Source organism: Apium graveolens, chromosome 6, assembly GCF_009905375.1.
Source record: "Apium graveolens cultivar Ventura chromosome 6, ASM990537v1, whole genome shotgun sequence".
Classification (NCBI taxonomy): Eukaryota; Viridiplantae; Streptophyta; class Magnoliopsida; order Apiales; family Apiaceae; genus Apium; species Apium graveolens.
The window spans coordinates 55,374,787-55,446,875 of NC_133652.1; the positions used below are offsets into that span (position 1 = coordinate 55,374,787).

Consider the following 72,089-nt stretch of genomic DNA (forward strand, 5'->3'; position numbering starts at 1 on the left):
TCTCTAGAACTGGATGCTCCCCCATGATTCATGCTGTCTTCGGTTTCATTTTCTGATGCTCCCCCTGAAACTATGCTCTCTGAGTTGGATCCTTCAGTATTTAGATTTTCAGCACTGTCAGTACTTGGCTTATCAGAACTTGACGAATCAGAATTTGAAAAGCCAGATGTATGTTCTGATGCTTCTTGAGATGTGATAATATCTTGAGTATGCTCCCCCTGCATTGGTGCATCTTCCTTTGACGTAGTCACCACAGTTTCAATAACATCAGAGTTTAATCCATCAGAATTTACAGTATCAGGAGTTAGACTGTCAGGACTTGAGGTATCAGAATATGAATCTTCATTTTCAAATCTCAGCTTATCATGATCAATGCAATCTTCAAGTCCAGTGATCTTCTTGTCATCAAAAGAGACATTGATAGATTCCATGACCACTTTTGTTCTCAAATTATAGACTCTGAAGGCTTTTGTAGAAAGTGGATATCCTACAAAGATTCCCTCATCAGCTTTTAGATCAAACTTGGATAGCTGTTCAGGATGAGTCTTGAGAACAAAACACTTACATCCAAATACATGAAAGTATTTGAGATTTGGCTTTTTGTTCTTCACCATCTCATATGGTGTTTTTCCATGCTTGTTAATGAGTGTTGCATTTTGAGTAAAACAAGCAGTCTGCACAGCTTCAGCCCAGAAATAGGTTGGAAGCTTTGCTTCTTCAAGCATTGTTCGTGCAGCTTCAATTAGAGTTCTATTCTTCCTTTCAACAACTCCATTTTGCTGTGGAGTTCCAGGAGCAGAAAATTCCTGCTTTATTCCATGATTTTTGCAGAACTCTTCCATTATCAAATTCTTGAATTCAGTGCCATTATCACTCCTCAAAATTTTCACAGAATCTTTGATCAATTTATCCAGATGTTTGACATGATCAATCAGGATAGATGCAGTTTCACTTTTTGTGTGCAAGAAATACACCCATGTGTATCTGGTGAACTCATCTATTATGACCAACGCATATTTCTTCTTTGCAATAGACATGACATTCACTGGACCAAATAGATCAACATGAAGTAGATAATAAGGCTCAAGAATTGATGATTCAGTCTTGCTCTTGAACGAAGATTTTCTTTGTTTAGCCTTCTGACATGAGTCACAAAGACCATCAGGAACAAACACTGATTTTGGCAGTCCTCTCACAAGATCTTTCTTGATCAGTTCATTTATCTTGTTGAAGTTTAAATGAGAGAGTTTCTTGTGCCAATTCCAGCTTTCTTCAGTTGAGGCTCCACTCACTAAACAGATTGCAGAACCATCAGAACTTGTTGAAAGCTTAGCTTCATAAATGTTACCACGCCTGAATCCCTTCAGAACAATTTTTCCTTTAGATTTACTAACTATTTCACAATGTTCTGCAAAGAAATCAACATGATAACCTCTGTCACAGATTTGACTTATACTCAGTAAGTTGTGTTTAAGTCCTGAGACCAGAGCTACATCTTTAATAATGACATTCCCAAGATTGATATTGCCATATCCCAAAGTTTTTCCAATGTTGCCATCTCCATAAGAAACACTTGGGCCAGCTTTCTCCACAAAGTCTGATAGCAGGGCCTTATTTCCAGTCATATGTCCTGAACATCCACTGTCCAGAACTAAAATATTTTTCCTGTTGCCCTACAATCAAAAAGACCACTAATTATTAGTTTTAAGGACCCAGACTTGCTTGGATCCTTTGGCCTTTTTAGGTTTGTTAACATTTGCAGCGGATTTAACATCAGATTTTATGTTAACAGTTTTCTTATCAGAACTTATACTAGAAGGAACAACAGAAACTTTCTTTAAAGAAGGTTTTATTTGATAATAATCATAGTACAAACTATGATATTCCTTACAAGTATAAATGGAATGCCATAAACTACCACAATGAAAACAAGGATTTTGTGGTTTGTATCTAACAGACTGACTCTTAACTCCTGACTTTGTAGATAAGGAGTTAATATTCTTATTCTTCCTGCAAAAAGAAGCCAGATGGTTAGAACTTCCACAGTTATGACATGCTTTCCTAGGAGCATCAGGAACAGATTTATAGTTATTGCTTTTATTCACACCTTCCTTTCCATTCCTGTTTTTCCTAGGTGATTTTACCTTGTTTGCATTCTTAACATCTTTCAGCTTATGCTTAAGCTGCTTCTTTGTCATTAAGCCTATGTTAACTTCAGCTGTCTTTTCGTGTTTTAGTTTGTCAGAAGCTAATTCCTTTTTAACTTCTGATTTCTCATTTTCGGATTTTTCAGTTACAAACTTAACAGGTTTTAACTTCGGCTTTTGCTTATCAACAGGCTTAATTTCTACAGTTCCTTTTTTATTTTCTCCATAGCCTAAGCCCTCTTTCCAGTTTCCACTGCTTAGCAAATTTTGAGTTGTTTTGCCAGAGTTAGTCCAAGTTCTGATAATCTCTCTCTCCTTTTCTAACTCAGTTTTTAGAGATTCATTCATTTTTAGCACTTCATCCCTAACATAAAAAGCATCATCTCTATCCTGCTGAGTTTGATGAAACATGACTAACTCTTTTTCTAAGAAATCATTTATTTTCCTAAAAGCAAGATTTTCAGAAGTTAATCTTTCACATGTTAAAGTTTGATCTCTATAACTAACAAACATGGTTTTAAGATATCTTCTCAACTCATTAATATCATCAGTATGAAAAGCATAAGTAGTCTGAGGTACCTTTGTTTCAGCAGCTTCAGAACTGCTCTCAGAACTTGATTTATCAGCATTTGCCATCAATGCATAGTTCTCCTCACTTTCAGAGTCTGAGGTGTCTGTCCAGCTTTTCTACTTTGTGACAAGAGCTTTGCCTTTGTCATTCTTGGTCTTCTTGCAATCAGGAGATATGTGGCCTTTCTCACCACAATTATAACATTTAACATTAGCGTAATCTCCTCTGTCAGACTTTCCTCCTCTTCCTTCAGATCTTCTGAAATTCTTCTTATCAGAACTTATGCCTTTCCTGGAAAACTTCTTTCCCTTCCTGAACTTCCTGTATGCAATCTTTGTGATTCCTTTCACCATAAGAGCACACAGCTTCATCATCTCCTCATCAGCATCAGTTTCAGGCAAGCTTTCAGAATCTGAGTCATCATCACTCTCAGAACTTGATGACTCAGTATCAGATTTTATGATAAGAGCTTTACCCTTATCTTTCTTTGAGGAAGGTGGTTTGGGGGATTCCTCTTCAACCTTGAGAGCAACTGTCCTTGACTTTCCTCCTTTCCTCTTGCTTCTTTGTTCCATCTCAAGTTCATGAGTCTTGAGCATTCCATAGATTTCATCAAGAGTTGTTTCATCAAGATTGTAGTTGTCTCTTATTGTTGTTGCCTTCAAATCCCAACATTCAGGAAGAGCTAACAGGAATTTGAGGTTTGTATCTTCAAGATCATACTCCTTATTTACTAATGACAAGTCATTCAAGAGTTTGACAAATCTATCATATACATCAGTCAATGACTCATTAGTCCTAGAGTCAAAGTGTTCATACTCTTGAGTGAGTATTGTCTTCCTGTTCTTCTTAACTGTTTCAGTTCCTTGACACCTTGTCTCCAGTGCATCCCATATCTCCTTAGCAGTCTTGCAGTTGATTACCCTGTTTGACATTACATTATCAATGGCACTATGCAATAAGTGACGTACCTTGGCATCCTTAGCAATAGATGCTATATCTTCAGCAGTGTAATCATTCTTTTCCTTTGGTACGGTCATTGCTGCTTCACCTGCAACTACAACAGCGAGCTTGGTAGGTTTGTGAGGCCCTTCCTTGATTCTATCAAGGTATTCTGGATCTGTTGCTTCCAGAAACATGGTCATCCTTACCTTCCATATGGGATATTCAGATGGTCTCAATATGGGAACTCTGATAGTCTCATATCGACTCTGAGTTGATGTCTTTGATGATTCCTCAGTTTTGGTAGGCTTAGTTGGAGTTTCTGTGTCAGACATGATTGTGTTTGGATCTTTAATTGTATGTGTGTTAACAGATTGCTCTGATACCACTTGTTAGGTCACACTTTCACTGTAGAGGGGGTGAATACAGTGTTTATTACAATCAAATCAAACTTCAAGAACTTATGTAACAGAAAACAAACTTTATTTAAACAATAAACTCTGTTACAATCTGGAACTGTTATCTCTCAGTGATGAACAAAATATCACGAGAGCTGCTAGGGTTATAATAAATAATATTCTCGATAATGATAACACTTATAGTGTAAACCCTATGTCTGTGTTTATATACTACACAGTTACAAGATAATCGCTAATTGATATGGAATATAATTCTGCTTCCTAAAATATATCAATCAGATATCTTCTATTCCAAGTATTCCATTCTTCACGGAATTCCTTCTTCATGCATATCTCTTCTTATGTTTATCTTGATCTTCTTAACTTTAATCAGCTACTGTCCTTATCTGATCGTCCTTCAGCACTTAAGTTTTGATATCTATCTCCTGATAACATAAGTACTGATATCCCTTAAGTTCTGACTTCCAGTATAAGTACTGATCAGTTAAGTACTGATTTGTTCTGTTCAAATAAGATCTGAAATCTAAACATAAAACATATTAGCCATGACATTATCAAATATATCTAACATTACATTCAACCCCCCTTCTGTAAATCTCATTGTTAGTTCATTAGGAATAACAGGCTTAGGTGTCTCATACACAGTGTCCAAAGGTTTCTTCAAATATAATTTTGGATAATTTACCCTTGGTTTCAGAATTATTTCAGCCTTTGGAGATTTGATGCAGGATGATTGTCCCCTTTCCAGATAGTCCATGCTCATCTCATTCACAGAAATTTTCTTGACTTGAGAGTGATGGATTGCTGACTTTGCTGGCTCCTTGACTAGTCCAAACTTCTTTTGTATATCCTCATCAATCTTCTCCTAGTTGATTGGCTTCAACTGCTTCATTTCAGCTGCTCTAATGTTGGCTGCTGCTTCATTTATCATATCTATATTATTTGTAACTGGTGGCTTTGAGATAGTAATTGAAGGCACAATTACTTTAATAATTTAAATTTGAAGCTTCTCCCCCTTACTTGGTCCTTTCTCCCCCTTTTTGTTATCATCAAGTTGAGTAGAGGAGGGGGTTTGAGCAGCCACCAGTTTTTGAAGTAAATCTGTTTGTTGGGCTTGATGAAGATGAATGGCTATTAAAGATGCCTCCATGGCTGACATTCTTGTATCCAAGGTATCTATCTTGGTTGCAAGATCAGAATTTTTCCTTAATTGCCTCTTGATGTCAAGCATTGTAGCTTCTGGAAGCTTAGAATCCATCTTATCTGAAATGGACTTCTTCATTTCCTCAATATCACCCTTGATGATGTTTACATCCCTAGCATGTTGGAAGCCTTGAATTTGTTGAAGTTGCAGAGAGGCTAGATGTGCCTGAAGGAGCTTCTTGATGCTGGCATTTGAAGTGGTTTAAAGAGCAGTATTTGTCTGATTGATTAGTTGGATCAGGGTTGTCTTGAAATAGTGCTCATCACAGTGCTTTGAAAATGCCCATGATGGCATATCTGATCTTGAACTGGAACCTACTTCTCCCCCTATGTCCATTGCTTCATCTTCACTATCCCCACTTTTATCACCAAAGAAATCAGCTGAGCCACCAGTCTCATAATCCACATCACCAGCTTTAGAGGGCAAAGCTGTGATAGCATCCTAAGCTCTTGTCATAGACTGTGTGGTATGCACCAGATTGAGCATCCTTTTTGCATTGTCATTGCCCTGTTCATCTAGAAGTTGATAAGCTGGAACAGGGTGAGTAAATACCTCAGCATCAAGGGAGGTGGAATCTATAACAGCTTTAGGTTGCTGAGATAGTCCCTCCCTGTCAGCATCCTGGACATTCATTAACTCACTAGCAATGACATCCATCCTTATAGCTCCAGTACCTGCATTTCTCTCGTTTTCTCTCTTTTGTTGCATCAGGGTCTCACCCTTGCTCCCCACCCTCACACCCTCACCTTCACCTTCTAAGATGGGACTCCTCTCACTTTCTTTTGCCAATCCTGAAGAAATGGATTGCATAATTTCACTCATTTCCTCTCCTTTTTTCTGGGAGCAACCCAGACTCTCACTTAAAACACTCTTCTCTCTCAATCCTAATAGTGATTGTACAACCACTAATTCTTCTGCACTTGAAATAAATGAAGTTTGAAGCTGTGCAGAGATACTCGACGGATGAGTAATATCCATCGGGTGAGTGGTTTTGCTATCTGACGGATAACTGTTGTTAAGCTTATCCGTCGGGATACAATCACTACTCGACAGATGAGCAATATCCATCGAGAGAGTAGAAATGAATGAACTAGGAATGGAAACTATTGTGGACTTTGTGCTGATTGAAGATATTTTGGGCACAGATGATTCAACAGTTCCTGAAAGAATGGGCAAGTGAGCCAACAAATCATCTAAAAGATGATGCTCACTTGCACTAGATTTTGGCTTCCCCAACATGTAATAACCCCAATTTTTGGAATTTTTGAAACACGGATGAATAGTAACTTTTGCTAATGATGCTGATTAAGGAAAATTATCAGACCAAGCTATATAGGAGTACTGTTATGGAAATTCTAAGATCGTATTAGTATTCCATAAAGTAAATAAGTGTATGTAAAATCGTCAGAATCAAAATTCGAACACTTTGATTTTTCCCAAAAATCCACCAGATACCGAAAGAATTGAGTATAAGGTAACATGATTAAAAGGATTTAAATTCAAGGATTATAAGAGGGGATTATAAAAGGAATATAAAATATTGAGAAAGGGTAGGGGAACCCAAATAATAAGATCCCGGATATGATCCCTCGAACGATAAACGCGAACAAAAGTTAAGCGAACCGTATAACAGATCAGCGATCATTAGTCAAGTAATTAGGAGTTAATCAAAGGGGTTAGTGGATGATGATGTCATCACACCAACAAGAGGAAGACAAGTGTGACAAGATGACATAAGTAGATGACATAAGCATGACCAAATGGGAAGGGTTGGTTGGTTGATTGTGAGCCACATAATTTTTACCATGGTAAAAGGTTAATTAACAAGCAAAAAGGAAGCAACCAAGCAAACCCATTCATTTCTCCCCCCCCCCATCTCCTTGCTCATGGTTTTTTGAAGAAAAACAAGAAGAAAAATTTCCAAACCCAAGCTCCACTCAATCATAATTCAAGAGGTTTGTTTCCTTGGATTCTATATTTCATAACTAAGAAGAGCAAGTAGTTTGAGTGCTTGAATCCAAGGTTTGCTAGCTCAAATAAATCATTTTAGTTTAGGGTGAATAGTAACTTTCAAGAACAAATTTTTGATTCTTGATTTTATTTGTAAGGTCAAGGTAGATTAAGCATAGATTAAGGCTTCCATGGGCATTCCAAGGATCTTTCATGGATTAAAAGCTTCAAGGAAGGTATAAAACTTCAAACCCTAGTTTTACTTTGAATATTTAGGAGTGGTTTTGATTAATATAGTTCATGAGAAGCATGATGCTTGTGTGTTTAAAGTTTGGTTGGGTTTGTAGTGATTGGATTTTAATTGAGGTGTTGATGATTGTTAATGGAGGAGTAGTAGTTTAAATGTTTAAGCATGAATTGAACCTTGTTTGATTTAGTAGTTTGGTTGAATTTGAAGATAGTATGATATTGGATTAAATTGAGATTATTGGGCTTATTATGACTGAAATCATTAGCATTGATGTGTATCTTGAGTTGTTGTTGATTGGTAGTTGGATTGACATGATTTGGAATGGTAAAATTTGGGAAATCGCGTAAACATAGCCGTCGTAATGCCCGATTTACCTTAGACTGTTTTGTTCTTAACTTCAGGACCCGTGAAATCACTGTTAGATTCTGACCATTGCCATGTTTACATAGTTCATGCTACAAGCTTCGTTTTGATGTGTGGTTCGCTTGAATCCGATGTACGGTTTAGGAGAAGCGACTGTTTTAAGTAACGGCCTTTCGCGAACGAACCATTACCCCTTGCCTTACTTTGAAACCTTGGTTAATGCCCTTAAATGACTAATTGGAGTATGAAACAATTATGTAAAGTGGATTAGGCAGTTGGTAGAGTACTCGCGAAAGAATCACCTTCAAATTCTTAATGGTTAATTTATTAAAAATGGTGGAGCCGAGGGTACTCGAATGACTTATGTGATTCGTTAAGCGTAGAAGTGACCATAAGCGTATTTTAGGGTTCAATTGGTTAAAGTCTAGTTTCTTAAGCGACCGGGGTTTAATTCTGACTTATGTTGTTGTTCATAGGTTATCGGACCCACTTTAAGCTTAAGTCTATCCGGGAACACTCAGGCAAGTTTTCTACCCGTTATACTATTGTTGTGATGTATATATGTATATGCATTATCTTGTGATAAGTGCATGAATGTTATTAGCAAATCTTGCGATATATTGGAGCATGCTGATAAGGTATATATGCATGTCTGTTTCGTAATCTTGATATCTAATTGTTGATTCAATTGCTTATAAGTTGCATAATACCTATGCTAGAGATAAGCAGTAGTTGCGTATACCCTTAGTATAGGGGACCCAAAGGTGAACATTTTATAAACCGGGAGACGATGTTCCCGAGTATATTATATATATATATATTTATATTTATATATATATAAATAGTTTTCAAAACTATTAATTGAATAAGCTTTATTCGATAACTTTATTTTATTTAATGAATATTATTTTGAATATTCATTCGAGGACTTAAGACTCCGTTTATTTTATTTAATGAATATTATTTTGAATATTCATTTGAGGACTTATGACTCCACTTATTTATTAAATAATATTCCTTATTTTATTAAAGAATAATATTTCGATAATCAAACTTATTTTCGATTATTCAAATAAAGATCGTACTTTCGTATAAGTATATTTTTGATTATTTATTATTCATTTCAAGTATGAGTTTTAAAACTTCTACTTCGATTATTTTTGTAAGAATTATCCTTATGGGGATATTATTTAAATAATAATATTCAGATATTTCTAATATATCGGGACTGATTTATTTCATTAAATCAGCATTACTCCAAACATTCTTAAAAATGTTTTCGAGTCTTCAAAATGATTTTTAAAAGTTAGAGCGGATCCCAAAACTCGTTTTCAAATTTAAGATCTTCATTTTTGAAGGGGACTTGAATACTCGCTCAAAAATCTAAGGGATCCGGCTCTATGGTGTATTTTATATTCGCAACGAGGTTGCTGTTTTGATAAATGAATTGATTACTTACCCAACGTTCGGGAAGTAAGTCCATCTATTTGAGTCGGCATAAGCAACATGGGCTCAGTGGGCGTCCATGAAAGTGTAAGTGGCTCAGTGGGAGTCCATCAATGCGTAAGTGGCTGAGTGGCAGTCCAGCATAGGTCCTAATGCGGCCAGGGTGATGACCAGTGGGGAATTCGTCCATCTACTATTAGAAAATGTTACTTATTGGTATCTTTGCCTGATCAGCAAGATATCAGGTTTATGCCAAGGTTTTCTCCTTTCCAAATTCATTAGATATTGCAACTCTGTTTATAATTTTCATAACAGAGGTTTTCAAGGAGTGTATGAAATGTATATATATATAGGTGTATATATATATCGGGACTTAATGAAGTATCTCGTAACTTAATTATTTATAAAGATATTCAAAAATTGAATCTATCCAAGTCTTTTCTTGTAGTCTCATCTATGTGATGAACTTTTGAAACTGATTATACCTTGAACGGTGGTAGTTCAAGTAGTATTCGGAAAAGATATAAGTATATTAGAGTATCTTGTAACTTCATCTTTTCAACTTATATATGGTTAATGATTATCTTATGCATGACCAAGATTTTCAGAAAAACGTTGAGACAAGGTTAGATATATGAGATCACCTTACAACGATATTTTTATACAGTTATAAACTGGAACTCTGTGTTTATTATGCATGGAAGAGGACTTCCAAGATTTTGAAAAGTATATGTACATATATACTGAATATTTTGCGACTTGGTCGCGTTAAGAGATCAAACTTGGTTCATTTCTTCTTGACCAAGACTTTTATGAGTATTATGAGAATGCTCATATATTGTAAATTATTATACATATTATTTTGGTGGGCTTGTTGCTCACCCTTACTTTCTTCTTTCATCACACAACAACAGATAGACAAGATGAACATGATCAAGCTCCCAATTCGTGAGCGGTTAAGAAACGTTCCGCAGTTTCCTGTAGGCATTGATGTCGTTGTAGCTGAGGTAGGAACTACCAATAGGCTAGGATTTCAACTTTTGATGTGCCAGACTTATGTACATTTATGAATTTTAATAATGGCAAAGAATATGTAAATTTATTCAGAAACCCTTTGAGGTGTAATGGCTTATAATTATGGAATAAAATGACTTGTGTTATTTTTGGATATTCATCTCTGAGACTATAACTTGTGGTGTGTGTATATTGTGGGGTCACGGTACACAGTAGTTGGTTGATTATTAAGATTAAGTATTATTAAGGGAAATGGAACTCGTGACAATCCGGATCCCCGACCCCGGATTTGGGGGTGTTACACAACAAAGTTAAAGAAGGGGAATCAGGAATTGATGTGTTTATCATATCCACATCCAGTGAGTTTGTGGGTGAGTTTGGTATTTGAGGTGCTTCTATTACTAGAGATTTTGGCTGTGACTCCACATTTATTAGAGTCACATCAAGCTGAATTTATGAAGGTGCAGTGACTGCGTCTTTAGCACCAGTTTGCACAGTATGTGTACCCTGTGCATCCCCAAGGGTTTTAGATTTCTTCTTTCTGGCATAAGTTTGGGGTGAGCTTGTATCCCTAACCCTCTTGGCCTGTGCTCTTGGTTGAGAGATATGTTCAATAACTACATCATTTTGGGAGGATGCAGCTAGAAATGAGCTTTTATCATTTTTAAGCACTGCAGTTTGTTGGAAAACTGCAGTGTGGCTAGACTGGGAACCACTCAACTTTCCATCCTTATCCTTAGGGTTTCTTTTATGTTCACCCCTTCCCTCACCTGTCTTACCCACCTGCACACTCCCCTCTTTGGTTTTGGTGGAATTTGCAACTGGCATCTTTTGAGAGATACCAGAGGGGGCTTTCTTTGATTTGGATTTTGAAATATTTACAGGTTTGGTAGCTTGGGTAGGAAACTGTTGGGTCATTGACACAGTTGCCATAGCCATACTAGAACTCAAAGAAATTAGTGAGGTTGGAATAATGGTAGGAATAGATGAACTTACCTCACTTACCTGAGGTGCTACCATTACAGGGAAATAGAACAGTAGCACCTCCTTGTGATGATTGGCCCTGTTCAAATCTGCAATGAGCCTTCTCTCTTGAACCCAACAATCTAATTTGTTGTTAGGGTTCTCAAGCACAAAACCCTCAGAGAGATGGTTAGCTAACATCATAAAGAATCTAACATAATACACATTCTTACCTCTCTTATTTAACTCTCCTAGTTTAAAACCTAACTCAAACAACACGAGGTCACTGAAATTATAGAATCTATCCGTAACTAGCATATAGAGCATGTTAAGCATGGAGATATTGACTGAATCAAAATTACTGACTTTTCCCGAAAAGACCTTTGTCACTACATCACACATAAAACTCTATTCTTTCCTAAGGCCCGGTCTCCTAATGTCACTTAACTTAGAGGTAGAAAGAGCATAGTTCATGGAATTAAGCATATTGATTATATCAGTGTCAGTGTGTGGTGAGGTCACAGTGTTATCAGGAATCTTGAAACATATTTTTATAACATCACTATTGTTACAGAATTCTTTACCTTTAATGGTGAGTGTGATTGTCTTATCTGTTGAGTTGTATGTAGTAGTGGTCCACATCTCTTCAATAACTTCACAAAAGATTGTGGGTGATTCCAGCATGGCATAGCTAAGCTTGTAATTTTTCACAAAGTCCATCATCTTGTGATAGTCACCAGATTGCTGAATACCCTTGTTTACTAATACAGTGAAATTGTTCTTCTCATAAATGAACCCAGTTTGAGACATTATCTTGACAACGGGTGCCATTGTTAGAGAATAAGAGCTTGAAGAGAAAGAGTAAGTGCTTTGAAAGAGAAAGAAATTTGAGCAGTTGATTTGAGAATGATAAAAGAAAAGCAATTGAAATGAAATAAGCTTTTATACTATCCAAAAAAAATAACTGCTAAAAATAATAAAGTAAAATAAAGTAACCAATAAAAATTGCCTAAAATAGCCGTTTAAAAATAAACTATAAAAATTCCACCCATTATCCGTCGTGTTATGCTTACAAACTGTAAGTATACTCGATGGATAATGTTCAGGGAATTAACGGCTGAGATTAAGACAATTCGACGGATGAGGATAGACTGTTATCCGTCGAGTCATAAAATATTCCAGAAAAATAATTGATTTTTATTAGCAAATAGTATACCGACGGATGATCAAACTCGATGGATAAGGATCATCCGTCGAGATGTAAATTTTGACTTAGCCAAAATTTCATCCAATACTGAAAAATCAATTAAATTTCTGGCTTCATATCAACTTGCAAATTATCTCATATAGATTTAAGAATAATTAAGCATACTAACTCACTTACCAACCTTGAAAAGGTGGATTCATCCAGTGGCTTGGTAAAGATATCTGCAAGCTGCTTCTCACTTGGAACAAAATATAGTTCCACAGTACCATTCATTACATGTTCTCTTATGAAGTGGTACTTGATATCTATATGCTTTGTCCTTGAGTGTTGTACTGGATTTTCAGTGATGGCAATTGCACTTGTGTTATCACAGAAAATAGGAATCCTCTCAACTTGCAAACCATAGTCTAGCAATTAATTTTTCATCCATAAAATCTGTGCAAAGCAACTACCTACAACAATATATTCAGCTTCAGCCGTAGAAGTAGAAACTGAATTTTGCTTTTTACTGAACCAGGACACAAGCTTGTTTCCTAGAAATTGACAAGTTCTTGTTGTACTTTTTCTATCAATTCTACAACCTACATAATCTGCATCTGAATAACCAGTTAGATCAAAACCAGAATCTCTAGGGTACCAAATGCCAAGTTTTGGTATTCCCTTGAGATATCTGAAAATTCTCTTAATAGCTATTAAGTGAGATTCTCTAGGATCAGCCTGAAATCTAACACATAAACATGTAGCAAACATTATATCTGGCCTACTAGCTGTTAAGTACAGAAGTGAGCCAACCATGCCCCTATAACTTGAAATATCCACAGACTTTTCAGTAGTGTTTAATTCAAGCTTAGTTGCAGTAGCCATGGGAGTTTTTTCAGATGTGCAATCCATTAGATCAAACTTCTTTAAAAGATCAAAAATATATTTAGTTTGACTAATGAATATTCCATCACTAACTTGCTTAACTTGCAAACCAAGAAAGTAAGTTAGTTCTCCCATCATACTCATTTTATACTTACTTTGCATCAATTTGGCAAACTTTTTGCAAAGTTTCTCATCTGTAGAGTCAAAGATAATATCATCTACATACATTTGAACAAGTATACTAGAGCCATTAATATTTCTAAAGAATAAAGTTTTATCTACAGTACCTCTTGTGAAATGATTTTCCAAAAGGAACTTTGATAGAGTGTCATACCAGGATCTAGGTGATTGCTTCAATCCATAAAGTGCTTTCAAAAGATAATAAACATGTTCTGGAAAATGTGGATCTTCAAAACCAGGAGATTGACTGACATAGACTTCCTCCTCCAAATCTCCATTCAGAAAGGCACTTTTGACATCCATTTGATAGACCTTGAAATTGGCATGGGCTGCATAGGCTAAGAAGATTTTGATGGCTTCAATTCTTGCAACAAGAGCAAATGTTTCATCAAAATCTATTCCTTCTTGTTGACAATAGCCCTTAGCAACCAATCTAGCTTTGTTCCTGACTATTATGCCATTTTTATCCATCTTGTTTCTGAATACCCATTTGGTGTCTATTGAATTCTTTCCTTTAGGCTTGGGTACCAGCTTCCATACATTATTCCTTTCAAATTGGTTTAGCTCCTCCTTCATAGCTAAAATCCAATCAGGATCCAACAAAGCTTCTTCTACCTTCTTTGGTTCTTCCTTGGAAAGAAAGCTGCTGTATAGACATTCTTCTTGAGTTGCTCTCCTGGTTCGAACTCTATAAAAAAACATCACCAATTATGAGTTCAAAGGGGTGATCTTTTGTCTAGTTTCTTTGTTGAGGTAGATTAGCTCTAGATGAAGAGGCCTCATTATTGTCTTCATGTGTGATTGAGTTTTGATTGTTAGAAATTCCCCCTGAGTTTGTGGATCTTTGATTTGAGAAAGGGGAACTTTCTATAGGTGATCTATCCTGACTTCCTGCTCCTTTTGATAACCGACGGATGGTGAATTTTGAGTACCGACGGATGAAGCTGGTTGTCTCCCGACGGATAATGCAGATTGCCTCCCGACGGATGAAGCATTATGTAACTCGACAGATGTTGAGTTTTGTGCTTCATTGGTAGTAGAGTTTTCTGCATTATCCTTAGATACTGTTTCTTGATCACTTTCATCATCATTGTCATCACTAACCATCTCCACATTATCGAATTTGAGGCTCTCATGGTAATCTCCATCTTGAAGTCCTTCAATCTTTGTATCATCAAACACAACATGTATTGATTCCACAACAATGTTGGTTCTTAGATTGTAGACTCTGTATGCTTTACCAACAGTATATCCAACAAAAATTCATTCATCTGCTTTAGCATCAAACTTCCCATTTTGATCAGTTTGATTTCTTAGAATATAGCATTTACAGCCAAAGACATGAAGAAAATTTAGAGTTGGCTTCTTGTTCTTGAACAATTGATAGGGAGTCATGCATCTTGCTTGATTAACCAGGGAAATATTCTGAGTGTAGCATGCATTATTTACAGCTTCAGCCCAGAAATATGTTGGCAGTTTAGATTCTTCAAGCATTGTCCTTGTAGCTTCAATAAGTGATATGTTCTTCCTTTCCACTACTCCATTCTGTTGTGGAGTTCTTGCTACTGAAAACTCATGCAGAATCCCATTTTCCTCACAGAATTCTTGAACTCAGTTCCATTGTCACTCCTGATTCTTCTAACCTTGAAATCAGGATGATTATTGACTTGCCTTATGTGATTGATGATGATTTCACTAGCCTCATCTTTAGACTTTAGGAAATATGTCCAAAAGAACTTTGAGAAATCGTCTACAATTACTAGGCAAAATCTTTTCCTTGAGATGGACAACACATTGACTGGTCCAAACAAATCCATGTGTAGCAGTTACAAAGGTTCTTCAATTGTTGAATCAAGTTTCTTCCTGAATGATGCTTTAATCTGCTTCCCTTTTTGACAGGCATCACACAGTCCATCCTTAGAAAACTCCACTAGAGGAATGCCTCTAACCAGTTCTTTCTTTACTAGCTCATTCATGGTGTCGAAGTTTAAATAGGATAGCTTCTTGTGCCATAGCCAACTATCATCCTGACTTGCTTTACTGAGAAGACAAGTAACAGATTCTGCTTTATATGAGTTGAAATTAGCTAGGTACACATTTCCTTTTCTCACACCAGTGAGAACCACTTTGTTGCTTCTTTTGTTAGTCACAACACAGGCTTCTGAGTTGAAGGTTACTGAGTTGCCTTTATCACAAAGCTGGCTGATACTCAACAAGTTGTGTTTGAGACCATCCACTAAGGCAACTTCCTCAATGATGACATTGTCCTTTGAAATCAAGCCATATCCCACAGTATAACCATTGTTGTCATCTCCAAAAGTAATACTTGGGTCAGCTCTCTCCTTGAACTCTGTGAGCAGGGTAGAATCACCAGTCATGTGTCTTGAACAACCACTATCCAAGTACCAAAGATTCTTTCTGTTTTCCTGCACACATCAAAATTAAATCAAGTTGATTTTGGTACCCAAGTTTCCTTGGGTCCTGCCTTGTTAGCTTTCTTTTTCTGTTTCTTAGGCTTATATCTCATTTGACTTGGGGATATCAGATTTATCCTTGGTCATTTGAGTTGGGCCTTTGAAACCATTCATTGCAACAGAATTATCATGCATATTATAATCAACAGGGAATGGCATGCTATTAGTGAACATGTTATTCCAGTAAGGCATGTTAAATGACATTTGTGGCATACTAAACGCAGCATAATAAAGATCAGGTGCAAATGGCATATTAGCAAACTGTGCATTCAAATTCTGTGTAGACATAGCATTCATAGGCATGGGAGACATGACATTCATGTTAGGAAAGTGAGGTGGCACAGACATGGAAGTAGGCATGGCAGATTTGCAATTAACAGACAAATGATTTACACTACCACACTTGACACAGATTTTTCTAGGAGCATATTTATCAGGTGTGTAGTTATTATGTTTGTTAATCCCTACTTTACCATTTCTATTATTTTTCTTTTTAACCTCTGTTTTCACCTCAATCTTTTCAAGTCTGTCACTTAACTGTTTGGCAGTCATGTGACCAACATTAGCATTTTTCCCTTTCTTAACTTGACTCGATTCTCCTGAAATAAAGTTCTTGGAAACAGATCCATACTTTTCATTCAGCTTAACAAGTTTGGCTTTACTGATAGGCTTATTTACAGCCGACGGATGAGGATTTTCATCAGTCGACGGATAACCCTTTTTGTTATCCGACGGATGATCCTCATCATCCGTCGAGTCTACATCTGTTAGCACTCCATCCACCAAATTTGGTTCTAGTTTCTCCTTGTTCTATTTCCAGGCTACATCACGGAAAGACTCGATTCCTTGAACTTTGGTAATTTGAGCATGGACATCTCTAGATGTTTTCCATGCCTTAATCACCTCCTGTTCACGCTCGAGCCACTTCTTCAAAATTTCTTCTTTCTTTAAGGACTCAGTTAATTCCTCCTTGACAATCTTACACTCAATTCTTAATTTTTCAAAATCAATGAACTGAGACTCTAGCACATTATTTCTCTCACTTAAAAATAAATTGTTTTCTTTGATTTTAGCATTTTCTTTAGTAAGAGACTTAAGTGTAACACGCAAATGATATAACTCTGTAGACATGTCATTTATGGCATCATTACACTCAGCTTTAGATAAATGTGCAAGGTTTGTAGTAATTACCTGATTACTTGAAGAACTTATTTCTGTTTCATCAGACTTGGCCATTAGGGCTAGATTGACATAGCTGACATCTTCATCTTCATCCAGACCATCTGCTGCCCAGTCATTTTCTTGTGTAATGAAAGCCCTTTCCTTTTGTTTGAGCAGCTCAAAGTATTTTTTCTTATAATCCACAGGCTCAAACTTTTTCTTATTCTTACTGGAATCTGACTTCCTACACTCACTGGCAAAGTGCCCTGCCAAGCCACATTTGAAACATTTGAATTTTGATTTATCCACCATGTTTCTATTTGGCTTGGCTGCTCCAAAGTTCTTTTTGAACTTGAGCTTGGAAAATCTTCTGTAAAGAAATGCTAAATGTTCATCAATGTCTTCCATGTCATCTTGGCTCAAAGAATCTTCATTTTCTACTGCAAGCCCCTTGCCCTTGTTTTCACAAACCCTTGAAGTTGACTCAAAAGCTTCCATCTTCATCTCCTTCTCTTTCTCTAACTCAGCAACTAGTGCAATGGACCCTCCTTTCTTCTTTCCTCTCTTCATCCTCTCATCTTCCTCTATTTCAAGCTCATAAGTTTTCAGGATGCCATACAGTCTCTCCAAAGTAAACTCCTTATAATCTTGAGAGTTTCTTAATGAGACTGTCATTGGTTTCCATTCCTTTGGAAGAGATCTAAGGAATTTCAGATTGGAGTCTTTTATCTGATAGACCCTTCCATGCAACTTTAGAGCATTTAGCAGTTTTTAAAACCTACTAAAAATGTCAGTGAGAGACTCACTTTCTTCATTATGAAAATGCTCATATTGCTGAATCAGTAGCTGCATCTTATTTTCTCTAACTTGCTCAGTGCCATCACAGATGATCTGTATAGTATCCCAAACATCCTTGGAAATTTTGCAGTTGATAATATTATCAAACATATCACCATCAACTCCATTAAACAGGATATTCATGGCCTTTTTATCCTTTCTGACTTGTTCAATATCAGGATCAGACCATTCATGCCTTGGCTTGGGGACAGATGGCTCATTTCCAGTTGCAGCTCTCATTGGAACATGAGGGCCTCTTTCTATGCAGTCCACATAGGCCTCATCTTGAGAAAGCAAATGAAGATGCATCTTTACCTTCCAATGATGGTAATTATATTTATCCAGAAAAGGAATCTTGACTCCAATATCTTTCTTGTTCATCCTGCTGTATTGTTTTGATCTTTAAACTCTTTGTTCTTCAAGAGCTTGCTCTGATACCAATTGTTAGTCCCTTAACAATGTAACAAGAATTACAGAAGGGGGGTTGAATGGAATTCTTGAAACTTTTTCTTGAATAAAAATGTTCTAACTCAAATATATATATAAGTGTGAATTGATTAGCAGAATGCAGAATAGTTACTTGAAATGAATCAAAACACAAGTAATTAAAAACAAGAGTCTTTAAAAACTTTCTGGTGGATTTGAATGATTCCACCAGAGATATATAATATATATCGAGAGAACTCTGTATGCAAAAAGCTCACAGCTGCTTACAAAATGATAACAACTTAGAATGAGAGAAATGCTAAGAATACAACTTATAAATGTTTCTCTCTTTCTAACTGAGTTTCTTAGTTACTATTCTATTGCTGCTTCTTGGTTTATATATCACCAAGATTATAAAGTAATAAGACAGGATAATAAAACAAAAACTATCAAGTCTCATACAATGCTACTTCATTACTCTATTCCAGCATTTTTGAATATCTTCATAATAGGATGGAAATGGCAATGCTTGTTTGTTCTCAAAAACCCAGTTGAATAGGCTACCACATTCCATTTGCATACACTCGACGCATGTGACTGTGTTGTCACTGTCAACAGATATTTGAATTCTTTATCCGTCGGGTTTATGATCATCCGTCGAGTTATTGATCATCCGTCGGGTTGTTGATCATCCATCGAATTCATTGTTGTTTATCCGTCGGGTAGCAACCAGGCACTTGACTCAATTTCATTTATGCAGAATTACAAGAATCATCTATGTACAATTAATCAACCTATTCTGCATATCTAGTTAAAGTCAACATGACTTAAGTACTACTACAGATTCTAAACAATGTGTATGCAGAAATGTGCTACAGACTTATTGTTACATAAGCTACTCACTCGATGGATAATAAGTCATCATCCATCGGGACTAAAATGAGTTATCCGTCGGGACTATAATCCTTATCCGTCGAGTGCTGCATTTTCACTAAGTAAAATCTACCAAGGTATTTTGTTCATGAAATCATCAAGTACACAACATATGCACAACAGTTTATGCAAACACGTTCTCGCACTCGCAAGAGGACTCTAGATACGGCTGAGGAGACAGACTCAGTTCTTGATATTCCGGAAAAGATAGATTTTGAAGATTCGGATAAAGAGAGTGAAAAGAAAGAACCGGTAATCATGGGTGATCATATAGTTCCAGCAGATCCAGCTCTTATGGACTTTTCTCGGCCTAAAATTGATGACATTCAGTCAAGCATCATTCATCCGACTATTCAGGCTAATACTTTTGAAATCAAGCCAGGCACTATTCAGATGGTGCAGAATTCTGTTTCTTTCGGAGGTGCTGCGACTTCTTTCGGAGGTGCTGCGACTGAAGATCCCAACATGCATATCAGGAATTTTGTCGAGATCTGCAGTACTTTCAAATATAATGGTGTTACTGATGAGGCTATTAAGCTGAGACTTTTCCCATTCTTTCTAAGGGAAAAGCTAAGGACTGGTTATATTCTTTACCAGCTGGGTCCATCACTACTTGGGAAGATCTTGCGCAAAAATTTCCGGTGAAGTTTTATCCAATGGCCAAAACTGCAGCTATGAGGAGTGCTCTTACTCAGTTTGCGCAGCAACCAACAGAATCTATGTGTGAAGCTTAGGAGCGCTATAAGGAGATGTTGAGAAAGTGTCCACATCATGGTATGCCTGACCAGATGGTGATCACTGGGTTCTACAATGGTTTGGGGGCCCAATCTCGGCCCATGCTCGATGCAGCAGCTGGAGGCGCCTTGTGGGCCAAAAGCTATATTGAGGCCTATAATCTTATTGAAACTATGGCTGCAAACAAGCATCAAAACCGAACTCAAAGGATGATGCCTGGGAATGTAGCATGCATTCTGGAAGTTGATGCAGCTACAGCTATTGCAACGCAGCTCCAAGCGCTGTCTATAAAGGTCGATTCTTTAGCCAACTATGGAGTCAATCAGATAGATATGGTCTGTGAGCTTTGTGCAGGTTCTCATACTACAGATCAGTGTTCTCTTATTAATAAATCTGTTCAGTATGTGAAAAATTATCAGTGACCACAGCAGCCTGTGCCAGCTACTTATCATCCTAATAACAGAAATCATCCCAATTTTAGCTGGAGCAATAATCAGAATGCTGTTCAGCAACCATATCAGCAAGCTGTAAGTAAGTAGTTTAATCCACCTGGATTCCAGCAACCTCAGCAATATGCTCAAAGGCAATCATATCCTCAACAAGGAGGTGCTGTTCCACCTTCTAGTGCTGATTTTGAGGAGCTAAAGATGTTGTGCAAAAGTCAGGCTGATCCTATCAAGACCTTGGAGAATCAAATCGGTCAAATAGCCAATGTCGTTCTCAATCGTCAACTTGGCACACTTCCCAGCGATACTGAAGTGCCAGACAGGAAGGAAGCTAAAGAGCAAGTCAAAGCTATTACCTTAAGGTCTGGAAAAGTTGCTGAAGCTGAAAAAATAAAAGATGGAGAAGCTGAAGTTAAAGATGGAGAAGAGAAACAAAGGGAGAAAGAGGCGGAATAAAGGAAGACTATTGTTGAACACACTCTGCCTTAGGATAATACATAGGAGAAACAACTTTATCCTCCACCACCTTTTCCTAAGCGATTACAAAAACAAAAGCTGGATAAGCATTTGGTAAGTTTCTAGAGGTGTTCAAGAAACTTCACATCAACATACCTTTTGCTGAGGCTCTGGAGCAAATGCCTAGTTATGCTAAATTCATTAAAGGTATTCTTTCAAGGAAGGTGAAACTGGATGATCTTGATACCGTTGCTCTAACGAAAGAGAGCAATGCGGTGCTGCAACAAAAATTACCTCCAAAACTTAAAGATCCAGGTAGCTTCACCATTCCTTGCACCATTGGCAAGTTGTCATTCGACAAGTGCCTTTGCGATTTGGGAGCAAGCATCAATCTGATATCGTTGTCTATCTTCAAAAAGCTGAATTTGCCTGATTCAAAGTCCACCTATATATCTCTACAATTGGCTGATCGTTCTATTACATACCCACGAGGCATCGTGGATGACGTGTTAGTAAAGGTGGATAAGCTCATTTTTCCTGCAGACTTTGTCATTCTGGATTTCGAGGAAGATAAGAAGATTCCCATAATCTTGGGAAGACCTTTCTTGGCTACATGCCGTACCTTGATAGATGTGCAAAATGGTGAACTTACTATGCGGGTGCAAGACCAGGATGTAACATTCAATGTATTTAATGCGATGAAATTCCCTATAGAAAATGAGGAGTGCTTCAATGTGGATTTGATGGATTCTGCACTAACTTCAGAACTTGAGCATGTGCTAAGGTCTGATGCCTTAGAAAAAGCCTTATTAGGGGAATTTGACAGTGAAGATGAGGAAGGCAATGAGCAACTACAATATCTAAATGCTTCTTCTTGGAAGTGAAAGCTAGACATGCCATTTGAATCTCTTGGTAATACTGATCTCAAGAATGCTGAGGGAAAGCTCAAACAATCTATTGAGGAAGCGCCTACTTTGGAGCTTAAACCATTGCCTGAACACTTGAGATATGCTTTTTTAGGTGATGCATCTACTTTGCCTGTTATTATTGCATATGACCTTTCAGGTAGTGAGGAGGACAAGCTCTTGAGGATCTTGAGAGAATTCAAATCGGCCATCGGATGGACTATAGCAGATATAAAAGGGATCAGCCCTTCGTATTGCATGCATAAAATTCTGCTAGAGGAAGGTAGCAAGCCGACTGTTGAGCAACATCGAAGACTTGATCCTATCATGAAAGAAGTGGTGAAGAAATAAATTCTAAAGTGGCTGGATGCAGGAATCATATATCCTATTTCTGACAGTTCTTGGGTGAGCCCCGTGCAATGTGTACCTAAGAAATGAGGTATTACTGTGGTAGCAAATGAGAAGAACGAGCCCATCCCCACTCGAACAGTCACAAGACGGAGGGTATGCATGGACTACAGAAAGTTGAACAAAGCCACGAGGAAGGATCACTTCCCTCTTCCATTTATTGATCAGATGCTTGACAAGTTGGCTGGTCATGAGTATTATTGTCTTCTGGATGGCTATTCGGGTTACAATCAGATTTGCATTGCACCAGAAGATCAAGAAAAGACTACTTTCACTTGTCCATTTGGCATGTTTGCTTTTCGCAGAGTTTTTTTAGGCTTATGTGGTGCACCTGCCACTTTTAAGAGATGCATGATGGCAATATTCTCTGATATGATTTGGAATAATGTCGAAGTGTCCATGGACGACTTCTCCGTTTTTGGACATTCATTTGATGAATGTTTGAATAATCTTCGTTCAGTGCTTAAAAGGTGTGTGTAAACTAATTTGGTGCTCAATTGGGAAAAATGTCACTTCATGGTGCAACAAGGCATTATTCTTGGGCACAAAGTCTCCAGCAAGGCCCTTGAGGTGGATAAAGCCAAGGTGGGGGTCATTGAAAATCTTCCGCCACCTATTTCTTTGAAAGGAATCCGTAGTTTTCTTGGTCATGCGGGTTTTTATCGGCGTTTCATCAAGGACTTCTCTAAGATATCTAAGCCGTTGTGCAACTTGCTCGAGAAAGATGTGCCTTTCAAATTTGATGATGAATTATTGGCAGCATTCGAGACTCTCAAGAAGAGTTTAATAACTGCACCAGTTATTACGGCACCTGATTGGACAGAACTTTTGAGATAATGTGTGATGCAAGTGATTATGCGGTGGGCGCAGTTCTTGGGCAGCGCAAGAAAAATCTATTTCATGTGGTCTACTATGCTAGTAAGACGCTTAATGGAGCTCAGATGAACTACACCACTACTGAGAAGGAGCTCTTGGCTATAGTTTTTGGTTTTGAAAAATTTCAATCTTATCTACTTGGGACAAAGGTGACAGTATTCACTGATCACGCTACCATTCGCTATCTGGTCTCAAAGAAGGATTCGAAGCCTAGACTTATTCGTTGGGTGCTCTTGCTATAGGAATTTGAGCTAGAGATCAAGGATCGAAAAGGTACTAAAAATCAAGTAGCTGACCATCTCTCTAGATTGGAGAATCCCGATTCTACTTCACATGATAAGACATTGATCAACGAATCTTTTCCGGATGAGCAGTTGTTCGCAGTTCAGGAGGAAGAGCCATGGTTCGCAGACATTGTGAACTATCTTGTCAGCAATATAATGCCTCCTAATATGAATGCAGCTCAAAAGAAGATGTTTCTATATGGGGTGAAGTGGTACATGTGGGATGAACCATATTTGTTTAGACAAGGAGCTGACCAGATCATCAGGAGATGTATCCCATTCTATGAGACGGAGGGGATATTATGAGACTGTCATTCCACAGTTTATGGTGGACATTATGGTGGTGAAAAGACAACAGCTCGTATTCTTCAAGCAAGTTTTTTTGGCCTACGTTGTTTAAGGATGCACATCAGTTCGTTTTAAGGTGTGATCGTTGTCAAAGAGTTGGGAATCTTACTAGAAAGGATGAGATGCCTTTAAATGTGATGCTTGAAGTTGAGGTCTTCGATGTTTGGGGAATCGATTTCATGGAACCATTTATCTCATCCAGCAATAATCAGTACATCTTGATGGCAGTCGATTATGTCTCGAAATGGGTAGAAGTCAAGGCTCTACCGACAAATGATGCAAAGGTAGTGTTGAGTTTTCTTCATAAGCAGATATTCACAAGGTTTGGAATGCCACGAGTTATCATAAGTGATGAGGGGTCGCATTTCTGCAATCGTAAGTTTACTTCTATGATGCAACGCTATAATATGAATCATCATATTACTACTGCCTATCATCCGCAAACTAATGGTCAAGCTGAAGTGTCTAATAGAGAGATCAAGCGCATTCTAGAGAAAGTTGTTTGTCCTTCAAGGAAAGATTGGTCTTTGAAGCTCGATGAAGCTGTTTGGGCTTATAAAACAGCATACAAAACTCCACTTGGGATGTCCCCGTTCCAACTTGTCTATGGTAAGGGATGTCATTTACCTGCGGAGCTTGAGCATAAGGCTTATTGGGCACTTAAGAAGTTAAACCTTGATCTAGATGCAGCTGGGAAGAAGCGAATGCTTCGGTTAAATGAACTTGATGAATTTCGACTGCAAGCGTACGGAAACAACAAAATGTACAAGGAAAAAGTGAAAAGGTGGCACGAAAGGAAGTTATCTCCTAAGTTATTTGTGCTGGGGCAACAAGTTCTTTTATTCAACTCTCGTCTCCGACTTTTTCCTGGAAAGTTATTATCAAGGTGGTCTGGACCATTTATCGTCAAAATTGTGTTTTCACACGGAGCGGTGGAAATTTTTGAGAACGATCCGGGCCAAGCATTCAAGGTTAATGGTCAGAGATTGAAGCACTATTATGGGGACACGACAAACTGGGAAGTGAAATTAGTGCCGTTTCATTATTAACTTGATCGCACTACTCTACGTCAAGCTAATGACGTAAAAGAAGCGCTTCTTGGGAGGCAACCCAAGATTTGAGACTATAGGAACCTTTAGAAGTTAGTACTCTATCCAAAAACCCAAAAAAATCAGAAAAGAAAAAGGCAGAAATTTTTTTTCCAGGAACCTACCGGGCGCCCGCCTGCTAGTTCCAGGCGGCCGCTTGGGAACTGAGGTGCCCGCCTGCTGTTCCAGGAGACCGCCTAGAGCCCGACTGTTTGAAAAAAATAATTCAGCCTTATAAAAAAACACAAAATAAAACACAAAAATAATTCCACAACCATAACCCCATTAACCCACGAATTTTCTCCTACAAACAAGCCACAAACCCCACTCCTACTCAATTTCTAAACCTAAATCCTACCCTATATATACACACAACCTCTCCATATACACTCCCATATACTTTCAACTTACAAACTCTCTCCTACACACAAAACACAACTCTCAAACACTTATTCTCAGTTTTAATGGCCCCAAAGAGATCTCGAACTGTTGATAGCAGCAACACCATTCCTACTGCTGATTCTTCGAGGGGTACTGCTGTGAGGCCCCGATTGGTGGATAGGGCTGCTGAGGAGGAGTATGCTAGACTTATGACTAAGCCGATTTTGAAGGAGAGGGAATTTTTGCCATCGGGGAGGGATGTTGAGTTATTGCCGATGATTGCAGAGAAAGGGTGGATTACTTTTTGTGAGTCTCCTGAGGCGGTCAAGATGAGTGTGGTTCGCCGTGTTATTGGGCAGCGACAAAGGAAGCCCGAGGCGATTCGCCGTGTTATTGGGCAGCGACAAAGGAAGCCCCATGAGGAGAATTGGAATGAGAAGACCCCCGAGAATTTTGACTCGGATTTGATTATTGCTACTCTCTGTCAGCCGGGCACGGTGTGGAAGTTTAAGACGGGATCTAATGAGTATCGTTCTTTTCCGGCTGTTGCGATGAACAGGTATGCCCGTGCATGGAATGCCTTCATTTGTGCTAATATTTTTCCTTCTTCACATGCACATGAGGTTACAGTTGAGAGAGCCAGGTTGTTGTGGGGAATTCTGAATGGGGAGTATTATGTGGACCTTGGTGAGTTCATCTACCAAGGGATTTTAAAGTTTTTGAGGGGCAGGACGCATAACAACATCCCTTATGCCTCTGTTGTCACGAAGCTGTGCAAGGCAGTTGGAGTCCACTGGCCTTCTTATGAGCAGCTACAGATGCCTACCGCTCCTATTGATTCATCGACGCTGAATGCAATGCAGGAGTGGACGGGTGGAGAGCCCGAGGAGCATGATTTGGGATATCGTCATCCAGGAGGACGTCCAGCAGCTAGTGCTACGATGGCTAGGCCCAGTTAGGCTCATGGCGAGGCAGGTTCTTTTAGAGCCCATGGAGGTGATGGTTCAGGGATGGTTGATGCCCAGTACAGGAGGCTATCCAGGAGGATGGATGCGATGTACGAGTCGCAGAGTAGGTTTGCTCAGGAGCTCACCCTAGCACTTGGGACTGCTTTTAGAGGCCTTGGAGCTGACATCCAGTGGCCCATTTTTGGTGAGGACTCTGCTTATCCGCCTCCTGACACTCCACCCTCTGAGGATGATGAAGATGATTTCTCTGAGTAGGTATACCTTGTGTTCCTTTCTATTACCTTCACCGGGGACAGTGAAGATTTTAAGTTTGGGGGTGGTAGTTAAGGAACATATTTGTAATGTGTCATGTAGTTGCATATTCATGATAGTTTAGTTCATATAGTTGCATATTTTTGCCATATAGTTTTTTATTATTTTATAGCTTTATTTATCATGTCATTTAGCTCATGCATATATCATGATCCCTTTTGTGTTACTTTACCAATTGATATGTGATATTTATGCGAGTGTAGTGATAGCGGTAGAGGGATGTTAAATCTTGTTAGGTTGACATGCATGCTAGAAATACTTGTAATTTCACTAAGTCTTAGAGTATGCTTAAGGACTAGATTGTTGTCATGGTTTGATGGTTTTTGAGGTTAATCTATTGATTATGCTTAGAATGTATGATAGACTCTTAATGATAAAAAAGCATGAAAAGATAAAATTGGAGTAAAAATTGGAATTCATTGATAGTCGTGGTTATGCGTCAAATGGCTAGTAGCCAGCTCGTATTGTATGCGAGTAGTCTAGGGTTGAGCAATATGGAGCGAAACACACTTGCTCAGAAATTGAAAAAAAAAATGAAAAAAAGAAAATAGAATAGAAAAAAAAGAAAAAAATATGGTTTAATGCATAATTGATCACGGGTGAGCTCTTTGGTATTCGAGTTATTAAGTTCTTAGGGGACTTTGTGCCTAGTGACCTAAGGCTTTTATAGTCTAGGATCCGCTAACCTAACGCTCGCTAAATGGATGCCATTGCATAAGTATTTTGTGGACCTCACTCATTGCACGATCAAATAAGCATTTGTTTATTGTGTTAAATAAAAGCATGATTCCGTAATAAGCTCCAGTAATCTTGAAGTGTTATAAGTCATTTTGTGTCTAGAATATATTTTTCGTATAATCTTGTGATTGCCTTGAGGATAATTGAGTTATGATAATTGATCTAGTTTCGAAGCATATCTGTTAAGCATTTGCACACACCACATTTCTAGTTGTATGTTAGCTTGCGTGATTTGATTGATCTTTAGTCGCCTAATTGCATTTGTTGAGATGTTACGTGTTGGTTGGTTTAGTCATTGCGATGGGGATCACTGTATTTCATGTAATTTGCATTCATGCATGTTTTTATTTTGTTTTTGAGTCTGTGACACTTGAGGACAAGCATCGATTTAAGTTTGGGGGTGTGATAAGTGACATTTTATACCACTTAGAACATCTTATAATGGCTTGAATTGATGTCTTGAAATTAAGTATTTTGTGTATTTGATGCATTTTTCTAGTGTCTTTGCATTTCAGGGTATAACTTGCGAATTTAGGGGGATTTCATCAAAATAAGCCTAGGGAAGTACTTGGAATCAGTTGCAGGGAGTTGTACGAAGAAATCAGCAAAATCAGGAGCAAAAAGTTGATTTTTCCAGAAATTGTCCAGGCGCCTGCCTGGGATGTGGGGCGACCGCCTGGAGGTGCAGGCGCCCGCTTGGGACCTGGGGCGGCCGCTTGGGGTCGAGAAAATTAATTTTGTATTTTAATTCGTATTCTACTGGGTTTCTGACGACGCTGTTTCTTGTGGACTCTAATATAAACCTACTTGAGAGACGTTTCACAAAAACAAGCAACAAAGAACAATTATCAATCAAGCAAGGAGCAAGGAGAGAAGATTAAGAAGACCGCTTTAGCACACCGCAACGAAGAAGAGGAAGCATACGTTATCTTGTGATTCTTTTATTTGTTGTAACAGTGAATGCTAGTTTTCTTTACTTTGAATCTTAATACTCTTGTGACGTACTCTGGTTTTAATAAGTATTTTATTAGTTTATATTGTCGTGTTATTATCATGTTTTCATATGAACCGATGGTGACGATGAGTTCTATCATGGGCTAATCGTGATCATGGGGTCGCAACGGATTTATAATGGATTTCTTTAGTTAATTATTTAATACATTGCTTGTATAATCTCAGTATTAACACATCTCACTGCAAGATTTAATTTACCTTGTTCATAACCATAAACACTTCAAGAAAAGCATAAAAACACAAAAACACATTCACCCCCTCTGTGTGTAATTCATTATCTAACAATAAATATCAAACATATTATAACATATGTGTTAAAATTGTCCAAAAAAAAATATTAAGACTACCTTAAATGCGAACATATGTGTTGAAATTCAATTCTTCAAAAATTTTAATTACGCAATCGTCCCAACTTAAAACATATATTTTTAAAAAGAATAGATAGTCTTAACAAGCGAAGTGCGGACACATGTCCATGTACACTAAATATCAAGTGTTAGATTTTAAGGTTATGAAATGAGAATATTTTATGTTACGTTATCAAAATTACTCATTTTTATTGTTCAATGTATAAGGTTTCTCTTTTTATAATACTTCATCTCATAATTTCTTATTTTATGTTACGTTATCAAAATTACTCATTTTCATTGTTCAATGTTTAATTTGTTTCTTTTTTTATAATACTTCAGCTCATAATTTAAGAAATTATTGATTTCGATATCTAAATTAATGACATAAAATATAAATTAGAATAAATATTATACTTATAAATAAATAAATTTGAATAAAAGTCTAATCCGACCCGATCGGACATCATATTCAAGAAGAAGTCGCCCGCTTTTTATAAAAACCCGGTCCAGCCCTTTCTTTTTAAAAAACCTATCTTTTTCAAATCAGTATAAAAACAGGCCCACTATATTTTTCCGGCATCACTCCTTCGATAACAAATTTACAATTGTCCCTTACCCACGGATCAGATCCACAATCTTGGATGGGCCCTCTATGAAAGCTGAATACAACCCGACCCATGTCGTCATTGACAAAGAAGAACCCGGTTAGAATTTTATCACTGTAAATTGAAATTGACAAAGAAAAGTAAAAAGGGGTTTGGAATTATCTGTTCTTACATTGAAACATTCTAGATTTCTCTTTTCCATTCCTATACAGACAACAACAATACACACACACTGACCCAGAAAGGGAAATAGAAAGAATATCCGGACAAAGAAAGATTTCAAGAACAACATAATTGAAGCTTATCCCATACAGTACTTTTTTGATTCTCTGTCCCCATTTTCATCTTCAAAATCCAATCTTGGAAGGTGGGTATGTGATAAAATCTTGTTTCTTTGTATTTTTTTTTTTAAGAAAACTCATTTTTTTTCTCTGTTCATTCTTTCCGATCAGATATTTCTCATGGGTAAGAATTTATCCTTTTAATTGTAAAGTTTGAATCTTTTTTTATTTATGTTGAATATATGTTTGTGTGTGGATTTATACATTGGTAGTTGTTTGGATTTGAGGTCTAGCTGTTTTGGATTTATAGTATTTGCATTGGGTAGTTTTGATGAATTGTATAGTATGCAAAGATGTCTGAATTAGGTGAATTTTGAGATTTTTGTTGATGCTTTCGAAGTTTTCGGGTTAGTGTTGGTTTTGTATTATTTGCACATGAGGTCTCCTTGATGAATATGAAGGATGGATGTTTTAATTTGTTATAGTGTCAGCCAACTAGATAGGTGATTCTACTTGTTTTCTTTATTTGTGATTCTTTATGTAATAATTCTGATTTTATTTGGTAAGTAACTACTAAGCCTATTTAAGTTTGTAATTGAGGCCTACCTTGGATTAATAGATTAGTTACAAAATGATTTTATATGTTTAATTTGTCTTGTTAGGACTTCAAATATGTTCCTCAGATATCTAAAATCGTAGGTAGCTAGCTCATAACTGTATACAGTACAATGTACATACAGAAATGTTGATCTGTGCACCTTGCCAGGAGAGCAGGATTCAGTAACGCCTCACTACACTTTATAGGGATTTTTTAGACTATCACTTTACTTTGAATAACAGTGAAGGGTATTAGCTGCTTCATAGGCCATCTTCTATTGCTCATATATGTGCAGTAGACAGTTTTTAGTTGGGTGATCATTAAAGGAGACTCTTTAAGGCATATTATATATAAGGAAGCAAAAAGTAAAATATAAAATTCTTGGTGATGCTTTTGAGTTGTTGGGATCAGTCTTGATATTGTAGTATATGTACATGACGTCTCCTTGCATCTTATATGTATCGTCCCGATTCAGTGAGTGTCGGTGAGTGGGATGCACCACATCTCTTCTGTTTGTTATGAAAGTGTACCACTCTGTAGTTGATTGTACTTTTCTTTTCTTTTATTCTTTATACGATAACAATACTTGAAAAGTGCTTTTATATGTTTAATATGACAGCTTAGGAGTTACACTATATACCTTGGATGTGTATAATTATATACAACTGTATGTGGTGCAATACTTATGGAAATGTGTGTCTATGCACCTTGCTAGGTGAAGGTGCTCGGGATTTGAGTAACGTTAGTACACTTTAGTGGGATCTTTTTGACGATCACTTTACTGACTTTGATTAGCATTGTAGTGTGTGAGCTGATTATGTGGCTATCTTCTGTTGCGTATTCTTGCATATGTGGACAAGACAACTCTTTGTTGGGTGTGATAATATAAGAGGGCTCTTTTAGTCAAATTGAAAAGAAGTAAAGAAGTGATTCAGATACTGTTAGGAATTTGTATCTTGTTTGATAAAGAGAAATACTACCAGAACTGCAAAAATGGTACGACAATGAACTCGCTTTTCTATAACTAGGTAGAGTTGCGCATATTAGTGCCTTCGGCAAAATCTTTAAATATTCTTCAACAAATATTTAAAAATTTCTTCCGCTTATATGGATTTCCGTTTTTGCATTGTTTTTTTATAAAGAGTAATTGATGACTAGTTCATAAGAACCCATTTGTGAGGCTATTCCCTATATTTTGCCGGGAAATGATTGCTATATTTTGGAATTCCTTTATTAATTGCAGAAATAAGCTTTCAGCTAGTATACTCCCTGATTGGTCAGAATAATCATGTGTGTGTGTGTGTGTACAAGTCTTGCTTGCACATATGCAGCCTTACTTTGAATATAAATTAAGAGCCTATTTCCTTAGTTGAAACATGTGATCTGATAAGAGGGTATATCTACATAACAAAGGAAGTAAGAAATTTTTTCGGTTTCTATTAACACACACAATGCATTTTTGTGTATTACAGCTATGCAGAGTCAAGTAGTGTGTAATGGATGTAGGACCATTCTTCTCTATCCAAGAGGTGCAGCAAATGTTTGTTGTGCAGTTTGCAATGTAGTTACATCAGTTCCTCCTCCTGGTATGGCCTACTGCTATTTTTTTTTTCTCTTTACATGTACCAATATTGATCTTGGGGAATTATGTATTCTAATATGCCGGCCAATGAATTGTTGAGAAATAAAGTTGTGCTTTGAGGGGAATAGAACTGTTGAGAATATCTGTGGTTGTGTGTTTGTGAGTTAAGATCACTGTTTCTGCTGATAAGCTTTCATCTCTAGTATCCATTTCACATGTAACACATGCACTTCTATTTCTGTGAGTACGATGTTGTTTCTGTTGCCTGTCTGTTATTTATACTTAGCATGTGCTAAACCCACAGGACTGGAAATGTCCCAACTAATATGTGGAGGTTGCCGTACATTGCTAATGTATACTCGTGGAGCTTCAAGTGTTAGATGCTCATGCTGTCACACGGTGAACCTTGTTCCAGGTAAGGGTGTTTCTTATTACCTTTGGTTGTGACTAGGAATGCCAAAAAACCCAAATCTGATGTTTAGTTAGAGTATAAATTATAATATTGCAGCGAGTGTGTCCATATCATGAGACTTGACGTTCTGGGTACAAAAAGTGTGATTTCTTTCTATCCATCCTCATTATGGCCCCTATTGTTTGCTAACTGCTTCGTCTCTTGGTTTCTTCTGTCCAATACTTAGCATCGGGCCAGGTTGCTCATGTCAATTGCTGCAATTGTCGTACAACCCTGATGTATCCATATGGTGCTCCGTCAGTTAAATGTGCTGTTTGTCACTGTGTAACGAATGTCAATGTGAGTCCTGATTTTATATTTAATGTTTATATGATGTAATATCCAGAGTTTGTGCAAAATCCACATACCACTTTACATCCTTAAGGTCTCATTTTGTCTCATTTGATAAATCTTTTTCTGTTGTTTCTTTATATTTACATAGGAGGGCACCCTCTATTAATTTGGACATAAGTTTTTTTTGGGGGATAGATTAGCAAGCCTGTCATGCTAAGAACTGACCGTGTAGAACATAATTGCTTCTCTCTTCATTTGAGCATTTACCTTCTTTGCCCTTGGCGGGGCTGGATCGTTATGGTTCCATTTATTTCCTTCTATATGTTTTTAGATGCTATATGTTATAGTGTTGAATAGTTTTGAATTGCTAATGAGATCAATTGACCTCCCTTAAGTGGTTTCTAATAGCCGACTATCTTGGGTCAGTTAAAGGTTCCACCTGTATTCTATATGGATTTTAATATCTTTAATTGTAGGTGACTAATCTAAATTTGTTATTGTTACTTATTACTTTTTAGTGATTATGCTCACTGCTGTTTGACAAATGTTCACTCTCTCTGTAAAGTGCACTAACTGATGCTCGTAGCCTCATATGCTTCAGCAGAATAATCTTTAAAAGCTTGCTCTTTTTTAATATAGAAGTATTTTAAAAGTGGCTGTCCAGTAGTTGTAATCTGATCCACGAGGTGAACACAGTGTGTGTATTGCAGCAGGAGCTATTTTTTAGTCTCTGGCATTTCTGGATTATTTTAGGCAGTAATAATGTCTTGTGAATATTTGCAGATGGGTAATGCAAGGGTCCCAATTCCTGCGCTGAGACCTGGCGGGGCAGCTACATCTGCATCAACAACCTCTACTTCGCCTGTGAGTAGTAATTTGTTTATTAGTTGTTGATGTTTTGTCATGTTTGATATGTATGATTGTATGATATATCATTTATTTACATGGACACAACTGTGTAGGCAACGCCACGTCCTCAGAATCAAACTGTCGTCGTCCAGAATCCGATGTCAGTTGATGAAAGTGGCAAACTGGTGAGATTTTACCACCCCCCTTTCCTTCGTTATTTTAATATATATATATAGATTATAGCATCTTCTCCTACATATATATATATAGGGTCTCACTCAATTGAGAATATTTTAAAATAAGATATGAGATCTAATCTACACCACACAAATTTAAAGTTACTTTTAATCTACACCACTCATTTTAAATCTCAACATCATCTTCTCCAACCATCACCTTCTCCATCTTCTTTCTAAACCAACCCACTACCACCACCTCCAACCACCTGAGACCATCTTTTCCAGCTACCACCAATTCCGGAGACCTTCAGAAAATCACCGCCGTCAAACATAAAATCACCACCGTCAAAATATAAAATCACCACTAGAAACATAAAAATCACCACATCCGGCCACCAGCAAACAAAAAATCACCACCGGAACAAAAAAATCACCACAACTGGTTACCACTTTTATCCACCAGATCCGGCCACCAACTTCGTTCATCAACTATGATCACCAATATCATCACAAAAATCACTAGATCTAATTACAAAATACAACGATAAAATTATAACCACATCACCACCACCACCAAATATTTCAACAAATCTGAGTACGAAAAGAGTAAAATCGTTGGAGATGGTGGTTCAAAAAGAGAGGAGGAGAAAGAAAGCTTATGGACGAGGAAGTGGTGACGAGGGGGCGGAGGAAGGAGACGCAGCGCCGTAGGCAGGGCAGCGTAAGATTGTGGGGTGGGGCTGTAGCATATTGTGGTTGTTGATGGTGAAAGTAGGGGGATGGTGGTAGTGTAGGGGAGAGAGAGAGAGATCTGGTGGGTGAGTGGTGAGTGTCAAGAAAGAGGAACGTGCAGGTAGGTGGTGGTTACCGGCGGTGCAGCGGAGCACAGGCGGTGTGGGGTGGAGAAATACGGGCAGGGGTGGGGGATGAAGATTAGAGAGATGGGATAGGGTTGGGTAAATGAGTACGAGGGAATATGTATGGTGTGGATTAAAAAATATATAAAAAAAAATTAAAATGGAGGGCTAGATTAGATCTCAGTTCTCACAATAGTAGGGGTTCTCATTTGAGCAACTCCCTATATATATATATATATTTCTTATTAATTTGTCTCCCATGGAAATTACCAACATAACCATATTAATTCTGTAGGTGAGCAATGTTGTTGTTGGCGTCACAACTTAGTCAAAGCCATTGTGTATGAGCTCAAGGCGTCACAAATTGCATGGTGCTCTCGGTTTGGTAAAGAAAACTTTGTTGTGTATGTCGGTGCCTATTACTTGAATTACTAAGCTGCAGATTGTAGAAAAACTTGTACATTGAAAGGATAGTGAATGCAACTGTGTATGCGGGTGCCTATTACTTGAATTACCAAGCTGCAGCTTGTGATTAATATATTAAATAATTGTTTGCCAAATAGTTGATCATGCTCAAATTAATGTGACCAATGTTCATGTAAGAATGACTGTAATGAAATTTAATTTGTTTGTTTTATATTTTACATATCATGGTCGTATACCTGTAGAATGTAGTACGGTATTACCCAAGAGGTCGAGAAGAGGGGAAGAAGTTATTTACATTAAGTGGTACACCTGTAGACTAGTACAGTATTACCCAAGAGGCGGAAAACAGGGGAGGAAGTCATTTACATTAAGTTTAGACATATCAAGCCAATTGGTGAATTAACATTAGCATGAGTTTGAGGGGGATGTTGAGTATATAGACTCAAGTCAAGTCAAGGATCCAGTCAACAGCTCAAGTCAAAGTTGACTTTTACTTTTAGGCTTCAGTCAATTAACTTAAACTCAGGGGTGTTTTAGACTTTTATTAAGGAAAGTTTGTTTGTTAGTGACACATTGATTCTGTTAGATAAATAGATGAAGATGATAGAAGTGAGAGATACAGTAGCACAAACACAGTTAACTAGTATGTAGAATGTGTGTAATGTATAGCTTGAAAAATGCTTGTGGATATTTCATCAATGGTTTTCAAGAGTTGATTTTAGTATCAATATGTTGTGTGCACAGTATATGTTTGGTTTGGATCTGTTGAATCAAGACTTGTAAGAATTAGGTGATCAATAGGTTGATAGCCCAGAGACTCCTGTGTAATCCATTTGCGACACGGACATGTAATTTGGTCTCCAGCCTCCATATAGCTAATGTTTATTAGTACTTTATATTGTTCAAACTTCGTGGATCGTACTGTTTGCTTCTATTCGTTCAAAATATGGATCCAACTTCATATTGAATTAATCGGTTTTAAGCGAAAACAATCACAAAATTAACTAAATAGAACACAGTTCGAAAAATCAAAACCGAGCCTAGTAATAAAAATAATAATTATTTATAAAAATTAGTGTAGTGCAATTTTATATGAAATCAAAACTGAACCAATTAAGTTTGGTTCTTCTAAAATCATTACCAAACCACCGATCCAGGTGGGCGGTTTCATTTGTTTAGGCAATTTTATTATTTCACGGGGATTTAAACTTTCATAAAATTAAGTTAGTATTATAGTATACTCCCTCCGTCCTGCTATATAGTTTATGTACACTGTTTGCACGTATTTCAAGGTTTCAATAAAATATAGTTTCATAATGTTTTTTCTTAATTTTTTTTTTAATAAAAGTTTAAATATGAAACTTTTTTTCAGAATTTGTTTTTTAAAAAAAATATTGTGGAAGGATATTTTAAACGAACATTAAAAAACGTGTCTAAAAATAACGTAAACAATCCGGTGGGATGGAGAGTGTAATAATTAAAAAGAGCAATGTACTCAAAAACGGTTCTAACAATTGTTCCAAAATGGCACATGGGTTAATATTATTGGTAGGACTCATATATATGCACATGTACCTATATCATTAATGAAGCCGTAACCAATAATATGTTGCAAACTAAGTAGTTTGAAATCATTTTTGGAATGATTGTAGGGAACATAGCATTTCTCAATTAAAAATATGTGGGTTTAATTTATTATCATGTAACTAGTGATTATGTAATTAATTTGTAATGGATATTTATATAATTTATAGTGATCATGATATATTTGTTAACTAAGTTCCTATGATTTATAGTAACTACAAAACCGTGAAAATTCAAATCATTTTATCTAATTTATTGTTACACGGTTCAGTTATATTGAAACAATGAGAGGTTTTGTTAAAATTTTGAGATACATAATCAAAATGTATCTCAAAATTCTTCCTTACATAAAGTATTTTTTTTGGTTGATACACGAGAAATTCATTTATTATTTTAGAGTAATAATAGTTGAGAAAACTCGATATTCGGGAAGAGAAAGAATTCGGGAATTTTAGTATTTTTTTTAATACAAATGTTACAAATACACAAATAACAAATTTAGAAACCTTAATGATCCTATTAAAATCAGTAAAAAAAATGAAATTAAATAACTAGAGACAGATAATTTGGTTATATATATTTGGAATCGTCAAATTCCTACTTCAGATGTTTCATAACAGTTAAGAGCTACTTAAACTTTCCGGAATAATTGAAGCTATAATTACTGATTCGCAAATTTCGCATACCATATTATCTTTGACTTCCTAATTAAGTAAATTAATTAATCGCCAATAAATGTACGTTATAGTTATGTCCATATTCACTCCTCATTTATTCGCAATATTTTGTAATGTAATATTAAAAAAAAAAAACTGATAGTGGTTCCGAGGTTTGCAGGATTAAATACTTTATTGTTTGATTATTATACCTTTGTTGATGGATTCACTGCAAAAAGATCCTATTGAGGAAGAAGGTTCAGAAGATGAGTTTTGGCCACTTTCCGGAAAACCAAGTTTTAACATAATCGTTAAAAAGACACAATTGAAGCCTCAATATATGTTGGTAATTAAAGACCCCTTCTTTTTATTAGGTTTTGATACGTGTACAAGGTTGGCTAAGTTGAGTTTTTTGTCATGATTCATGAAAATATGTATTTTTCAAGCTTAACTGATCCTCTGTTAACCCTACTGTTGTTGGTTGTCAGTATGTTCCAGCTAAATTGACAGTTTCACTTCCGAAACTTGACATCCCAGTGGTTTTCACATTTGGTGGCAAAAAATGGGAGACTCGTTCTTACGTTTATCGCAGAGAAGGCAATACCTGGAGAACCTCAATCAAGTGGAGGGAATTTGTGATAGACAACCATTTAAAGGAAGGAGATGCATGTGTATTTGAGCTGACCGAATTCAACAATCAACTCATCAAAATTAAAGTTCAAATTCTGAGGGGTGACTTCCCATCTCAGTTACTTCCTAGAGCTCATGGCCAATCTGCGGATAAGCCTATTGTTATTTGATATGGATTTCCACAGCTCTTATAATAATTCTATGTCGCGAGTTTACAATAATTCAATTTCATCAGAAATCTTAACTGTCAAGTTGCTGGAACAAATACCCAAGGATGCAGAAGTGTTAGTTCGGGTGAATGCATTTTACAGTTTATGGCCACTGCTTGTTGTGCATTTTATCTGCAGTTGAATAGATTACAGTTTCATCTTTCTGTCTTCGCTGTGTTTTATTTCGCAATGTTTCAACTAATTAGCGGTTCCTGCTGTGTAAGCTGCACTTTGTAGTGTATCGTGGATCTGAAATATCTAAGAAGCCTGTTGTAGTTAGGTTATTTAACAATTCATACTTCAGAAGGTTCAGCATATGTTTCTGTGTGAGATCTATACTATACTATAATACAATAATATAATATCCGGAATAAAGATAATTTAGTTCAACGGTTTGGTTCAACATAATTCCCTAATTTTGATTATTACAAAAATAGATAAATAGTGTTATATATCTAATAAACTACTAAATTATTAAACTACTACTAAATATAGTATACTTATCCTACTAAACTACGAATACAACTTATCCTATTATTAAAAGATATAAATAATAGTGTTATATATCTGCTAAACTACTAGAAATAGTCTATTTATTCTACTAAATTACGACCACATGTTATTCTATTATTTTTATTATAAATTTATAATCATTATATATTTATATCAATATTTTAAAAATATAATATAACTGGATAAATAAAAATTTAAAATATTAATGGGAACTCGTGCATCGCACGAGATTTATGCTATTAATAATAATACTTGTTTGTGTTTAAAATTATATACCGAATGCTGTCATTTTTTCAGAAGAAAGCATATCAAATTAGTGACGCAGAGTGGTGTACTTGTGAGTTGTGATATTATATCTTACAATACTTCTTGTTGACCCAGGAACAGGGTAATAACAAAATTTGAGGTTTATTTTCAAAATCAAGATTTACGATGATGGTTTTTCGTCGGAAAAGTGAACGGAGTGTAATGATTTTGATGAATTAGGGCTTGAGTTACTTAGGGTCGGTGGCGGCTCCTTAAAGCTCTTGCTTCCCACCCCTTTCAATGTGCCAACATATCCTATAGAAAATCAAGCCCAACGTAGTTTTTGGAGAATAAGAAATCTAATGTGATTACACTTCTTATTCCGAGACTCAGTAGGAGTCTTTTAAGAATCCGTCTTCCGTTAACTTTAGATACGTCCAACTATGAGACCCAACCGCGAAGGCCAAAAAATTGTTCGTTATCGTAGGACTTCACGGATAGTGCATCATCCTGCGCAAGGATAACACTTTGCTACAACTATTTTCCCTTAATTTACGAACGCAATTATAGCCACGGTTCACCATCAATGTCAAACGTGTCTCTGTCCCCCGAATCTATACTATAATATAATAGCCGGAATAGAGATAATTTGGTTCAACGGTTTGGTTCAACCATAATTCCTTAATTTTGATTATTACAAAAATAGATAAATAGTGTTATATATCTAATAAACTACTAAATTATTAAACTACTACTAAATATAGTATACTTATCCTACTACAATACAAATACAACTTATCCTATTATTAAAAGATATAAATAATAGTGTTATATATCTGCTAAACTACTAGAAATAGTCTATTTATTCTACTAAATTACGACCACATGTTATTCTATTATTTTTATTATAAATTTATAATCTTTATATATTTATATAAATATTTTAAAAATATAATATAACAGGATAAATAAAAATTTAAAATATTAATGGGAACTCGTGCATCGCACGGGATTTATGCTAGTAATAATAATACCTGTTTGTGTTTAAAATTATATACTGAACGCTGTCATTTTTTCAGAAGAAAGCATATCAAATTAGTGACGCAGAGTGGTGTACTTGTGAGTTGTGATACTATATCTTACAATACTTCTTGTTGACCCAGGAACAGGGTAATAACAAAATTTGAGGTTTATTTTCAAAATCAAGATTTACGATGATGGTTTTTCGTCTAAAAAGTGAACGGAGTGTAATGATTTTGATGAATTAGGGCTTGAGTTACTTAGGGTTGGTGGTGGCTCCTTAAGGCTCTTGCTTCCCACCCCTTTCAATGTGCCAACATATCCTATAGAAAATCAAGCCCAACGTAGTTTTTGGGGAATAAGAAATCTAATGTGATTAGACTTCTTATTCCGAGACTCAATAGGAGTCTTTCAAGAATCCGTCTTCCGTTAACTTTAGATATGTCCAACTATGAGACCCAACCGCGAAGGCCCAAAAATCGTTCGTTATCGTAGGACTTCACGGATAGTGCATCATCCTGCGCAAGGATAATATTTTGCTACAACTATTTTCCCTTAATTTACGAACGCAATTATAGCCACGATTCACCATCAATATCAAACACGTCTATGTCCCCCGAATCAGGAAACCCACCAGATAATAGGACAGGTGATCCCAAACTCTTGGGTGCAAAGTGCAGGATGACTCCAAAATTCTCCAACGAGGACACCTGTTGAATACGAGAACAGAGATCCCAAAGCACACACCAATATTAATCCTGCATCCCCAACGAAGACACCCGTTGAATACAGGAGGATGCCTTCAATCATCAGGCATACCCCTGGAAGCCTTCAAGATTTTCACGGAAATCCCCCTCCTTGACCGACTCAAGGAGGGAATTATTCAAAAAGTACCTACAACAAATATGTTAGTGAAAATTGTTATTCCCAGTGGACTAACAATGAGATTTACAGAAGAGGGGTTGAATGTAAATCTCAAAACTTTTTAAAGTTTTGAGCAGTTTCTAAGGCTAAATGTTTTAGTGAACAAATGTGTGTGAATTGCTTGAAGCTAATACAGACATATATATATATATATTCAAACACAAATGTAAAGAACACAAAGAACTTAAAAACTTTTCTGGTGGATTTGTTGTTCCACTAGAGATGTGTTATTTCAGAAAATCTGTGATTCAAAGAATTAAATCACAGCTGCGTCCTAGTACAAACTAGATGATTTTCTCTCTGGATTTTTCTAAACAGCTCTGGAAAATTCACCCTCTAATTACTAGCTGCTACTTGGTTTATATATCACCAAGTTTACAAGTGAAGACAAAACTGTAAAATACAATTAAAAGATTCTTCACATATTTCTTCTTCATTTCTCTATCCAATGCAATTTATGTTTAGCTGTGAATCTTTGAATACTTCCTTGTTTGCACCAGAATGGAAATGCTGCATTTTCTTGATTCCTTCTAGAGGCTGCCACATTCCAGTTTGTCTCTGTCAACCCATGTGCCTCCGTCAGCTTATGAATTGTCACTATCAACTGCTATTGAACTAAGCATCCGTTGAAGCTTTCATCCGTTGATGACTTTATCCGTTGAAGCTTTATCCGTTGAAGCTTTATCCGTTGATGCATTAGCAATTAAAGCTTTATCCGTTGAAGCACTCATCCGTTCATGAATGTTATCCGTTGAAGCTTTAGAGACATCCGTTGAAGCTCTGTTTCTCATCCGTTGAAGGCCTTTAATATTAGTTGATACTACTTCACTTATACAAAATTACAAGGCATGAAATATTTACAATTAGCCCTCCTATTTGCATATCCACTAGTAGTCAACATGACTGATAATTTCCCACAACATCTAAGAATTACAACTTAAATACAGAGAATGAAATGTGCTACAATACTAAACTTATTTCTAAGTAAAGCTACTCCTTCAACGGATAGCCAAAAAGGTCTTATCCGTTGAGGCTACAAACACTAGATTTCTACTTAAGTGTTTTGTTTAACTTATCATCAAACTAATACACATATTCCTAACAATCCCCCCTATTTATGTCTACTAGAACTGTAGGCATAAATTTGGGTTTAACTTGATGATAACAAAACACTTATCAAACATATGAACTGAAATAAAGTAGAAATTCAAAAGTGCTGCAAAAGTATGTATACTGAGATAAAATTGAAGAATTACATTATTTCCAAGGGTGCTCCTTTATCCTGAGTAGATTAATTTATTTTCCTTTGATCCCTTGTTTTCTTCCCTAGCCTCCTGTCATTCTCTTCTATTTGGAGTTGTCTGTAGAATTCAGCTTCATCTTCTTCATTGATGTCCAACTTAGATTGCATATCCTTGAGAGTTTCATTACTGGCAATCTTGAGTTGATCTTCAAGTCTGAAAAATCTTCTGACTCCTTTATTGTCTCTGAACTCCATCAACCAATGAGGTGATTTATGAACTGTAATTCCTCTCTCTGGGATGAGTAATGTTCTAGGCAAGGCATTGGGCTCCCACCAAGTTTTCCTTATGCTGGCAATCTTGTTGAGAATCTCAGTTTTGGCAGTCCTGGTAAAGCCAGAATCCCTTTTTATAGCTGAGTAGACTCTAACCAAGGTAGAATAGCCTTCATTCAGAATTCTGTAAAGAGGCCAAGTCCTTTCCCCACTTCCTTTATATTTGAACACTAGTCTTTCTAGAAGCCGTTTGTAGGCATCTATTCCCCTTACTTCCTCCAGCTCCTCCAGATAGAGTTCAATGTCTGTAAATTCCTTTATATCATAAATGTGAACATAATCATCCTTTGAGGCTTGTGGCTTAGGCTTAGGCTTCTGAGTGAATTTGATTGAGGTTAGAGGAGGTGTTGATTTGATTTTTCTTTTCTGTTTCTTTGATGGTGGAGAAGTGGTTAAGAAAGTGGGCAATTTGATGGTGTCCCAATCAATTGGTTCCTCCTTAGGAGTGATTGTTTCACCATGGATGTTTATGAAGGGGTCAGGCACAATAGGTTCAAGAATAGAAGGTAGTGGTTTGGATTTTGATTGGGTTTCTTCAGTTTCATCTACAATCTTCCTTTTTGTATTGGCCTTCTTTCTGTTCCCTTTCTGCCATTCCTTTCTTTCCTTGCTTCTTTCTTCCACATCATCATTAAGCATGTCCCCCATACCCACATCTTCACCCTTGTCTTCAATTTCTTTCTTTTCTTCAGCTTGACTTGACTTTAGCTATTTTTCAAGCTTTGCTTGTGCTCTTTTATCAGCCTTTAGCTTTTTAGCTTCTTCCTTCAACCTTCTGGCTTCTTCCCTCTTGGCTATTGAGAATTTGGGATGTCCTTGTATCACACAGATACTCTTTTCCTCTCTAAAGATAATAGCCATGTTCATTCTTTCGACCACATCCTTGGTCTCCTTGTGCTTCATGATATTACCACCCAAAACCTTGTCTTCATCAGGCTTTGGAAGAGGAAAATCCACTCCTTTTAACTGAGCAAGGCTTAGAGGGTTCTTTGTAGAGTCCTTATTGGATCTGTTGTTGGGCTTGAGAACCATAGGTTTCAGATTCTTAGAAGAAGTCTCTCCAACCTTATTCCTCCTTACTGGCTTGAGCTCCATAATGATTGGCTCCACCTTTGTGCTATGCTTCACAGATTGTGATTTTGAAGTTGTAGAACCAAAAATTTATTGCATCCTTTCATCAATTCTCCTCCTTTGCTCTTTGACTTTCATCTCAGCTGCTGCTATCTGGATTAGATCAATTCCATCAAGCTTTCCTTTGATTTGAAGTGTTGGAGAAGTGGTGATGGCAGGAACTAGCACTTTAGATATTTGAACTGTTGTTGATGGCTCTCCTTCCCTTTCCCCTTTATTCTCCCCCTTTTTGTTATCATCAAGGATAGGGGTCAAGCCTTGTACTTTTGCCAGCTGCAATAGTAGACTTGTCTGAGATTGCTGATTTTGAAGAATGGTGACCACAGAGTCTTCAATGATTTGAACTCTGTTTTCCAACTTGACCAGCCTCTTGTCAGCATCAGATTCTCTCCTCAATCTCAGTAACAAATCTTGCATTGTACCATAAGGCATGACTGAATCCAACTTCTCAGAATTGTAGGATTTCAGATCAGCAATATCCTTTTTGAGTTCATCCACACTCAAATTCTGTCTGATGTGCTGCAACTGCAGGAGATGCAGAGAGTCTAGATGAGCTTGAAGAATAGCCTCGGTACCAGCATCTGAAGTGTCCTGAAGGGCCTTTTGAATAGCCTTGGCTGCTGGCACCTGAATGAGCTGAATGTCCTGAAGAATTTGAAGTAAATTCTAATGAAGGATGCTCTTTGACTTTCAAAGTGTGTTCTGCCTCCACATTGCCCTGAGCAGCCAACAATTGATAGGCTGACACAGGATGAGTAAAAGTGTCAGCATCCAAGGAAATGTTATCAATTTCAGCTTTGTAATGTTGCTGAAATTGTCTTCCCTTTTCAGCATCATCCACAATCATTGACTCACTAGCAATGGCTAGATCCACCCTTATAGCTTTTGTACCTGCTTTTCTCTCATTTTCTCTATATTCTTGCATCAGGGGCTCTCCCTGGCTCACACACACCCTCACACCCTCACCCTCACCTACTAAGGTGGCACTCCCCTCACTCACTTTTGCTATGCTGGAAGAAATAGCATGCATATTTTGACTCTCATCCTCTCCTTTTGCCTGGGAGCAACCCAGCCTCTCACTCAAATTATCATTCCCTTCCCTCAATCCTAGAAGTGATTATACAGTAACCATGTCTTCTACACTTGGAATTGATTCAGTTATATATGTAGAGACCATCAACGGATAGGGAGTATCCGTTGAAGTGGAAACTGATGATATCAACGGATAACTGCTGTTAAGCTTATCCGTCGAAGAACAACCACATGTCAACGGATGAGAGATATCCGTTGAAGAAGGAAAAGATGTAGATATTAAAAGTGACATAATTGTCGAATCTGTGTGAATTGATTTTAAGTGAGGTGACACAGATTCTTCAACTAAGTCTGAAAGAATTGGCTGATGATCCAACAAATCATCTAGAAGAAGATGATCACCCGGATTTGAGTGGGGCTCCTCCCTCAGTTTTAAAGAGGGAGAATCAGGAATTGATGTGAATATCATATCCACATCCAGAGATGGTGATGGAGAATTTGGTGATTGATGTGTGTCTATTATGAGAGTATGGGGCTGTGACTCCACATTTGCTGGAGCCACATCAAGCTGAATTTGAGAAGGCAAAGATACAGGTGGATGTATCTGTGCAGTGTGTGCCCCCTGTGTTGAAATTAGGGTTTTAGCCTTCTTTCTTCTTGAAAAGGCTTTGATAGGTGAATGTGTGGCTTCAGTGTCCCTCCCTCTTTTGTTCTGTGTCCCTGGTTGGGGACTATTTTTAATAGCTGCATCCTTTTGGGATGATGCAACTAGGGATGTGTTTGACTCCTTTTGAACCACCACAGTCTTTTGAGAAACTATGGCTTGGCTGGCTAGGGTACCACTCACCTCTCCCACCTTATCCTGGGGGTTTTCTTGATGTTCACCCCTCCCCTCACCACTCACACCCTGTTCACTCCCTTCAGGGTTTATGGTAGTTGTTACAACTGTTGTCTTTTGAGAAACAACAGAGGTGGTTTTCTTTGACTTGTATTTTGGAATTTTAGTTTTGGTGGCTTTGGTAGGAATCTGTTGGGAGAAAGACACAGATTCCATTGCCATACTAGAAGGCAAAGAAACAATGGGGTTGGAAGAGGTAGGAGTTGCAGAAGTATTTACCTCACTTACCTGAGGTGCATTCATTATTGGTAAATATACCAATGGCACCTGGTTGTTGAGGTTAATTCTCAAAAGGTCTGCAAGGACCCTTTTCTCTTGTGCCCAATATTTGAGTTTATTACTCTCATTAGTTATGACCAAACCTTCAGCAACATGGTTAGCCAATAACATAAAGAATCTAGCATAGTAGATGTTATGAGGTCTATGAGCTTTGTTACCTAACCTGGAACCTAATTCTAGCATGACATAGTTGCTAAAATTAAAGTACCTATCAGAAACTAGCATATAGAGCATATTAACAAGAGATAAAGTTAGGGCATCAAAATTGCTAATCTTCCCAGAGAAAACCTTGATAAAGGAATCTCCAAGAAAAGTCCATTCTTTCCTAAGGCCCTTCCTTCTAATGCTCCCTAAACTAGCAGAATCAAAAGAATAGCCTATGGAATCTAACATAGCAGATACATCATTATTAGTGTGTGGTGTCATGGCATTATTCTCAGGTAGCTTAAGGCAAGACTGTATATCATCACAGTTAATACAGTAATCCTTACCTTTGAGAGAGAAAGTAATGGTCATATCTGTGGAGTTGAACTCTGCAGTTGTCCAAATCTCCTCAATTACCTCACAATAGATAGTTGGGGCTTCCAGCATTGCATAGTTTAGTTTGCAGTTCTTGATGAAGTCCATCATCTTGTGATAATCTGAGTGGGCTTCATTCTTTTCCACCAAGGCTAGAAATTGTTCTTTTCATAAACAAAGCCAGACTGAGACATAATCTTGACTACTGGTGCCATTGTTGTGAGTAGAGGTTGCAGAGAAAGGATTGAGAGTTTTGGGAGAGAAAGAGAGTAAAAATTGCAAGAAAGCGTAAAGTGAAAATAAGAATTCAATGGGCTTTTATACTTTCTCAAATTAAAATGTAAATAGAATGATTAAATAATACTTTTAAGTAAATTACAACCGTTTGAGAATAAAGAAAACTGTGGAAATTCTGAAAACTGCCTTTAATACAAATACATACAACTATGTATATATGTATCAACGGTTAAGTAAACGAATCAACGGCTGTGACTCACTTAAAGTAACTGATGTGACACTTCAACGGATGAGGTAAATAGTTTTCCGTTGAAGATTAACACTGTTTTTATCCGTTGAAGGATAAAATTACCAGAAATGTATTTGTCTTTCAACGGATAATGAACATCCGTTGATAGAACAATTTTGGCTTTCAACGGATAGGGAATATCCATTGATAGAATAAACTTTACTTAAAGCCAACTTTGTTCTTGCCATAAATTCATTTCAGGCTTCAAAGCAGATTATAATGAGGACATGAATTTATGAATAATTAAGCATACCTAGCTCACTTACTAATCTTGTGAATGTTGATTCATCAAGTGGCTTGGTAAATATGTCTGCAATCTGCTTTTCACTTGGAACAAAATGAAGTTCTACTGTACCTTTCATCACATGTTCCCTTATGAAGTGGTATTTGATGTCAATGTACTTGGTTCTTGAGTGCTGCACTGGATTTTCAGTAATGGTAATGGCACTTGTGTTGTCACAGAATATAGGAATTTTGTCAACAGTTAGTCCATAGTCAAATAGTTGATTCCTCATCCACAGTATGTGTGCACAGCAACTACCAGCAGCAATGTACTCAGCTTCAGCTGTTGATGTTGAAACAGAATTTCGCTTCTTGCTGAACCATGACACAAGCTTATTCCCTAGAAATTGACAGGTGCCAGTTGTGCTTTTCCTGTCTATTTTGCAACCTGCATAATCTGCATCTGAGTAGCCAATTAGATCAAAACCAGACTCTCTAGGGTACCAAATTCCTAGATTTGGAGTCCCTTTGAGATATCTGAAAATCCTTTTAATAGCCACTAAGTGAGACTCTTTAGGGTCAGCTTGAAATCTAGCACAGAGACATGTAGAAAACATTATATCAGGTCTACTAGCAGTTAAATATAAAAGTGAGCTAACCATGCCTCTATAACTTGAAATGTCTATAGACTTTTCAGCCTTGTTTAATTCAAGCTTGGTGGCAGTGGTCATGGGAGTTTTTACAGATGAACAATCCATTAAGTCAAACTTCTTTAAAAGATCATAAATATATTTAGTTTCACTAATGAAAATTCCACCACTAACTTGTTTAACTTGTAAACCAAGAAAATAAGTTAGCTCTCCCATCATGCTCATTTCATATTTACTTTGCATTAACTTAGCAAACTTTTTACAAAGCTTATCATCTGTAGAACCAAATATAATATCATCTACATAAATTTGAACAATTATTGTAAAGCCATTAACATTTCTAAAGAAAAGAGTTTTGTCAACAGTACCTCTTGTGAAGTAATTATCTAGAAGAAATTTTGACAAAGTCTCATACCAGGCTCTAGGTGCTTGCTTTAGTCCATAGAGTGCTTTCAACAGATAATACACATGGTCTGGAAAATTTGGATCTTCAAACCCTGGAGGTTGACTCACATAGACTTCTTCCTCCAATTCTCCATTCAGAAATGCACTCTTGACATCCATTTGGTAGACTTTGAAATTGGCATGGGCTGCATAGGCTAGAAAGATTCTGATGGCTTCAAGTCTTGTAACAGGAGCAAATGTCTCATCAAAATCTATTCCCTCTTGTTGAGAGTAGCCCTTGGCAACCAATCTAGCTTTATTCCTTATGACAATGCCATTTTCATCCATCTTATTTCTGAATACCCATTTTGTGTCAATAGAACTCTTGTTCTTTGGCTTGGGTACCGGCTTCCATATCTTGTTCCTCTCAAATTGGTTTAGCTCCTCTTGCATTGCTAAAATCCAATCTGGATCCAATAGAGCTTCTTCCACTCTTTTAGGTTCCTCCTGTGATAGAAAGCTACTATACAGACATTCATCTTAAGTAGCCCTTCTAGTTTGCACTTTAGATGTAGCATCACCAATGATCAGTTCAAAAGGGTGATTCTTGGTCCATTTTCTTTGAGGTGGTAGATTAGCCCTAGATGAGGTTGCCTCAGTATTGTCATGATGTGAGATAGAATGTTGATTGGTTGAAACTCCCCCTGAGTTGCTGATCCTTTGAAAGGAATTGGGTGTTCTATCAACTGATGAAGTGAAATAATTATCCGTTGACAGACTGTGATCAACGGATGCTTCATTATGAACTTCAACGGATGATGCACTTTGTCTTTCAACGGATGCTGCATTGCTTCTATCAACGGAAGCTGAATTATGACTTTCAACGGATGCAGCATTCTGTGCATTATCCAAAGGCAAATTTTGAATTCTTTTTGAGGTGCCTTCTCCATCATTCTCATCTTCACTATCATCACAATATATCTCAATGTTGTCAAATTTGAGTCCTTCATGATGTCCCTCATCTGTTAGTCCATCAATCTTTTTATCATCAAACACAACATGCACAGATTCCATGACAATGTTGGTTCTTAGATTGTAGACTCTATATGATTTTCCAGCAGAATAACCAACAAATATTCCTTCATCAGCCTTTGCATCAAACTGCCCTTTGTGATCAGGTTGATTCCTTAGAATGTAGCATTTACAACCAAAGACATGCAGAAAGTTTAAAGTTGGTTTTCTTCTCTTGAATAATTGATAGGGAGTCATGCCTTTTGCCTGATTAATTAGAGAAATATTCTGAGTGTAACATGCACAGTTAACAGCCTCAGCCCAAAAGTATGTTGGGAGTTTTGACTCTTCAAGCATTATTCTTGCAGCTTCAATTAGTGATCTGTTCTTCCTTTCAACCACACCATTTTGTTGTGGAGTCCTTGGAGCTAAGAACTCATGCATGATCCCATTTTCTTCACAGAACAACTTCATGGTTGTATTCTTGAACTCAGTTCCATTATCACTCCTGATATTCCTTACTTTGAAATCTGGATGATTGTTGACTTGCTTGATATGATTGATAATGATTTCACTAGCTTCATCCTTTGATCCAAGGAAATAAGCCCATGAAAACTTTGAGAAATCATCTACAATCACTAGGCAATATCATTTCCTTGAAATTGACAATACATTGACTGGTCCAAAAAGATCCATGTGTAGCAGTTGTAATGGTTCATCAATTGCTGATTCAAGCTTCTTACTGAATGATGCTTTCTTTTGCTTTCCTTTCTGACAAGCATCACACTGTCCATCCCTTGTGAATTCCACTAGAGGGATTCCTCTAACTAAGTCCTTTTTTACTAGATCATTCATTGTCTTGAAATTCAAATGAGACAGCTTCTTGTGTCATAGCCAACTTTCATCTGGACTTACTTTGCTGAGAAGACAAGTAATTGATTCTGAATCTGTAGAGTTGAAGTCAGCTAAGTACACATTCCCTTTTCTAACTCCAGTTAGAACCACTTTGTTGTCCTTCTTACTTGTGACAACACAGGCTTCAGAATTGAAGGAAACAATATTCCCTCTGTCACATAGTTGACTGATGCTCAATAGATTGTGTTTGAGATCATCAACTAATGCAACTTCATCAATGATGGCATTTTCTTTTGAAATCAAGCCATATCCCATAGTGAACCCTTTGTTGTCATCTCCAAAGGTTATGCTAGGGCCAGCTCTCTCCTTGAACTCTGTGAGCAAGGTGAAATCTCCTGTCATGTATCTTGAACAACCACTGTCCAAGTACCATAGATTCCTTCTTTTTCCCTGCACACAACAAAATCAATCAAGTTGATTTTGGTACCCAAGTTTCCTTGGGTCCAGCCTTGTTAGTCTTTTTCCTAGACTTCATTCCTCCTGCATCTTTTGACTTAGGTAACTTTGGGTCAACCTTGGTCTCGGATGTAGTTGGTTGAGGTGTAGGGTTAGTCACAGAATCATTTAGCACATTTGGTTGAATTTGATAAGGCATAGATTGTGCAAACATATTATTCCACATAGGCATGTTGTATGGCATCTGAGGCATACTGAATGCAGTAAAATAAGGATTATTAACGTATGGCATGTTTGCAAAATGCGCATGAGGATTCTGATGAGACATAACAGGCATAGCATGCAGAGGTGACATAGATATGTTAAGCATGGAGGGAGTTAAAGGCATGGGAGCATTCTTAATAGATTTGCAGTTATCAGATAGATGATTAACACTTTTACAATGCACACAGCTTTTTCTAGGAGCATACTTATCAGGTGTGTAATTGTTGTGTTTGTTAATCCCTACCTTCCCATTTCTATTAGATTTTCTTTTAGTTTCTTTTTATCCTCAACCAATTTAAGCCTATTTTTCAACTGATCTAAAGTCATGTGTCCTATATTCACCTTACTGGCATCTTTGGATGTGCTAGCTCCTTCTTTGACAAAGTTCTTGAAAGTTGAACCAACCTTCTTATTGAGATTTTTCTTTTTAGAATCATTTGCCTGTTTTAATTGATGAGCCTTCAACGGATGCTCTTTCTCTTCCTTCACCGGATAACTTTCATCATCCGTTGATTCCACATCCGTTGACAATCCATCAATTAATTCTAACTCCTTTTTGTTTTTCTTCCAGGCATTCTCACAGAATGATTCAATTCCCTGAACCTTGACAATCTGAGCACTAACATCCCTAGATGTTTTCCAGGCCTTGATTACCTCTTGCTCACTTTCTAACTGTTTAGAAAGAATTTCTACTTTCTTAACAGCTTCTTCTAGTTCACTCTCAACAGTCAAGCATTTAATTTTAATCTTTTCAAGCTCAATTACCTGATTCTCTAACACAGCATTCCTATCACTTAAAAACAAATTATTCTCTTTGATTATTGTATTTTCTTTAGCTAGTGATTTAAGAAAAACACGCAAATGATATAATTCATTGAACATATCATTTATGGCTTCATTGCATTCAATCTTAGAAAGCTGAGAGAGATCAGTAGTAATTACCTGGTTGCTTGATGAACTAGTTTCATTTTCATCAGAATTAGCCATCAGGGCTAGGTTGACATATTCCATATCATCATCTTCATTGGTTCCATCTTCTGCCCAATCATCTTGAGTGAGAAAAGCCCTTTCCTTTTGTTTGAGCAAATCAAAATACTTCTTCTTGTAATCAACTTGCTCAAATTTCTTCTTATCAGAGGATGGTTTTCTGCACTCATTTGCAAAGTGTCCACTTAAGCCACAGTTATAACATTTGAACTTAGATTTGTCCACCATGTTCTTGTTTGACTTAGTAAATTTTGCATTTTTCCTGAATTTCATCTTTGCAAACCTCCTGGACAGAAAAGCCAGATGTTCATCAACATCATCAGAGTCATCTTGACTGGAATTGTCTTCATCCTCACCTACTTGCTCCTTTCCCTTGCTTGATTCTGATTTGCTTGTGCCAATTTTGAGATTGGGCATTGTCTTTTCCTCATTCCTGGCTTCAATCTTCTCATTGTCAGCTACAAGTGCAACTGATCCTCCTTTTCTCTTTCCCTTTTCCAACAGCTCATCTTGCTCCATCTCAAGTTCATAGGTCTTCAAAATTCCATATAATCTTTCAAGTGTGAAGTCCTTATAATCTTGAGAATCTCTTAGAGAAACAGTCATAGGCTTCCATTCCTTTGGTAGAGACCTCAGAAATTTTAAATTGGAGTCCTTGACTTGGTACACTCTGCCATACAGCTTCAATCCATTCAACAGTTTCTGAAATCTATTGAAGGTATCATTCAATAATTCTCCTTCTTCAAAATGAAAATATTCATACTGTTGAATGAGAAGCTGCATTTTGTTTTCTCTAACTTGCTCAGTACCTTCACAAATAAGTTGCACATCATCCTAAATTTCCTTAGCAGTTTGGCTGCTAATGACATTGTCAAACATATCTTGATCTAGGCCATTAAACAGAATGTTCATGGCTTTCTTGTCCTTGTAAACCTCTTCAATATCTTCAACAGTCCATTCTGCTTTTGGCTTGGGAATAGACTGTCCAACAGCAACTGTTGCAGTAGCAGCTGTGGCCACCTTGTGAGGGATGTGAGGACCATTTTCAATACAGTTGATGTAGCTTTCATCTTGAGAGAGAAGATGTAAATGCATCTTCACTTTCCATTGATGATAGTTATCTCTTTCCAGGATTGGAATCTTTACACCAATCTCCTTCTTACTCATGATGTTAGAAGAATAGATCTTTAAATTCTTTGTACGTTAAGAGCTTGCTCTGATACCAATTTTTATTCCCAGTGGACTAACAATGAGATTTACAAAAGGGGGGTTGAATGTAAATCTCAAAAAAATTTCAAGTTTTGAGCAGTTTCTAAGGCTAAGTGTTTTAGTGAACAAATGTGTGTGAATTGCTTGAAGCTAATACAGACATATATATATTCAAACACAAATGTAAAGAACACAAAGAACTTAAAAACTTTTCTGGTGGATTTGTTGTTCCACCAGAGATGTGTTATTTTAGAAAATCTGTGATTCAAAGAATTAAATCACAACTGCGTCCTAGTACAAACTAGATGATTTTCTCTCTGGATTTTTTTAAACAGCTCTGGAAAATTCACCCTCTAATTACTAGCTGCTACTTGGTTTATATATCACCAAGTTTACAAGTGAAGATAAAACTGTAAAATATAATTAAAAGATTCTTCACATGTTTCTTCTTCATTTCTCTATCCAATGCAATTTAGGTTTAACTGTGAATCATTGAATACTTCCTTGTTTGCACCAGAATGGAAATGCTGCATTTTCTTGATTCCTCCTAGAGGCTGCCACATTCTAATTTGTCTCTGTCAACCCATGTGCCTCTGTCAGCTTATGAATTATCACTATCAACTGCTATTGAACTAAGCATCTGTTGAAGCTTTCATCCGTTGATGACTTTATCCGTTGAAGCTTTATCCGTTGAAGCTTTATCCGTTGATGCATTAGCAGTTGAAGCTTTATCCGTTGAAGCACTCATCCGTTGATGAATGTTATCCGTTGAAGCTTTAGAGACATCCGTTGAAGCTTTGTTTCTCATCCGTTGAAGGCCTTTAATATCAGTTGATACTACTTCACTTATACAAAATTACAAGGCATGAAATATTTACAATTAGCCCTCCTATTTGCATATCCACTAGTAGTCAACATGACTGATAATTTCCCACAACATCTAAGAATTACAACTTAAATACAGAGAATGAAATATGCTACGATACTAAACTTATTTCTAAGTAAACTTACTCCTTCAACGGATAGCCAAAATGATCTTATCCGTTAAGGCTACAAATACTAGATTTCTACTTAAGTGTTTTGTTTAACTTATCATCAAACTAATACACATATTCCTAACAAAAATAATCTCTATTGCTCTCTCCATCTTTGCCTTATCCTGATGTTTTTCTTATTTGCCTTGTCCTAGGTGAGGATAAGGCAATTGCCTTGTCCTGAGCGAGGACAATCCCGTTATCTTGTCCAGAGCAAAGACAAGCCCTTTGGTCTTGTCCTGAGCGAGGATAACCCTGTTGCGTCGTCCTGAGCGAGGACTAGCCATTTTTCCTTGTTTAGGGCGAGGACAAGCCCGGAGCAAGTACAAGCCCTTTGCCTTATCCTAAGTAAGGATAAGTTCTTTTATCTTCTCACAAGCCTGTTGCGTCGTCCTGAGCGAGGACAAGCCCGTTGTCGTATCCTGAGCGAGAAAAATCTCCTTTTTCTTGTCCGGAGCGAGGACAAGCCCTTTGCCTTATGCTGAGCGAGGACAAGACCGGGGCGGGAACAAGCCCTTTGCCTTGTCCTGGGCGAGGACAAGCCCTTTTACCTTATCCTGAGCGAGGACAAGCCCTTTGTTGGATTTTAATCGCAGCGGGGGCAAGATAAAACACTTTTACACACATAAAATCCAAATAAAAGCATATAAATCGTGGTAAAAACGAGGGGATCGATTACTAACCTTTAATATGCGATCCAAAAGCAGCGTTCGGAGATCCTTAGCAGCTGCTCCTCAAACGTGAAGCACTCCACCGGTATCCACCAAGAAAACGACGTTAAGGAGGAGGAGGAGGAGGTGGAGAGAATTTGGTTTTCTGAAACTTTTGGGTTTTTGGGGTTCGAATAAAATATAGGGTCTATAATAGTATATTTATAGGAAAAAATTTCAGCTGAAATTTTCCCATAAATATTATTATTATTATCCCATTTATTATTCTCATTAATAATTAAAACACCTTTTAATTATTAATCCTTTTTCTAAACACTTTAGAAATAATTCTCTCTCTTGATTTAATTTCCAAAAATTAAATCTTTAATTAATAATATTAAGAACTTTTCTTAATTAATTTATAATCAATTAAATCTCATTTAATCAATTATTAAATTTGCCAATTAATTATTTATTTCACAAATAAATAATTATTAGCCATTATTAATTAATTCCTCCACCATTAAATCATTCTCTTTTTATGGTGTGACCCTGTAGGTTCAATATTAAGCCGGTAGTAGAAATAAATAATAATAAAACTATTTTATCATTATTTATATAAATTCTCTAATTTATTAAATATGATTAATTAATTAATCACATTTATTCTACATCGTGAGGGATACTTCTCAGCATATCGCGATTATCCGGATAATATGAATTCACTGCTTAGAATACCAAGAACCTATTCAGTGAATAGTTACCGTACAATAAACTCCTTCTACCCTACAATGTCCCGATTAAATACAAGGCATGGATCTCGTGTCAAGCCTATCTAATTTAATCACTTGCTTACCATTTACTATGCGTAGTTCTATGCAAATTAGAAACTCCTTTCTAATTTCATTCACTCTGGCCAGAGATTCCTGAACTAGCATAAGTGGATCAGCCTTGAACATTCACTTCCTTCACTAGAAGGGGTTGATCTTATATTGATCATACACTATCTTCGTGTACAAATTCCTATACCCATTAGAGCCCTAATAATTGTCCCTGGAGACTAAGAACTAAACCAAAGCATAGTTCAATGTACACAAGATGACTATGATGACCTCAAGTCTAAGGATACTTGTACAACTATCACTATGTGAACAACTGCTGACACGTGAGTGAACTCCATCAGTTGTTCAGCTGTGCGAGTCATGTTCAGTGAACTTATTCTATAATAAGCACCTACATACTAGCTATAGTGTCACCACACAAATGTCTATGAGAACAGACATCCTTCATAATGAAGCAAGCATAGTATGTACCGATCTCTGCGGATTATTAATTACCAGTTAGTAATCCTACGACCAGGAACTATTTAAGTTTAGAGTTATCATCTTTTAGGTCTCACTATTATGATCTCATCATAATCCATAAAAAGCTTTACTCTAAACTATGGTATATCTTATTTAAACACTTAAATAGATAGAGCCCGTAATAAAAACAAAACAAGTCTTTTATTAATATCAATGAAATCAAAACAGATTACACAGGAAGTTATTCCTAAATCCTAATTCATGATTGGACTTAGGACATATTCCTTTCACCCTTTGCCTTGTCCTGAGCGAGGACAAGCCCGGAGCGAGGAAAAGCCCTTTACCTTGTCCTGAGTGAGGACAAGCCCGGAAACGCTCCTCATGCACCCACCGAACATAGGACGCACCCTAGGAGATTGCGACACAATGTTTAATAACTCTTGAGATCTTTTCAAGATAAAATTTCTTACCTACAAGAAACAAAATAAATATAGAACTTTAAATTTTACCTAGAGGACGCGTCCTAGAGGGACGAACGTGTCCAATCGACAAATTTTCCTGGAATTTGTTGGAAGTCGTCTAAGCCTCAGATATCTTAATCAAGTGTATCTTAAGAGTTTGTAGGGATCTTCTCCGTGCGGAATCTCTTTCAAAATCTTTTTATTGCACAAGTCCAAGAAACAAATAAGAGAAAGCACAACAAAACTAGTTGAGTGTTAACTTGAGGGTCCGTCTTAAAGCGATGACCCGCTCATGGTAATAATGCCTTCTTCTTAGAATGTTCTCCTCCTGATCGTCCTCGGATTTGCCCCTGGTTAATTCTTCTAAACTGAATTGGATTCTCAAATCTTCTAAATCAAATAGGATTTTTCCAATCTTCTAAATTGAATAGTTTTCTTCAATGTTCTAAACAAAATAGGATTTTTTAATAAAAATTTACAGCTTCCATTTTCCTCCATTTCTGGGCTGTTTAACTTGCATTCTCATTGTAAGATCGTCCAAATCTAACTTACGAAACTTAAGATAAGGCCCAAACTGTGTAAGCATATCGCTTAACCCAGCAAATCCGAATTTTGCATCCAACTTTGCTCCTTCGTGGCCATGGATGCAAACTTCAATCCCGTGGCTGGAAATCATCATCCATGGATCTCCATCTTGGTCGCGGCTATTATATTTAAATCTCCTTTGACTCTGGCCGAAAATAGATTTTCATGGATCTCCTTCGTTGTCGTTGTTTGCAACCTCCTCTATGGTTATCCTTCAATTCTTGCGTTAAAGAACCTTCATCGTGATGAGATATCTCATCATACTGAGATTTTGATCTTGATCAGCACCCCTCCTTCTAGCGCCAATTTGTTGAAAGAAGAATCTGGTAACACCAAAGTTTGAGGTTCGTCACTGGAATCAAGATCTACTGTGGCGCCCTCCAAACCCGGGTCAGAAGTTTGGGGTCCACAACACACACACACACACCATATTTAAACCTGTTTATGAATATAATAATAATATATGTAATGACCCTACTTACCATGATCAAGGATCGCAACAGTTTAAAGTATGTCCACAAGCCACAATCTTATTTATTATAAACGTACCAAATCCCAAATTTATTTATCTTACATCTGAAGTCAAACTTTATTACAGACTTTTCAGCACACACCAAGTCACATAACTTGCGCTAGCTTATTCCATTTCAACTTGAAAACCTAGCTGGCACACTCGACTGGGGATCCTCGTTATTACCAGTTTCCTTCTTAACTAGAAAAGAACATAAACAGATTCGCAAGAGTGAGCTAACTAGCTCAGCAAGTCATAATGACATCACTGAGAGTAAATAATGATCAATTGAAATAATATAGGGAATCAAGTTTCCCGATAAACAATGATTAGAATTGGATATTCACTTTTATTTTAAAAACCAAGGTTAGGCTGCTGATCAGTCACGCACTAACCCCGAGCAAGGCTCCCAGCTTTGCTCTATGTACTGGATCCAAGGCACACATTGGCCTATTATGATCGCGAATCTGGTCCGACCACGAATCTGGTCCATATTTAAAAAAACAATCCAATTCTATAATAATAACATGATAAACAATGTAACTCAATAAACTGAATCATAAATAACATTTATCTTGAAGCATAAGGTGATTCATAATACCATGAAGGTATAACAAGGTAAACATGAAGATTAACTTTCAATTCAGGGAAAGAATCAGAGTGTAAAAGACCAAGGGTGCAAAGGTTACAAGGAATGGTCTTCTGTTATACAAGACATAAAGGTTCGTTTGTTAAGCAATCTCATATCAAGGATCAGTATGTGGTAGATATGTATGTGTGAAGTAGTATCGGATACGTGTGGTTCGTATCCAAGAATTCAATAATCAATGGTTTCCAAGAAATCAGGCTCGCGGCTCAAGATCAATAAGAATCAAGGTTTAGGGTTTCGTACTTCAAAGTACTCGCAATATAGAATAGGAATTACTGGGAATAATTACAACATAATGAAAAGAGTTCAAAAGTATTCACAAGTATACTACAAGAAAGTTCAGGGACATTTGCCTTATCAATTCGCTTTCACTTTACTAACACCTGTCAATTGGTTCCCACTCACTGGCCACTTGCTTTCCTTTTCTACGTCTCGCTTCCTCTGTTAGACATCACATATACTTATCAACACTACTTCTCATCTCATTCTAGTCGATACAAGCTTCTATTTACCCTTCGTTTCACCAAAATCCGACGTACGGATTAAAAGTTATAGCAAAAATAGTCAAACAATGCACAAAAAATCATTTTATACAGCAATCAGGTCACATATAACACCTAGCACGTAAGATATTCAATCCAAATAATTTTTCAAAGAAGATTCGGGGTCAAAATGATTTTCCAGGTATTTAATATGAATTTTTGAACATTTTCCAGACTTAAAACGAGACTCCGAATTATTTTTGTAATTAAATAATAGGGTTCGAACACCCGAATTTGACTTTAAAATAATTTTATAATAATTATCGAGCCTTGAAAATAATTTAAAATAATATTTTAAAGCTCGAAACTATTTTTCGGAATTTTTAAATCAATTTTAAATAATTAAATCTAATTAAATAATCAATTAAAATTAATTAACAACTAATTAAAGTAATTAATCAATTAATATTTAAATTAATTGACTAATTAAATAATTAATTATCAACTAAAATTAATTAATTAAATAATTAAGATTTATTTTAGAATAAAAATAATTTTCGAAATTAAAAATATTGATTTTTGGATTTTCAAATAAATAAAAACATTTTCTGAAAATAATTTATAAAAAAAGAATATAATTCTTGTAAATTATTAAAACATGAGTCTGATTTTGCAAAAACACAGAAACCTTGAGGGTTAAACTACAAAAATAACATTTCAGAAATTTTCTGCAACAAAATCAATCAAAACCGGGTCAAACCCCGGGTCAAAATTGACCTGAATGGGTCACCTGGGTTTTGAAGAACACGGCGGCCGGAAAATAATCCGGCGAGGCTAATTCAGGTAAATACGGAACCGTTTGATTCGATTCTATGTTCCAATCGATCCCTCAATACAGCAGCAACTCAGGGACGGGTTTAGTTCGGTTTTACAACCCCTGGACAGTGTTTTCCGGCGAAAACAAACAAAATTCCGGCGAGCTCGATTAAAAACTGGCGAGCTCAATTACGGGTTATCCAGGAATCGTTTGTTGGATAAATATACATGAATCGATTCCAAATCAAGCAAGGAACATAATCTAATCATCCAAATCGACTAATAACCCCTAATGAAGAAACGCCTAATTTTCAATCAAGAACATTCAAGAACATAAACCCTAATTCTTTAATCAGAGAATTAAACATCATTTTAAGCATGTTATTGAACTCGATTTTTGACATATGATATACCAAAATGACCAGGGAGAAAAGATCTACACGATTATGCCATCAAATCATATCAAAAATATCAAGAACAAAAAGTCATAATTTAATCCATAATTAATTTGAATTAAAATAATTAAATCAGAAAAATACCTTGATTTCTGGGAAAAAACAGATGGTGGATTCAGAAAGAGGTTTTCGAGAGCTTCGTTTTGATATATTGCACGCCCGAATCAGAGTTCGATAACGCCTTCGTTTGTGCGATTGATTTTCAAGAATACGGTATTTTAATAGGGTTTTCTCTGGTTTTCAGGGGTTTGTACTGTCTTATTATGATTTTACGCGTGAAAATGAAATAAGAAAAGGCTATTTATATTTACGGAATATTAGTACGTTCTGGATCGTGTTGGATCGATAACTACGTTCATTTTGGATAAACATTATCCTTTTTGGATAAACACTATCTTGTTTTGGATAAGCACTATCCTGTTTTGGATAAGTACTATCCTGTTTCGGATAAGCATTATCCTATTTCGTATAATTATCAAAACTGGGCTTTTATAAACCGATTGTACGAAGATAATGTTATCGAAAAGGGTTAGCGTATCGAAAATATTGTGCCGGGCCGCGCACCGGTCAAACCGTAATCCAGATTAGGTTAGGAAGGAGTTTTCGGAAGAGTTTCGGGTTATAAAAACATAAAAACGGTTGAGGTTAGATGATTCCCGGCTTTATAAAATAATTTTGTAATTATTCAGAAAATAGTTAATAAATTCATAAATCAATATAAAATCATATAATACTCCAAAAATTACCAGAAAAATACCTAAATTATCTATATTTTATTCTGGACATAATAAAATTAACATACCTAGACTTTACCACATATGAACATTCACATAATATCACCAATCATCAGATAATTTACCAAAAATCACATAAAATCATATAAAAATCATTTATTGATAAAAAAATAATTACACGTCATGTCCCGGATATTACATCCTCTTCCCCTTAAAAGGATTTTGTCCTCAGAATCTCTTAAGTAAACAATTGAGGTACTTTTCTCGCATATCACTTTCTAACTCCCATGTTGATTCTTCAACCTTTGGGTTTCTCCACAATACTCTTACTAAATTCACCACTTTATTTCTCAATACCTTCTCTCTCTTTTCTAGAATCTCTATTGGATTCTCTACATATGATAAATCTGCCTGAAGTTCTATCGGCTCATACTCAATTACATGCCTAGAGTCTGGATTATACTTCTAAAGCATTGATACGTGAAAAACATTATGAATATGCTCCATGTGCGGGGGTAACGCCAATTCGTATGCTACCTTACCGACACGTTTCAAAACTTCAAAAGGTCCAACGTATCTAGGACTCAACTTCCCTTTCTTTCCGAATCTCGATAATCCTTTCCACGGTGACATCTTCAGTGACACTAGATTTCCTTCTTCGAATTCCATATCCTTTCTGGACTGGTCTGCATATTTCCTTTGGCGATCTTGTGTTGCAATTAGCCTTCTCTGAATAACCTCAACAACATCCTTTGTCTGCTGTACCAACTCGGGTCCAAGTATTTTACGTTCTCCGACTTCGTCCCAATATACTGGTGATCGACATTTGCGTCTATAAAGAGCTTCATAGGGAGGCATTCTAATACTGGCATGATAACTGTTATTGTAAGCAAACTCCACTAAGGGCAAATGCTCTTCCCAATTGCCTTTGAAATCAATGGCACACACACGTAACATGTCTTCAATTATTTGGATTGTTCTCTTGCTTTGGCCATCCATCTGCGGATGATAAGTCGTGCTCATATTTAACTTAGTTCCCAAACATTCTTGAAAACTTTTCCAAAATCTTGAATTGAATCATGGATCACGATCAGACACGATAGACACAGGGACTCCATGACGCATTACTATTTCCTTCAGATACATGTGAACCAACTTATCTAGTGAAAAATTTTCATTGATAGGCAAGAAATGCGCTGATTTGGTTAGTCTGTCCACTATAACCCAAATAGCATCATGGTTCGCTTTCGTCCTTGGTAAGCCAACTATAAAATCCATAGCAATGTGCTCCCACTTTCACTCTGGAATCTCTAGTGGCTGTAATAATCCACGTGATCTCTGGTGCTCCGCCTTAACTCTCTGACACGTATAACATTTGTTAGCCCATTCCGCAATTTCTCTCTTCATGTCTGGCCACCAATAATTCTCTTTTAAATCTCTGTACATCTTGGTACTTCCCGGATGAATGGAATACCTTGAGTTGTAAGCTTCTTGTAGAATTGCATTCTTCAATTCTGCCACTGGTGGTATCCAAATTCTTGATGAAAATCTGAGAATACCTTGATCGTCCTTCGGAGTGCATAACTCTTCTCCAACCAACCGATTAACATCCTGATCCATTATTTTCTCTTGGCACTTTCTGATCTTCTCTAACAATTCTGGTTGAAAAGTCATATTGTACACCTTTGCTTCATCAGGTTTACAAATTCTGATTTCCAAGTCAAATTTCTGAAATTTTTTATATAATTCTTCAGGTATCGTCAACATGTTCAGTCTTTCTTTTCTGCTTAATGCATCTGCCACCGCATTCACTTTTCCTGGATGATAGTTAATCGTGCAATTATAGTCTTTGATCAACTCCAACCATCTTCTCTGTCTCATGTTAAGCTCCTTTGGCATGAATATGTACTTCAAGCTCTTATGATCCGTATAAATCTCGCATCTTTCTCCGTATAAATAGTGTCTCCAAATCTTCAAGGCGAATACTATCACTTCTAGTTCCAAGTCATGAGTAGGATACTTCTGCTCATGAGGTTTCAGTTATCTAGACGCGTACGCAATGACTTTATCATGCTACATCAAAACACAACCTAATCCCATATGAGAAGCATCACTATAGATTACGAAATTCCCTTGATTATCTGGAAGTGACAAAACAGGTGCCGTGATTAGCCTCTTTTTCAATTCTTGAAAACTTTCTTCGTACTTCTCATTCCATACAAAATTTTCATTTTTCCTAGTAAGCTTCGTCAAAGGCGTCGCAATCTTCGAGAAATCTTGAACAAATCGTCGATAATATCCTGCTAGTTCTAAGAAACTTCTCACCTCTGTTGGTGTTTTTGGCCTTTCCCAATTCATAACAGCTTCAATCTTCGTTGGATCCACTTTGATCCCTTCATGACTTACCACGTGTCCTAAGAATTGAACTTCTTATAACCAAAATTCACACTTCGAAAAATTTTCATATAACTTCTTCCTTCTCAAAATTTCCAAAGCAATCCTTAGATGCTCCGCGTGATCTTCCGTTGACTTTGAGTAAATCAAAATATCATCAATAAACACAATGATAAACTTGTCCAGATATTCCTTGAAAATTCTGTTCATCAAGTCCATAAATGATGTGGGGGCATTGGTCAACCCAAAAGACATTACTAAGAATTCATAATGACCGTACCTTGTTCGGAAAGCTGTCTTTGGTATATTTTCAGGTTTGATCTTCAATTCGTGATATTCGGATCACAAATCAATCTTAGAGAAGTACTTGGCTCCTTTCAGCTGATCAAACAAATCGTCAATTCGAGGTAATGGATACTTGTTCTTGATCGTAAGCTTATTGAGTTCCCGATAATCGATGCATAGCCTCATACTTTCGTCCTTTTTCTTAACAAATAGTATCAGTGCACCCCATGGGGATACACTGGGTCTAATCACTCATTTCTCCAACAATTCTTGCAATTGCTTTGCCAATTCCTTCATTTCAGCTGGCGCCATTCTGTATTGGGCCCTAGATACTAGTTCCGTTCCAGGTGCTAAGTCGATTGCAAATTTAATTTCTCTATCTGGAGGAAGTCCTGGTAATTCGTCTGGAAATTCATTTACCACTGGAATGTCTTCCAGTTTTTCTGGCTCCTATCTATCACATATGCAATAAAATGCTCGCATCCTTGCCGGAGTAACTTCTTAGCTTGAATCATCGTCAAGAACTTCTTTGCTTGTCTCTGGCCTCTAAACGTCACCACTTTCTCATCTGGAGTTTTCAATATTACTTTCTTATTACGACAGTCTATCTAAGCTTCGTGCTTAGATAGCCAATCCATTCCTAAAATAACTTCAAACTCTCCTAACTTAAATGGTATCAATTCAACATCAAACTTATGGCCAGTAATCTCAATCTCACAGCTCTTACACACTTGGTTAACAGATACACACTCCTGATTTGCTAATTTTACCGTCATAATCTCACTTAACAATTTGTTGTGCAAGACATGCCTGTATCATAACAAGACTAAGTCATATTGACAACCCTAAGATTAGTTGTATTGTAACCTTAATCTGTAATTTATACTTGTAACACTTAATGTCTGTAAAATGTAAATGGAGCAGACTGGAGCATTTTTCCCTAAACAGTGTCAAGCCTAAGAATTCTATCTGGAAGAAGATTAAGAAGGTCATGCCTCAGAAGAATTATGAAGAAGCTTGGAGTTGAATAATTCTGTTTGGTGAAAAACATTCTAAGTCAAGATCTCTACAAGTCACAAAATTAGTGTTATAGGGAAGTCATTCGAGAACTCAGAAAGACCTATCGAGAACTCAGGAATTGTCTATCGAGAACTCAGGAAATGCTATTGGAGATATCGATAAGTCAGATACCCATTCGAGAACTCAGAGATATCGACAAGTATACATTCATTAGAGAACTCTGAGTTATCGATAAACCAAAGTCCATTACAGAACTCTGAGTTATCGATAAACCAAAATTCACTAGAGAACTCAGAGTTGTCGATAAGTCAAGTCAACAATGAACTTTCAGAGATATCGACAAGCCAACATGCCTATCGAGATGTCGAGTTCTCTACAGCTTAATTGGAGATCTCGAAGTGAAGAAATTTCTCTAAGTACAGAATTGCAGAACAATTCAATATCCAAGGTTGCAAATCAACAAACAATTCACACAGCTGGATTGACAAGTCTACAAAAAGCAGCTTGAGAGATGTGCAAGATTAATGGTGAATATTAGCTGACAAAGGAGGATCAACTAATACACAGTGGATGAAGATATGTTAATCTAGATATGGAAATCTCACTTTTCCCTTAAATAGAAGTGATTAGTGACAGGTTAGAAAAGTGATTAGCACTTCTTATTGTTCACTGTGTAAACCAAAGTTAACTATCATATAAAGTTAACTGAGGTCCTTTGTTTGAGATAGGACTGAATAAATTAGAAATTATATTCTCTCTAAAGAATGAAGCTAAGTTCTAAACCAAGAACTTAGAGATTTTGTAGCAAAACACTGCTTGATTTTTAATATAAAATTAAGTGGGTTTTGAAGATCTTTGTTTTACATATTTGCATTGTTATTTATGTTTAACATCTATTCTACAAAATCATTGATAACAACCAACTGCTAAACCCAAAGTTGATCAAAAAATAAACATTTAAGCTAAAACACATTCACCCCCCCCCCCTCTGTGTTGTATTCATATCTAACACAATTCAACCGGACAATTTACTTGTTAGATATATTTGCGATATCATGTCTAATCTGTTGTGTTTAGTTTCAGAACTTAATATCAGGACTTACTGGAAATCAGAACTTACTGAAGTCAGAACTTATATCAGAACTTAAGGCCGTCAGGATTTATATCAGGACTTAAGTGCGGATACTTCAGATAAGGAAAGCAGCTGATTAATAGGAAAGGATCGTGACTAAAACAATAGAAGATATACATGAAGAGTTAGAAGACTTGTAGAAGATAATATCTGATTGATATATTTTAGGAGACAGAATTATATTCCATATCAATTAGAAGATATCTTGTAACTGTGTACTATATAAACACAACTTAGGGTTTACACTATATGTGTTATCATTATCGAGAACATTATATGTTAGGTCACACACACTGTAGAAGGGGGTTGAATACAGTGTTTACTACAATCAAATCGAATATAAGAACTCAAGTAACAGAAATCAGATTTTATTCAACACAATAAACTCTGTTACAATATGGAACTGTCCTCTCTCAGTGATGAACAAATTATCACGAGAGCTGCTAGGGTTACAAAGAATAATAACTTCGATAATGATAACACTTATAGTGTAAACCCTATGCCTGTGTTTATATACTACGCAGTTACAAGATAAATTCTAATTGATATGGAATATAATTCTACTTCCCAAAATATATCAACTAGTTATCTTTTCTTCCAAGTATTCTATTCTTCATAGAATTCTTTCTTCATGCATATTTCTTTCTGTCTTAGTCTCGATCTTCTTTCCTTTCAATCAGCCGCCTGCCTTATCTGAAAGTCATCTTAAGTCCTGATATTATCTCCTGATAAATATCTTCTGATAACTTAAGTTCTGATAACTTAAGTTCTGATATCTTAAGTTCTGTCTTCAGTATAAGTGCTAATTTCCAGTTAAGTACTGATTTGCCCTGTTAGGTAAGATCTGAAAACTAAACACAAATCATATTACACATGACATTATCAAATATATCTAACAATCTTCCCCAGCTTGTAAATTAGCATAATATACAAGTTTAATAGATATTTGATGATGTCAAAAACATTAAGTACAAATGCATGAGAATTTGACTAGATAACTACAACTTACAGTCCTTTTAACTTTACCATCTTAAGGTTTGATAACAGCTTCAGTCTGTATACACTTCAGAATTTAAGCAGTTGTAGATCTTTGACTTGGCTTCAATTTCTGATCTCTTTGATATCAGGAGTTGTTTTGAGATAGTTCTTCAACAAATATCTCCCAGCATATTCTAGTTCATTAACCATCCTCCTTTTAGAATTTATCAATTCAGCTGTATCTTCACCAGTTTGAAATATAGCTGCTCTGAGATCATTTATCTTAGCTTTTCTTATCTCCTGATCTAGTCTGATCAGATATGATTTGTCAGACTCTAGATTGAATTCCACAGCCTTATAACCCAGAAAAGTAGTTATGATCTTAGCAGAGTTAGGCTTCATTTCGACAATATCACCTTTGTGATCTCTATACTTGGGATAGTATGTGCTGTCAAACTTTACAGAATAATGCTTCTTCTGTCTTTGAATTTGAGACTTTAAATAACCTGCAGCACTATCTGTTAATCTGTCTTTTACTTGAAGTAGAAATAGAATATGTTCCAGTTCCTCAAAATACTTCAGTGGTATAGCATTCTGCCTAATCTGGTATACCCTTCCATCTGTCATAAAATATAACAAAATATGTTCTTTCAAAAAGGTATGGTAAACCATTTGTACAGATTTAAGTCGATTCAATCTTTCAGGAGTTGCTCCAATACCTGGTTCACTTGAGGAAGTTGGATCATTGGTAGTGTTATGTACTCTTCTTTCATCAGAACTACCCAATCCAGATTTATCTCTTGCTTCCTTTCCTGTAACAACTCTTGCTTCAAAACCACTTGTTGCAGTCTTCAAAGGTTGAGCCTATTTAGCTTTGGTGAATCCTAGTAGGAGTATCTTTGAAGGTTTAACATGAGCAATGTCAGAGGTTTCCTTTTCCTTAACTTCTGATATCAAGCCAACTTGAGCTATGTCAGAGGTTGCTTGCTTCACTGTTATATCAGAACTTACTACATCTTGACTCTGAACAACATGAGCCATGTCAGAGGTTGTTTGAAAAATCTTCTTTTGCATCAGAGTAAGATTAGAATTTTCTTCATCATCAGTTATTTCTTCATCCATGACTGGCATATAAACCTTTACAGGTTCATCAACTTTTTCTTTGCCCTTGGACCTTGGATCAATTTCCACTTGTGATTTGGCTTTGGTTGCCTCAGAATTTGTTCTTTCCTTTATCACAATACCCTTAGACTTTGGAAATTTCTTTTCAACAACAGAAGCTTTAGATTTTGTCTTGACACCTTCTGCTTTGAGTCTAGCTTCTTCTTCCTTCAGACTCTCAAAGTCCATTCCTGGATTTTCTTTAAGAAATAACTCCTTTGAAATTTCTTCATCAAGTTCCAAATGTTCACCCGAACTTATCCTTTTACCAGTCTCAGATCTTATTCTTCTCCCAGTATCAGAACTTGTTCTTTGACTTGTAATTCTAGCTTTACTTGATGAAAATCCTTTACCTTGACCTTGACCTCAACCCTTGTTAGAGTTTCCCTGGTCATCATTTCCATCATCCTTTCCCTTCAGTGTCTGAATAGATTTGCATTTGGACTTAATCACTTTCTCCCCCTTTTTGGCATCAGTAGGTAAAAGAAGAGAGACAAGCAATTCCATTGAGGATTGGATCTCATTGAATTGATTTTAGTGAGAATCTTGATTCGTCATAATTTCATCAATTTGAGTTTGTTGCTTCTCCTGAGTTTTCTCAATGTAGGCAATTCTGTCAAAGGCTGGCTTGAAAAATCTATTCTTTTCAAGTTTCACATTCATATCTTGCTGGATCAAGGTTTCTTGAATTTTGTTCACCTTGGCATGAGTTGTTAAGTGTTGACCCTGAAGGTGCCTAGTCAATGCAGTAACTCTCAGCTGTGCCTTAAAATCATCATTTATCAGCATTTCATCAGCGTTTGCCAGATGCTCAGCAAGAATCTTTTCAGAAGGAACAAAACTAACTATGTTCCATTCCTTAGTCCACTCCTTTCCTCTAGGAGTTTCACTCCAAGGTACTGGTGTTTCCTCTGTAACAAACTTCTTAACTAAATCAGCTTTATTAACCGTTTGTTGAGGTGCATGTCCTGATGGACCAGCTGCATCAGCATCTAAATTAGAAGCAGCTTCACCAGTAATTTCTTCATTAGCAGCATCAGAACTTATAGATCCTGCAGTATCAGCATCCTCTGATAAAATAGCAGTATGTGAGCCTATAGAGGCTTCAACATCATCCTCTGAATTCTGATCTGCAGCCAGGTTATGATCAACATCCAAAAGTGATATTTTTGGTGGAGTGAGATGAATTGGTGGAGCTTCCAAGTACAAAACCTCAGGCACAATCAAGTTATGAATATCAATTTCAGCACTTGTACCTAGTTCTTCAGTATGTATTAGATCAACTATAGGTGACATAGGAGGTATATGCATTCTATCTTGAGCAGTTTCTGGTAGTGCAGAAGGAAGTGATTCAATAACAATTGGTTCTGTTGAGATCAGAGATTCCCGATCCCCTTCCTTAGATGCTTCCATTATATCCTCTGAATCTGACTCAACTATGTCCCTGTGAGCTCTTTATTTCTTTAATTTTTTCAACGGTGGAGACACTGTAGGAGCTTTATCATTAGAATTTAACTTTCTAAGCCTTTTGAGGGGCCTAGAACTCCCAGTTACAATATCTTTCTGAGAAGAAACCTTCTCAGCTTCTACAATAACAAGTTCTGATATGGGAACCTGTTCTTCAACATCTGATTCATCTCGCAGAATAATTCTCCTTCTCTTCTGCTGAGTCTGAGGTACTTTCTTAGTCCTCTTGGGTTTGGAAGAAGAAGGCTTCACTGTAGGATCTGAAGGTTGAGGTTGAGAAGTTTGAGGTGTTTGTGTAGAGGTGGTAGGTGCTGATGGATGAGGTTCTGATGGTTGGACATCAGGATATAGTTCAGTGTATTTAACTGGATCATAGGTTATTAAGGCTTATTTGACAGATAAAGGAACTGGGAGGGGTCGTAACACAGCCTTCTTATTATCAGTAGATAATAAATCATTAAAAGCTCTTTTAGCTAGTCTGAATAATGAAATTAATTCACTAGCTGATTGGGGCTTATCATCACAACAAAAACTATAGATATGCTGACAGAATCTAGAAAAGTAAACAGTATTTCTGTCTTCTGTCATTCTATCCCCAATAAAACCTAAGACAACACTTGCATAATCAAAATCACTTTGATTTATGAGAGCATACCCGATTTTTTGGCTGAATATGGGGATTACATCGAAATTAGAACATTTGTTTGCAAAAGCCTTGGTTATGTAGTCAAAGAAGAAACTCCATTCCCTCCTTATGTAAGATCTCTTCAACTGACCTAGCTTTGCCAATGTCCTCTCATACCCCAGACTGGCCATCATGTTTTGAAGAACTGGCTCTTCAACAGTAGAATAAACACTGTTCTCATGCAGCTGCAGTGCTTGTCGAACCGTAGCCAATGTCATGACATGCTCATCCTCCCCTGATGAAAAAATTATACTTGGGGACCCTTGAGCACCACCATCATTATATACTCTGCTTCTCCAAAACTCCAGCACTTGAGTACCAGAGACTTCATTCGGTTCGATCATAGCGTACCCAATATCAGAACTAGCAAGAAAGTCCTGAATGAAGTGAAGTTCTGATGGGGCTTCTGACTTGCTAAGAATAGCGGAGAAGTTATTAGGAACAAACTTAGCTCCATCAAAAATTACGTCTTTTGGTGCCATCTCTGTAAGAAATTAAGTGAATAAGAGAATGTTTGCAAAGTGTTTGTAAAAAGTCCCGAGAGAAAAACAACTTCAGAAAATAAAAGAGAGAGAGAGAGAGAGAGATAGAAAGTAAAAGAGATTTAGAATGGAAAAGTAAGTAAAATATTAGTAAATCTTTTATCTCTCATATATATACTCTCTCCACTCAACAGTTGTATTTTTGAAGCATGGGATACACTTTACACCTGGCACCATGTGAACAGTCAGTAAACGATTAGAAAAAGAGTTAATGGGCACGTAAAATAAGCAATAATTACCGTGTACATGCAGTTTTTCAGGACATACACGTTAACCACTAACCCATAATGATTATGACTGTTTTATCTCACATTAACCAATATTCTGTAAAAATATTATTGTTCAGGTAATGACCAAAAATAAACCAAGTAAATAAATACTACCACGTCAGCATCAAAACTTGATTATTATCAGGATTTAAAAGTCATCAGAATATGGCTCCTTAACTTGAAAAGTGAATGTGTATTCCTGTAATTCTTCACACAAATACTGATATGGTTTCATCGGAACTTAATCATCAGAACTTCCATCAGAACTTGTCCTCAGAATTTATGCAATCTGACACATAGACTGTTCATCTAAAACAACATTTATCACCACAGTCATTTTCATCATTCATATGGAGTATAAGTGTGTGCATTAAGCTAACTATCAGACAAAGAGTAAAGTCTGATTCACTTCAGTACATTTTAGAAATAAGGCATAACTAAGAACTTTGCTCAAAATCTGTCATTATTCTGAAGTCTACTTTAGAATGAGTTCATGCATGAGTCCACCTCAACTGTTTTGGGCTCATTTTATGCATCTTTTGAAATTTCATTTTACAGTGGCTTCTCAGTGTAAGTGAGTCATGACTGCTTATCAGAATTTATGCTGGTATCAGAGTATTTCTCCAGTAATCATAGAGTGTGAAAAGTCACCAAGAAAATTTTATTTTGCTTTTCTAATGCATATTACTTAATACCAGCAATGCTCTTGGGTCTTCCCTTCCACATTTTTACTCTAGATCTCAAAGGAGTACTTGATATTTATTCTTTTCTTTTCTTTTTCTTTTGATAAGTGAGGCTTATCAGCACTTAGTACATCCATCAGATTTACTAACATCAGAACTTAACAGATAAGAAGCATTATTCTAGTTTTTGACTTAGTAATAAGATAAACCAAGAAAGTAAGTCAGTTCTCCCATCATACTTACTTTGCATCAATTTGGCAAACTTTTTGCAAAGTTTCTCATCTGTAGAGCCAAAAATAATGTCATTTACATAAATTTGAACAAGTATACTAGAACCATTAACATTTCTGAAAAATAAAGTTTTATCTACAGTACCTCTTGTGAAGTGATTTTCCAAAAGGAACTTTGATAAAGTGTCATACCAGGCTCTAGGTGTTTGCTTCAGTCCATAAAGTGTTTTCAAAAGATAATAGACATGTTTTGGAAAATTTGGATCTTAAAAAACCAGGAGGTTGACTGACATAGACTTCCTCCTCCAAATCTCCATTCATAAAGGCACTTTTGACATCCATTTGATAGACCTTGAAATTGGCATGAGCTGCATAGGCTAAGAAGATTCTGATAGCTTCAAGTCCTGCAATAGGAGCAAATGTTTCATCAAAATATATTCCTTCTTGTTGACAATAGCCCTTAGCAACCAATATAGCTTTGTTCCCGACTACTATGCCATTTTTATCCATCTTGTTTCTGAATACCCACTTGGTGTCTATTGGATTCTTTTCTTTAGGCTTGGGCACCAGCTTTCATACATTATTCCTTTCAAATTGGTTTAGCTCCTCCTGCATAGCTAAAATCCAATCAGGATCCAACAAAGCTTCTTTTATCTTCTTTGGTTCTTCCTTGGAAAGAAAGCTGTTGTATAGACATTCTTCTTGAGTTGCTCTCCTTGTTTGAACTCTAGAAGATACATCACCAATTATGAGCTCAAAGGGGTTATCTTTTGTCCATTTTCTTTGTTGAGGTAGATTAGCTCTAGATGAAGAGGCCTCATTGTTGTCTTGATGTGTGATTGAGTTTTGATTGTTGGAAACTCCCCCTGAGTTTGTGGATCTTTGATTTGAGAAAGGGGAACTTTCTATAGGTGATCTATCTTGATTTCCAGCTTCTCTTAATAACCCGACGGATGGTGAATTTTGAGTACCGACGGATGAAGCTGGTTGTCTCCCGAC

At 36.6% G+C, this 72,089-nt stretch overlaps 1 protein-coding gene and 1 non-coding gene across 4 annotated transcripts; one reads left to right on the top strand and one right to left on the bottom strand.

Moving 5' to 3' along the window:
* Positions 1–20,022: 20,022 nt before the first annotated feature.
* On the bottom strand, positions 20,023–20,129 carry LOC141669759 (small nucleolar RNA R71). The gene has a single exon (XR_012554020.1). It is a non-coding gene; the product is annotated as a small nucleolar RNA R71 (small nucleolar RNA).
* Positions 20,130–29,362: 9,233 nt separating this feature from the next.
* On the top strand, positions 29,363–35,002 carry LOC141667741 (protein LSD1-like). Of its 3 annotated transcripts, none has more exons than XM_074474348.1 (7): positions 29,363–29,730; positions 31,617–31,730; positions 32,031–32,141; positions 32,365–32,477; positions 33,255–33,335; positions 33,434–33,505; positions 34,652–35,002. In XM_074474348.1, the coding sequence occupies exons 1-7, from the start codon at positions 29,727–29,729 to the stop codon at positions 34,682–34,684; spliced, it is 528 nt and encodes a 175-aa protein (XP_074330449.1). In that variant the 5' UTR covers positions 29,363–29,726; the 3' UTR covers positions 34,685–35,002. The 3 variants fall into 3 exon arrangements, with proteins under 3 accessions (XP_074330449.1, XP_074330451.1, XP_074330450.1); XM_074474350.1 differs by having other exon boundaries at positions 29,364–29,636; XM_074474349.1 differs by having other exon boundaries at positions 29,368–29,632.
* Positions 35,003–72,089: the final 37,087 nt, after the last annotated feature.

Coding starts and splice junctions, on each gene's coding strand:
- LOC141667741 (XM_074474348.1), top strand. Junction 31,731..32,030: donor TACATCAGTTCCTCCTCCTG/GTATGGCCTACT, acceptor CTAAACCCACAG/GACTGGAAATGTCCCAACTA. Junction 33,336..33,433: donor CAACAACCTCTACTTCGCCT/GTGAGTAGTAAT, acceptor ACAACTGTGTAG/GCAACGCCACGTCCTCAGAA.